General features: G+C 33.1%; 6 protein-coding genes and 1 pseudogene across 15 annotated transcripts in view; 2 read left to right on the top strand and 5 right to left on the bottom strand.

The window, feature by feature from the left end:
- Positions 1–4,201, top strand: part of LOC107638788 (uncharacterized) — a 5,284-nt gene extending 1,083 nt beyond the window's left edge. Inside the window, exons 4-10 of one of the 6 annotated variants that reach the window (XM_016342178.3) lie at positions 151–265; positions 397–920; positions 1,109–1,391; positions 1,478–1,754; positions 2,293–2,454; positions 3,000–3,458; positions 3,641–4,201. In XM_016342178.3, the coding sequence (XP_016197664.1) occupies positions 151–265; positions 397–920; positions 1,109–1,391; positions 1,478–1,754; positions 2,293–2,454; positions 3,000–3,458; positions 3,641–3,937 (2,117 nt within the window). In that variant the 3' untranslated portion in view covers positions 3,938–4,201. Of the gene's footprint in view, positions 1–150; positions 266–396; positions 921–1,108; positions 1,392–1,477; positions 1,755–2,289; positions 2,455–2,999; positions 3,459–3,640 lie in introns of all 6 variants that reach the window. The other 5 variants (XM_016342177.3, XM_088483119.1, XM_088483118.1 and 2 more) reach the window with 5 other exon arrangements.
- A 223-nt stretch (positions 4,202–4,424) lies between these two features.
- Positions 4,425–6,169, bottom strand: LOC107635981 (pentatricopeptide repeat-containing protein At5g48910 pseudogene; annotated as a pseudogene). The gene has a single exon (XR_015880597.1). The product of XR_015880597.1 is annotated as a pentatricopeptide repeat-containing protein At5g48910 pseudogene (transcript).
- A 27,067-nt stretch (positions 6,170–33,236) lies between these two features.
- Positions 33,237–38,014, top strand: LOC107638787 (uncharacterized). Of its 3 annotated transcripts, none has more exons than XM_021120679.2 (9): positions 33,237–33,322; positions 33,613–33,649; positions 34,198–35,086; positions 35,651–35,839; positions 35,983–36,074; positions 36,483–36,542; positions 36,645–36,714; positions 36,822–37,025; positions 37,149–38,014. In XM_021120679.2, exons 3-9 carry the CDS (start codon positions 34,382–34,384, stop codon positions 37,539–37,541), a joined length of 1,713 nt encoding a protein of 570 aa, XP_020976338.1. In that variant the 5' UTR covers positions 33,237–33,322; positions 33,613–33,649; positions 34,198–34,381; the 3' UTR covers positions 37,542–38,014. The 3 variants fall into 3 exon arrangements, with proteins under 3 accessions (XP_020976338.1, XP_020976343.1, XP_020976337.1); XM_021120678.2 differs by having other exon boundaries at positions 33,296–33,508; XM_021120684.2 differs by having other exon boundaries at positions 33,239–33,649; positions 37,222–37,455.
- A 396-nt stretch (positions 38,015–38,410) lies between these two features.
- Positions 38,411–40,807, bottom strand: LOC107638786 (coatomer subunit zeta-2). Its single transcript, XM_016342174.3, has 6 exons — positions 40,645–40,807; positions 39,847–40,006; positions 39,473–39,620; positions 39,274–39,351; positions 38,826–38,910; positions 38,411–38,732 (listed from the first exon to the last, which is right to left on the bottom strand). The coding sequence occupies exons 1-6, from the start codon at positions 40,660–40,662 to the stop codon at positions 38,673–38,675; spliced, it is 549 nt and encodes a 182-aa protein (XP_016197660.1). The 5' UTR covers positions 40,663–40,807; the 3' UTR covers positions 38,411–38,672.
- Positions 40,808–42,076: 1,269 nt separating this feature from the next.
- On the bottom strand, positions 42,077–44,883 carry LOC148566615 (protein FAR1-RELATED SEQUENCE 8-like). Its single transcript, XM_088483959.1, has 2 exons — positions 44,613–44,883; positions 42,077–44,172 (listed from the first exon to the last, which is right to left on the bottom strand). Exons 1-2 carry the CDS (start codon positions 44,700–44,702, stop codon positions 42,115–42,117), a joined length of 2,148 nt encoding a protein of 715 aa, XP_088340085.1. The 5' UTR covers positions 44,703–44,883; the 3' UTR covers positions 42,077–42,114.
- Positions 44,884–45,408: 525 nt separating this feature from the next.
- On the bottom strand, positions 45,409–48,575 carry LOC107635980 (protein FAR1-RELATED SEQUENCE 6). 2 transcript variants are annotated; one of them, XM_088483960.1, is made up of 2 exons: positions 48,307–48,575; positions 45,409–47,611 (listed from the first exon to the last, which is right to left on the bottom strand). In XM_088483960.1, exon 2 carries the CDS (start codon positions 47,609–47,611, stop codon positions 45,608–45,610), a length of 2,004 nt encoding a protein of 667 aa, XP_088340086.1. In that variant the 5' UTR covers positions 48,307–48,575; the 3' UTR covers positions 45,409–45,607. The 2 variants fall into 2 exon arrangements, with proteins under 2 accessions (XP_088340086.1, XP_016195012.2); XM_016339526.3 differs by having other exon boundaries at positions 48,341–48,575.
- A 597-nt stretch (positions 48,576–49,172) lies between these two features.
- ATSEC20 (Sec20 family protein) lies at positions 49,173–52,679 on the bottom strand. Its single transcript, XM_016342173.3, has 7 exons — positions 52,078–52,679; positions 51,919–51,988; positions 51,588–51,643; positions 51,369–51,444; positions 51,134–51,170; positions 49,701–49,815; positions 49,173–49,607 (listed from the first exon to the last, which is right to left on the bottom strand). Exons 1-7 carry the CDS (start codon positions 52,371–52,373, stop codon positions 49,382–49,384), a joined length of 876 nt encoding a protein of 291 aa, XP_016197659.1. The 5' UTR covers positions 52,374–52,679; the 3' UTR covers positions 49,173–49,381.
- Between the last annotated feature and the right edge of the window lie 18,912 nt (positions 52,680–71,591).

Below are 71,591 nucleotides of genomic sequence, written 5' to 3'. Positions count from 1 at the left end.
GCCAATGATGCCCTTTTTCTTTCTTACTAGTCTTTGGACCAATATGTTTTTTTGTTAAATCATTGCTCTGGAGTCTGGAGTTTGTATTATTTATCTTAAGCTGGTTTTCTTGTTATGGCTTACATTTTCTGTGCTATTTTTGGATATTAGATGCTGGTCTGCTGGGAAAACCTGTATACAAGAAGGGAAATGGAACTCCTGCTTATGGAGGCTCTGCACCCGGTTTGTTGGGGAATAATGGGAACAGGCAACTACCATCCTACAGGTAGCTTTTCCTTCATACTTCCTATAAACAGAAACAGCTAGTTGCCTAGTTATGCGGGTATTACTGCTTTAGCTGAGGTGGAGTTCCAGTTCCCACTTACAACATTTAACTTATGTTTAAAATTGTTGCAGTGATTCTGTGACTACTGAAAATAAAACATCTGCATTAGGAATGGGTGATGCAGTATCATCGTCATCACAACAGGGTGGATTGCAATCTCCATGGGTGCGGAATGCTGGTCAACTTTCAATGGCTGACATTGTTAAGATGGGTAGACCACAGACCAAGGTGCCTATGCATAACTCTTCTCTCCACAGTGGTCATCATCAAAATGCTGTGGCCCCTCCAGCACCATTGGATTATAATTCCCAATCATTTCAAGGCCATGCTTCCAAGATTTCAGAGACAAATACTGATCAAGGCTATGCTAGCGTACCACAGGATGATGAATGGCCTCGTATGGAGAACCAACAAGATATTAGTGTATCTACTGCTGTTGATCCACAAGTAAATTCAGAATATGATGGTGAAGCTAATTGGCACCAGAGGACTCACCTAGAAGAACATGTAGCTGATGATGGTTCTGTTGAGAATGCAGACAATACTGAATCTGCTTCTATTTCTGCTAAAAGTACGTCAGAAGATAACACAGGAGGTATATCTGTTTTTCGATGTAATTGTTGCTTGTACAAGGACACACCAAGACACTTATAATTGTTTGTTAGACTTGGTTCATGAAGCGAATCACTCCTAATACAAGAGTCTTAGTTGTTTTTTAAATGTATATTAGAGATGCGCTGATGTCCATACTCTAGCCATAATTATTAAATTTCTTTCTTTCAGCCGAAGATGGTATTTCATCAGTAACTGCAAACATGGGGCAGCTAAATTTACAGAGAGACAACAGTGCAACGGAACCAGATGAGGACAATCCTTCTTTAGTAATTCCAGATCACCTGCAGCTCCATACTCCAGAATGCTTGAATCTGAGCTTAGGAAGTTTTGGGCCTGCGAACAATGCTTCCCTTTCGGGACCTGCCTCATATGCATCTGGGCCCTTCAAAAGTAACTTGGACGATGCATCTGCACCGGCAGATGTTTCAGCCATTGGATCCTTAGAAACTAGGTATGTTTCTTATATGACGGTCTACGTTGTTTCGAACTGCAATATTCTAGCCATTCATAGTTTCTTGTGGATATTTTTCCTCCCAGAAATCCAGAGTATTACAGGGATGAGCATCTTGCTACTACCTCAGGTGAAAATTTAGTTCATGGAAATGGTGTGAATGTTGAAACATATGAACAAGCATCTGTTTCCCAAGAGGCTTTAAAACCTCAACCCCCTGAAGCTGCTCAGGAGAATCAATATTCATTTCCTTCATCCTCGCATGGATTTAATTATGAAACCGCACAACAACCAGAGGTCCCATTCCCTCAACCGCAGACAAGCTTGCCGATGCAAAACCTAGGTCCCTTCTCTAATGTAATGGTAATACTTGTTATATGTTGGTTATGTAGATTGAATTGATTTGATGTCTGGATATTATTTTAGAACTCCAATGAACTAGAGTAGGTTTTAAAATGGTTGACAAAAAATTTGTAGTGTTTAAACTTGGATGGCCAATACTGTGCCTTTGTCCACTCCTTGGAGAATATATCAACCCTGTAATCTTGCAAACCTTTCGTTGAGAGTAGAGCATTGGATCGAATTGTATAAATAATTTTCAATATCAATGGATCAGTTATACATTAAAATATGATCTTGACATCTTGTACCAACAGATAGCAGTAGAGGAAGGCCAAAAAAAAAAAAAAAAACTGTAAGATACACCAATTTAATACCTAGAATCTAAATAACTTATTCTGAAGAAAAACAGAAACGCCATTTGATCTATATAGCAACTCCCAGATAGTGTGGGAAGTCTTGTTATTGTAATTTTGTGTTCGTTGATGGGATTGTGAATCTGTGTAAAGTTATCCAGTGGTTCTGCTTTCCAGCTCTAAAGTTCTTTTTGATATTATAGCAGGCGTATACAAATTCTTTGCCCAGTTCTCTGTTGGCTTCAACAGTTCAAACTGCAAGGGAGGATAGTCCATACTCACCTTTCCCTTCAGCAACACAATCAATGCATGCAAAATATGGCAACATCACTTCTTCAATTGGCGGTCCTTCCTTATCAATGTCAGAGGTGAACCTTCTATTCTTCCTAATTTAAGTTTCTTCGTATACAAGCTGGGAGATGATTTGTATGAATGAAACATAGTAATATGGCTTATAGAGTATAAAGTTTTATATCAGCAACCTTTAAAATGCGTGGTGAAAGTGAAACTAAGCATTCTGGCTTATGATATATTTAAAAATAAAATCAAACCGATCCAATCCAAACCGCAACAAATTATATACTTTGGATGGATTGATTTTTCTTCAAAACCAATCCAAACTGCGCTGCGTACACCCGCTAATATTCAATTGCTGCAGAACTATTCCATTACATTTAACATTAACCACATATTCGAAGGTATGTTATACCATAAATTTCACATGTCCACAGCTATTACAACATCAGTTATTTGTACATTGGTTAAAGTTGACACATCTTATGGTCATGGCCTTGTGGGTGTATTCTGCATTGTTATAGATTTGTTTTTATGATTTCTGAGATCCTGAAGTTATTGTTCTGGGAAAGATGGAAACTGAAATCTGGTTTTCGATAATTTTCCCGTCAATGTGCAGGCTCTAAGATCAGGTGGCATTTCTGCACCTCAACCCAATCCACAGACGCTGCCTGGTGGCAATGTTGCTACCGGACCTGGGCTCCCTCAACATGTGGCTGTGCATCCGTATTCTCAACCTTCTCTTCCGATGGGACATTTTGCTAATATGATTAGCTATCCTATCTTGCCTCAGAGCTATACGTATATGCCATCGGCTTTTCAGCAGGGCTTTGCTGGAAATAGCACATACCCCCAGTCTCTGGCAGCATTGCTTCCTCAATATAAAAATGGTGTTTCTGTCAGTATGACTCAGTCTACTGCTATTCCACCTGGATATGGGTTTGGAAGTTCAACAAACGTTCCTGGAGGAAATTTTCCTTTGAACCCCCCTACTGCTCCTACTGGAACAACCATTGGATATGATGATGTTATAAATTCCCAGTTTAAGGACAACAGTCATATGATGTCACTACAACAGGTACAGTCGGCTCTCAAATAAAACATGTTAATAAAATGAAATTCTGTTAACTTGCATTTGAAGGCTGTTTACACATGACAATATAGATGATGTGACACGTGGTTCATTTTGTGTCACTTTTTTTCTGGTGAAGCTGAACTGGTTGTTTCTCTTTTATTTATTTATTTATTTTTATCTGCCAGAATGAGAACTCTGTAATGTGGCCTCATGGACCTGGATCACGATCAGTGTCTGCACTTCCTCCCAGCATGTATTTCAACTTGCCGGAACAGAATCAACAAGGTGGATTTCGGCAAAGACAGCAGCAGCCTTCACAGAATTTTGGATCCCTTGGATACCCTAATTTCTACCAGTCTCAGGCTGGCGTTTCTTTGGAACCTCAGCAGCAGCAGCATCAGCATCCTAGGGAAGCAAACTTGGGTGGTTCACAAAACCAACCAGCTAAGCAGTCCCAGCAGTTATGGCAAAACAGCTACTAATCCTAATCACTACCCAGTTTTTCAGGGTTCTGATGTGAGTTTGTAAGTGACGAATTAGAGGCATTTCCACGGTCTATACGGCCAAATGTGTTACTGTTTGGTCTGAAGGGACCATGATTGGCTGCTGCCCGCTGCCACGAGGGTGTATTTTACATAAATTATGTTTGTCATGTTTAACGTAGGTACTAAGTGTGCTAATTTGGTTTATTTGGTACATCTTTTCTATTTAGTATCATGGTTATAGTTAAAAAAATCTTTTGTTCCTATCTACAGCTCGCTGTTCCTTTGCACGCGTTATTTTGTTCATGCTGCGGAAATACTTTCAACATGCGAGCACAAAGCTTTAAACGTTATTTAGATCGGAATCGGATCAATCGACATTTTACAATGTTTAATTATTTTTAGCCAAGACAAGGCATGATGTGTAGTAAATGTAAATCCTTTTCTCCCCCTTCCGTTTGTTCCTTTACTTGGATCGGGAAAAAGATTTTGAAGGAATGTTGGTGTATTAGATTTGGGATCTATAGCAAAAAAATGTACAAATGAGGCAAAGTGAGAGCGACTTCACTCTCTTCCAGTCAAGCAAACAATTCGGGTGTGAACAATAATTTACACCCATCATTAGGTTTCTAGATTGGAAATTTTGAAAATAGAATCAAGCAATTTCCACATTTCTTGTGCTTGCGGATGAGAATGATCTCCTGCAAGAAATTCTTCAACTTCGTTATTAACCTCTATTGTGCTGCAACCGGGTTTCTTTTGCATCCCTGCTTCCGAAATCCTACTTCTAACTCTGTTTGCCTCTGCATCACACCCAGCTTCTCTGTATATATTGTATGTAAGAACATGAGTACCGCAGTCGGCTACACCGATATCAAGCAGCTTCTTCCATACTCGATTTCCAACATCAAGATTCTTATGAATTCTACATGCATTCAGAAGTGCACCCCAGACATTGGCATCACCAGTAGCAAGTCCACCCATCTTCTCCTCCACGAATTTCTCGGCTTCCTCCACCATACCAGCTCTGGACAAAAGGTCAATCATGCATGCATAATGCTCCAACTGTGGCGCGACGCCATAAATGCTACTCATTTCATCAAACAATTGAAGGCCTTCCTGAACCATCTTTGCATGAGTACAAGCAGTAAGGACAGCCACGAATGTGGTCTCGGTCGGCTTAGTTCCACAAGCAACCATTTGGCGAAACAACTCTAAAGACTTCCTTGCATCACCATTCAAGGCAACACCAGAAATCATAGCATTCCATGCTCCAGCATCTTTGGATGCAATCCGATCAAAAACTGATAAAGCAGCTTCCACACATCCACATTTAGAGTACATATCCACCAGAGCCGTAGCCAGAATTGAATTAGACTCAAGCTTGGATCCCACGGCATAGGCATGCACCCAAATTCCCTGCGTGAGCGCACCGAGATGCGCACACGCAGTAAGAACAGTAACGAGTATCGACTCGTTCGGCCTTATGCCTTCATTTTGCATGTCTCCAAACAAAGCCAGCACTTCCCTGAAGTCACTAACCCGCGAATAAGTCGCCATGATGGCGCTCCACGATATAACATTTCTCTCAGGCATTTCATCGAACAGCTTTCTTGCATTCTCACAGTTTCCAGTTTTGCCGTAGCCATCGATCATGGCCGTCCAAACCACCACATCTTTCGTCATTGCTCTATCGAACAACACCCTTGCCGTGTCCACGTGGCATAAAGCGGAGTAAAACTCGATAAGCCCACTGAGGACAAAGGGATCTTCACAGTACCCGAAGTGAACGACATGGCCATGCACCAAACGACCAACAACAGCATCATTGCGTGCGATGCAAGCCTTGATGAGAGGCGGGAAGGTGTAGTTGTTAACGGCAATGGCGTTTCGAAGCATGGAGACGTAGCAGGAGATTGCGGAGAGGGGTGAATGGGCTTGTTGAAGGTAGGCTCTGATCATGGTGTTGTACATGAAGGTATTGCGGTGAACGAGGTGGAGCGTGGAGAAGATGGAGTGGGCGTAGGAGAAGTGGTTGGAGGAGGCTGCGGCGGAGAGGAGAGGGGCGATGGCGAAGGGCGTGTGTTTCACGCGGCATCGGAGAATGTGGGCGTGAAGTTGCTTCAGTTGGGTGAGGGTGTTGCATTTTTTGGCGAGGGTTGTGAGGAAGCCGTTCTTCACGTTGGTATTCTCTATCATATCAGTATATCACGACACCTCTATCAAACACACAAATCCTTATCTACTCAAACAAAATTAAGAGTAGTGTTAGAATTTTGAAATTTTCAACCAAGTGCTTTTTAATTAAAAGCTAAAAATTTATATACCAAGCATACAAAATCGAAATAATACTTAATTTTGGTCATTAAATTTATAGGCGAGTTTGAATTTAATTCTAAAATTTTAATGATTTTCATTTAATTACATAACTCATGTTAATATCTAAACAATAATATTAAAGAAATGCTGACATGAAAAATTAGATATTCCGTTAGATTCTATAAAATGTCATCATTTTAATTTTGACACTCAAATAATTTAAATATCTTAAATGGTATTTACTAAAAAAAAAATTAAAAATAAGTGATAGGACATTGTTTTTGAATTATTTGATAACCAAAACCAAAATCAAAACTAAAATCACATCATTTTGGCATTAATTGTTCAGGTCAGTTTTTATGTTTATTAACGTTTGTATGTTAGAAATTATCTTAGAAACTAATGTGATGTAATTCACAACTATAAATTTTGAGAATTAAATAAAAATAATTAAAAATTTAAGATTATAAATTTAAAGACCGAATTAAATATTAATTTTATAAAAATAATATTTTGAGTAAAATAGTCTATAACAGTATAAATACAATTTTATCATTTTATTTAAAATAAAATATTGATAAATAAAATTAAAAAATATAATAAATTTTTTATTCATAAATATATATATATATATATATTAAAATTAATTATTATATATTTATATATAAATATATTATTTAAATTTTTTAATATATATTTTATATTGTAATATGTATTTATATTAATAATTAATTTTAATAGTTAATTTTTGTGTATATCTAAATTCGTTATTCTTTATTAGTCACGTCTCTTTTATTATAGACGTGTACAAAAAAATTTAAATCTTCTAAAATTAAAAAATAGGTGATCTCAATATGTAAAACAAAAGAATCTTACCATTAAATTAAAAAAATTATGATATAATGTTTGAAGAGCATATATTTTTTTTAGAACGGTTACACATTCAAATTTTATTGTCATTTAAGTTTAACTAAACAAGTTTAATACCAATAAAAATTATTCTCATTAAAAAAGCGTGTAACACGCGCCCAAAACACCAAAAAATCTTTAAATTAGATTTTTACTATTGCTCCAACTAACAACCAATTATATTATTTTCATTATAATTTCTTTGATCATTCTTGTTTCTCTGCTTGTTTTTTTAACATGGATTGTATGTTGCAATCATTTAAAAATTTCGGTTTATTTCTTTTTGAATTTAGGTTCATTCTGATTTTAAATCAATTTTTTTTGTATGAATTTTCAGAAGCAAAGAAATAGAGGAGATAAGTAAAAAAAAAGAAAAGAAACAGAAAAAAGAATGAAGAAAAAAAAATTACAGTCCTGGACAAAGAAAAGTTGCTTAGGCTGAAACACAACAAAATATTTGCGACTCGACAGACGTGCACTATGATTTATCACAGACGTAGGATTCAATTTTTTATATAATGTTCTTTTTCTTTCTATGCTAAAACTTTATGTAATTTCTTTGGTTTTACTGAATAATATTTATTTTTTTACTTAGGCGGTCAACTGTAAATTTGGGTAGTGAAAATGAACCTGTATTTCAAACACAGACAAGTTTAGAACGGTTTGTAAATGCACCGAGCAATACCATATAATTTATCTTAATATTTATTTACTACTTCTATTTTTAATTAGAATATCTTAGTTGATAATTTTAACTTCGTATCTTTTTTATTAGAAAAAATATCCCTAAAGACTTTTACAAGAAAAAAATGGCAGGAAAAAAAATAGAGTTTACACTTTACAACCTGCAACTATGTAAGTTGACATACTTACATTGCTCTATTAAATTTAGGTAATAATATATTTTTTTAATTATTGACACGAAATTTTATTTACTGAGAGTCATAGTTATCAGAATCGGACCGGACCGACTGGTTCGATCGAAAAATCGATGAACCGATGGTCTGTTTGGTTCGGTTAGGTGTTTGGACCAGACCTGCAATTGAACCGATCAACGGTGGTCAAATCCGTTGAAAACCGACCGGTTCGCACTCTAAACTGTACAAGACCCGCACGCTACCGGTCCATGCTAGGAGCGCCCGTCTGATATACTCCAAAAATGAGTGCAGGGTTCGAACATGGAGTAGCCAAAAGACACGCATCCCGTCTTGTCACTGCGCCAGCTTGCTTCTCAATATTATAGTTGACAAAAATTAAATTTATAATAAACTATGAATGAATTTTTATTTTTTTTACCCTTTTAAGCATGATTGACATGAATACCAAATAAGTAGCAACACATAGTATACAAATATATTGATATATTGATATTGATTGTGTTATCTTTTGTTTATTTATTTAAATTGAGAAAGTATTTTGTCTAGTAGCTAATTTATTATCTCTTTTTACACTACAAATTATATCTAGGAATTGATATTTGATTGTTATTAATATATTTTCGAAAATATGTATTTAATTTTTAATTTTATTTCTATAATTTTATATTTTTATTTAATTATGACCGGGTCAACCGAGTAAATCAATGACTCACCAGTTGAACCAGTAACCCAGTGACCCAATCGTATGACCAGGTCAATTACCGGTTCGGTTCTGATAACTATGCTATGAGTAGCCCAATAGCTGATCGTATAGAACAAATCCTAGTAGTTCAACAATAAAGTCAGTCTCAACCTCTAGATATGTGAGTTTTTCAATTTACTTTTCTATTCTAATCAATGTGCAGATTTCATTAATGCAGGTTTACAATTTACTTTACTGCATGTTAACTCCTTTTTTTGTTTACCTTCATTAGAGTTCTTAACTTCTTATTGCAATTGCTCTTCCAAGTTCTCTTGAGGAAGAATTAAAACAAGTAAAAATCTTTACCTCTATCCCTTCACAACTCAAACAGAAGAAGCTTCTGTTAATAAATAAGTTCTACTTAAAATACTTTTTTATTAGTTTTGATGCTATATAATAATAATTTTGGTTCATTTTGAAACACTTTACTGTGTAATCCAGTTGCCCTCCACAACTTCAACAGCAAGCATCCGCAAAAACTTTGGCAAGGGAATCAGAGAAAGAAGCTTCCGTTAATGAGTAAGTTATACTTAAAATGTTTTTTATTAATTTGATGCTATATCATAATAATTTCGGTTTATTTTAAAACACTTTACTGTGTAATCTAGTTTCCCTCCACAATCTCAACAGCAAGCCCCTGCAAAAACTTCGGCAAGGGAATAAGAGCAAGAAGCTCTTGTGAATGAGTAAGTTCTATTGAAAATCCTTTTTATTAGTTTTGATGTTATACCATAATGCTTTTTGATTATTTTTGTAAACTTTTCTCTGTCATCTTGCAGTCCTCCGCATCCTCAGCATTTGAAAGATGACTTTGGTGCACCTTCATTCTACATTGGCATAAGCCCACCGAGCTCTGCACCAATAATAACACAAATAGAAAGTTTCGTAGAGGTGGTGATGGATGCTGGGATGGCAGCAGCATTGCAATATGCAAAGGAAATAAATTCGGAGCCGAGTTTGAGCACCCTTGAAAAGTACAAGATTCTGGTAAAAGAAAAGAAAATAACAGAAGAGTTGAGGGAAAAATGTTATCAATGGATGACGCATGTCAAGACTAACAAAGATTGGCCAAGCAATGAGTTTGATACCAAATTTCTCTTGGACCACAAAGCTCATTTAGAGGGGAGTAGATGCCACTTCATGTCTCTAAGACCCACATAACATGTAAAAAATATGGTAAATTCTTCTACTATTACATTAACATTAATGATTTTCTTAAAAAGTCATATTCCCATATATCTAATAAATGTTGGTCCTATAGGTGGTCTTCGCATTGTGTATGCTTCTCAACAACAAAAAATATCACAAATTTGATGATGAAATATATTGCGTCCCAACAGATATTGTGGTAAGCTATCATTAAAGTTTATCATTAATTTTGGTTCATTTTGATTATGTATGATATGATACAAGAAACATATTTTGGTACATTTTGCAGAATTCGATGTTGTCAAAGCATAAGCACAAGTACATTGATCCAAACACTAAGAAGACCTTTCAGATCAATGAATTTATGGATTACCTACCTTTTCAGGACAAAAAAAAGTATCCTATCTATTTGTAAGTTATGATTTCTAAAACTTCTTAAATAATTCTGTCATTTAGTATCATTTAGACAGAAATATTCTATTATTTGCCCAAACTTTAGCTGTTTGCACCAATTTGCCATGGAGGTCATTGGTGGTTGTGGATTGCTGATGTTCAGAAGAAGGTCTTTCATGTGCTTGACTCTATCAAAAAAGAAAATGTGTCTGATGAAAGAAGAGTTTTGAATAAATATTTTGAAAGTTATTTACATAATACATATTTTTGTTTTTCTTATGAAATCTCTTATTTCTAATGCTTCTTCTCTAATTAAATCATATCAATCACTTTTTATGCCTGATTAAGCATTGTTTGTGTGCTTGTTTTCGTGCAATTATTACTGAATTGAAGTGCACTTTTTTTTATTTGCTGGTTTTGTTGTGCTTCTTATATTTAGATTTCTATCATTTTTAGAGCTTGATAGTATTCCAAATGAGGGTTTATGCTGGGCAAAACCTTTGGTGGACAACGAAGAAGGCATTGATGCACCATATATTTCAATCAATAGTAAACAAATAGTATATCAATATTCTTATTATTCTTTGCTATAGTAGTGTTATTTAATATACTTTACCATGCTTTTCTATGTCTGTCCTATTAATCATATTTTATTTTCTTATTTCTTTATTAATTGGGATTGCGGAATATACGTCATGAAATGGCTGAAAATAATCGATCCCGAAAAAGATTAAAAAGAAAAAATACAAATGTAGAAACTGGAAATATGTAAGTATTATTAAACATAATTGATCCTTTACTTCTAAATTAATACATATTAATAAATTTCTTTCAATTTTAGGAACAAGTTGATGCTTTCAGGTTAAATATGGTCTAACCATTCTCTTGGCCAAGATAAATAAATTGAGAGATAAAGTCATTGAGAAATCTGAAGGCATATGAATCTCAAAACCATCAGTTGTCCTCTTAAGTCCTTTTTATAGATTCTCATATGGGGATATAGAAAGTTAATAGATTCAATCTTCTAAATTGTAATGAATTTCTATTGATATTTTTTAACACTATTTTGTAAGAAATTGTAAAGATGCAAACACTTTTTTCACTCTTTGTGTGTGTGTGTATATATATATATATATATATATATATATATATAAATGTTATCAGATACCTTCCCCTTGGGCAGGCTCTGATACCACTTGTAAAGGTTGAGCTTGTAGGGGTTGTAAAGGTTGAGCTTGTAGGGGTTGATCTTGGAGTGGTAAAGAAGCATCTTGTAAAGGTTGAGGGTCAGGTTGTATCGCTCGGATATTTATTACTTGTATTTGTGATTGTATAGCATGTAGACGTATCATACTTTGGACATGAAAATAATGCATCCTTCTAACATGATGAATACGTTTATTTTTAATGTTTTCTCTAAGGGTTTTTATCGATTTTATGGTTTTGGTTTGTTGTAGTAACTTTATAGTTCTAATAATCCTTTTGTTTATCTTCTTTATTTCTACGTTTAATTCTGAAGATTCATTTATTAATTCTCTTATTTTTCTTCTTATTGCCATGACTCTTGTTTTCATTCTTCTTCTAACAAGCTTTAAAGAAGTTAGCCTTTTTTGAAACTCTTTCATGTTATAAGAATAGAAATAATAACTAAGAGAATAAAGAAATTATAAGAAAAGAAAGCATAAGATAGTAAGCTTACAGAGATGAACTTGTACTATTATTGCTTGCAATGTTGATACAAACTTGATAATGATTACAAATATTGGGAGAATATATGAAGTAAGAAGATTTTAGAGTAGAGAGAATCCTTGAGCTTTCAAGTATGTGATGTTCATGAATGAAGGAGGCCTTTGGTATTTATAGACCCCAAGTGATCACTGTTTGGGTACTATTTGCCGACAGTACTGTTTGCTTTTACTATTTGCCGACATTTACTGTTTTGCCGACATTTACTGTTTGCTTTTACTGTTTGCCGACATTTACTGTTTTACTTTTACTTTTTATTTTTACCTTTTTTTTTTTTTTTTTTTTTTTTTTTTTTTTTTTTTTTTTTTTTTTTTTTTTTTTTTTTACAGAGATCATTTTTCTTTTATGATTGGGCTTTTACATGGATTTTATATAGTTCTTACTACATTTCAAATGGATCTTGAGAATCTTGATAATAGTGGGCTGGGCTGGACTGTACCTCTTCGTCTTCTCCAAGAGGTACTGTTTGTATTGCTTGCAAAGAGCTTTGGATATCTTCTTCCGAGGTTGCCGCTGCTAGGGCTGCCATAATTTGTCGCTTCTGTGCTAAGAATTGAGTTTCTTTCTTATATGCTATTTGTTCATTGGTGGCGCTTGAGGCTGTTGTTGCTGGACGCTTTTGTGATGTTGATAACCATTGATCAATAGCTCTTTTACTCAGCAGATTTATATCATATTTATTCCACCATTTTATTTTTATTATTCTTACCAAATATTGTATGCTTGAACATTCTTCATATGCTGCTGAATCATATTCCCAGGTCATAATCCAGCTTATTCCCATGGCTGCTATAAATGAAATGAATTTATACTCTTGTAAGAATGATGACTTGCTTTTAAAATATTCATACGCCATGCTGGCTTCTTTTGGGAAGAAGGCTTCTATTGGTCCAAAATTCTGGAACCAGGATTGGAACCATTTGGGAAATTGTAATGAGATCCCTTTTCTGAACCATATGAACCAAGAATGGGGACTTGGTGATAGGAATAAAATATGGTTCCATGCTTCTTGGTAATCATAATAGGTATAGTTTTGAGGTTCGAATTTTAGAGAGAAGCTTTTAGACTGATATGGGGGTATTTCCCATTCTTGTAGAGATAATATTTTCATGATTTTTATTTTTGAATAAACAGGCTGTTTTGTATTGGAGTCTCTATAATGTGTTAATTCAATAGATCCAGTGTCTACTAATATGAATTCATAGAATTTTTGGGTTTTTTGTGGGTTAATAGGAATGTAATGAAAGGTATTTGGGAAAATAGTCTTGTATAGGGTTTTTCTATCTTTTTTGAACCATTCCTTTTCAATGGTTAATATTTTAATAGGATTGGGCTTTTCATAGTAAGGAAACTGTTCTTTCAAGGGTTGAGTATTATAGAGATCTGATGGTTGTAATAATGTGAATTTGTTATTAGTAGTAATTAAAGAGCTCTTAGAAGGTACTGATGATGATGATGATGCTTTTACAACCTGTGACATAGTCATAGGTCTTAATGATAATTGTTTTGCTGGTACAGGGGTAATAGGTAATTTTGCTTCTTTTATTTGGTCAAAAGGTTGACCATAATCTTCACTGGAGGCTGGTTTTTGTTCCATCTTTTCCCTGCAAAAATTCTCTAGTAAGAAAGTCAGGGAGTGAATTTAGTTCTCCTTTTATATGTTCAATAGTAAAATCGAAACATGATAGAATAGCTTGCCATCTTGCAAATATTTGTTTTGAAACCAGATTTTTGACATCATTTTTTAAAACATTTGGAGCTGCTTTACAATCAGTTCTGATTAAGAATGTTTTGTTAAATAAATCTTCTTGAAATTTTGAAACACATAATACTATGGCAAGTATTTCTTTTTTGACTGTTGGGTAATTCTTTTGAGCCTGATTCCAAATTCCCGAGTGATACTTTACTATTTGCTCTTTTGAACTATTAGGAGGTATTTGTTTAAGAATTCCTCCATATCCTAATTCTGATGCATCTGTTTCTACAATTAATTTAGCCGATGGATCTAGTATACTTATACAAGGTATTTCTTTTATTGCATTTTTTATTTTTATTATTATAGAAGTCATTTCCTTTGTCCATGGAGGTGGATTTTTCCTTAATCTTTTATAAAGAGGCTCGCATGTGACTCTTATTCCAGGTAGGAATTCTGCTACATAATTTAAACATCCCAAAAACCTTTGGAGTTGTTTTTTGTCAGTTATTTCATTTGGAAATTTGTTTGCAAATTCTATAGCTCTTTTAATAGGTACTATGGTTCCTTGATAAATTTCATATCCTAAAAATCTTACTCTAGTTGTAAAAATTTTCATTTTCTTTTCTGATAAAACTAATCCTTGTTCTTTTATAATATCCATAAATTTTTCTAGATGATGTATATGTTGCTTTATTCCTTTTGAATATACTAATACGTCATCAAGATATACTATGGTAAATTCTATATGCGGGTAAAATATATTATTCATTATTTCTTGGAATTCGCTTGGAGCATTTTTTAATCCTTGAGGCATTACATTCCATTCATAATGTCCAAAGGGTACTATAAAAGCTGTTTTATATCTATCTTCCTCTTTTACAGCGATTTGATAATATCCTGATTTTAAATCAAATTTTGAAAAGATATTTGCTTTATTTAATCTTTTAATTAAATCACTTTTGTTTGGTAAGGGATATCTAATCCATTTTAATACCTTGTTTAGAGGTTTATAATTGATAACTAATCTTGGAGCACCTCTTTCTATTTCAGATGCTTTCATCACATAAAAGCCGGTACAGCTCCAGGGTGATTTTGAAGGTCTTATTAGTCCCTTATCCAGATATTCTTGTATTTCTTTTTTACAATATTCTAGATACTCTTTGTTCATATGTATTGGTTTTGCTTTTGTTGGTATATCTTTTTCATTAAACCCATCTTCATATGGTAAAGATATTTCATGTAATTTTCTATGCTGAAAAGCTGTGGGGTTTAGACTACATAATTCTTTCTTAATTTTTTCTTCAATTGCTTTTATTTTATCTTGTATTTCTGGAGTTTGTAACTGTTCTTCTATTCTTTTATGTGTAACTTCTTGGTTTAAATAATTAATTTGTCTTGTCTTTCTTTCTATAATATTAATTTGGAGTGGTAGATTTAGAATTTCCTCTTGGCTTAAACAATTAACTTGTTTTGTTTCTGTTTCCATAACTCTAATTTGTGTAGATAGGTGTTGTAACATATTGAGCTCATGATGTTTTGGTCTCGTGAGAAATTCGAAATGAACAGGATGATTGGGAATTCGTGTACATGTTATTCCATCGATATCGACATTAAAGGGGTATAATAATAAAGTAAAAGGATTTCCTAATATAACTTGATGAGATATATTTCTTGCCAGAAAAAATGTAGTGGCAAAACATACTCTATTTTTACAAATTTTTGCTTTAGATAATTTATAGTCTATAGTCATCGTATCATTTTCAGCCATTAGGACTCTTTCTGTAGTTTTTTCGTAATATTTTGTAGGTATTAGTCCTTCTTGTATACAATTAACATCAGCTCCTGAATCTACCATAGCTATAAAATCAAATTTTTCTTCTCCTACTATTAAGGTTATCGTAGTAAACCATTTTTGTCTTACTAATAAAGTTAGTACATTTATGTAATTTTCTGTACCTAAGTTAATATAATTCTCGGGAATTGTTATGTTACTAATTTCCTCTGGTTTTTTATCATTATTTTGTAAAGTTTGTTCTTGGATTTTTATTATATTTTCTCCTTCTATTTTTAGTAATCTATAATCCATATTGATATTCTGTTGTTTTAATTCTGAAACTTCTCTTTTTAACTTTTTTATTTCCTCTTTGAGAGAATTAAGGGAAACTTTTTCCTGCGGATTTTTAAAACGATCATAAATTTCTTTTATTTCTGTTGGTCTTATTTCCTGCTTACTTTCTTCTTCTTTTTTAACTAATTCAGCTAATTGTTTTATGAAATCATCTCTTAATGGAGTATCTTCTAACCTGTCTATTATTTTGACTAGTGTAGAGGTTTGTTCCCTAGTTAAAACATTTACAGTTTTTTCACAATTTCTACAGTTACATAATCCTATTCCTAAACAATTATTTTGTTCTTCTTTCCCACTATCTCCTTCTGAGCTTTCTTCTTCTGTCATAAGGTCTAATTGTTGTATAAAATAGTCTTCAGTTTCAGAAGAATCTTCATAAATCGATTCTTCTTCTGATTCTGAATTGATTAATATTGCTGTTAAAGCATGTTTAATCTCTTTATTTTCTATTTTATTTATTTTTTGTTCTGTCGTACATTTATTAGCATAATGCCCTTGTTTTTTACATTTCCAACATGTCACTTGTTTTTTCTTATTAGAAGTTTTAGGTTTTCCTTTAGGAGTTTTATGGAATTTTTTATAATATTTCTGTTCATAATAAAGGGGTTTGTCTATATTATATTTAGGTTTTTTATAAAATTTTTTCTTTTTAATTTTATGCTGTCCACTAGGTGCTTTTTCAGGAGTTATTCCATATTGATAGCAAAAAGTGCCAAGCTCTCTTTTTCCCGTGATACTTTCTTGTTTTATTTTCTGTTGTATCTTGGTATCTGTGCATATTTCTATACCTGTTTGTACTATTATATTATGCAATTGTCCAAAAGTTAATGATTCATAAGGAATCTGGGTCCCGAACTGTATTTGTAGTTTTTGTAAAACTTTTTCAGAAAATAATTTTGGTAAGGCTGCTACGAATCTTTCTTTCCAAAAAGGTGCATGCGCATCATCTCTCATCATAACTTTTGACATAAAGACATCTTTATACCATCTATAATCAGACATAGTTGGACATCTTAAATTCATTAGTTGAGTTCCTATTCTATCTTTAAAAGTACTCGGATCTCCTACAAAGTTCTTAATAATGGTATATATTAAAGTGGATGTAGCATCTGGTGATTGATCTTCTTGTTTAACACTATTAATAATTAATTCTTTTTCTTGGATGCTGAGAAAATTATCCCACCAACCTTTTAATTGTCCTGTAAATCCTTGAGTTATCATAATTGCTGCTTCTTTATCGGAAGCTTTTCTCATTTTATAGGCAGTTGCAGCCATAGTCATGTTACACATTTGGTCTAAAATGGTTTGCTCACTTAATCCATCTATATTCCATTCTACTAAGTCTGATCCTGTGAAGCTATTTTGCACTAACTGTGTTCTTTCTTCTAGGCCTACATCTACTGGTGATGGTCTAGAGTAATAATTTCTTGTTTTAGGATAATCTTTTTTATGGGATATTTTATTTAATTCTAATTCTTCTTCTTTTTGCAAAGTATTAACTGTTAATTTTCCTAGACTAATACTTCTAAGTTTTTCTTTTAGTTCTTCAACTTCTGCTTCTACCTTAGATTTTAAACTAATATTATCTAAACTTTGTAACTTATATATAGGTTTTTCTATAGGTTTTTCTACCTTAGTGATTTTTTCCAGATTTTCCATTCTTCCTAATTGATTTTTCATTATATCTAACATGGTATTAGTAAAATTTAATTGTTGATGTAGTTTCTTAATATCTCTTTTTTCTATATTTCCTTCTGCATTGCTATCTTTATAAGGTGTGGCTTCAACTTCTAAGTCTTTTCCAATAGGTATTTTGATAGTTTCTTTAGGAGGGTATTCAGATTCTATTATTGATCCTGAGCTTGTTTTCCAAACAACAGTCGGTTTTGTTAAAGGACATAATTTCTTATCGGGTTTAGAGTAATAATTAACATACCAATCAAAGAAGTATAAACTAATTCTATTTTCTTTCATAAAATCATAGAACAGTTCTCTTAGTCTAATAACTTCATTTTCTGAATGATTAGTAAAATACCAATCTCTTAGTGGTTTATTATAATCAGCATTAAAATCTTGTTTTATCCATTCTTTATCAATTTCAAATGGTTCTTTCAATTTATCTTCTTCTAAGATTGTAATAATTTTATTACTACTTGTTCCTGGTTTACAATATTCTAACATATGAATTTCATAATTTTTTCCTTCCCAGAAGTTTCTCTTTTTATATACTTTATCTTTATCTATTATAGGTATATTCCAATTATGAAAACTTTCTTCTAGCTTAGCTATTTCTAATTCATTTTTAGTTCCAGAGGTGGATGCTTCATCATTATCTGTTTTTATTACTAAAGAATTATTTTTCCCTAGATTTAAACTACTCATCGTTCTCAACAAACTAGCCATTTTATGGTTAGAACTTTGTGAGCTACGGGACCACCCTCAGTAACCAACGGATTCACTGCCTTAGTTAGGACTTACAACCGAGACTACGATCTGGGCTGACCAACGTATTAACAGTTCTCACTGCTACTTCAAAGTTTTAACTATAAAATTTTAGTTTATAGAACAAATTTGTAGTAAAAATCTGAAAAAATAATACTTTATAAATGTTATCAGATACCTTCCCCTTGGGCAGGCTCTGATACCACTTGTAAAGGTTGAGCTTGTAGGGGTTGTAAAGGTTGAGCTTGTAGGGGTTGATCTTGGAGTGGTAAAGAAGCATCTTGTAAAGGTTGAGGGTCAGGTTGTATCGCTCGGATATTTATTACTTGTATTTGTGATTGTATAGCATGTAGACGTATCATACTTTGGACATGAAAATAATGCATCCTTCTAACATGATGAATACGTTTATTTTTAATGTTTTCTCTAAGGGTTTTTATCGATTTTATGGTTTTGGTTTGTTGTAGTAACTTTATAGTTCTAATAATCCTTTTGTTTATCTTCTTTATTTCTACGTTTAATTCTGAAGATTCATTTATTAATTCTCTTATTTTTCTTCTTATTGCCATGACTCTTGTTTTCATTCTTCTTCTAACAAGCTTTAAAGAAGTTAGCCTTTTTTGAAACTCTTTCATGTTATAAGAATAGAAATAATAACTAAGAGAATAAAGAAATTATAAGAAAAGAAAGCATAAGATAGTAAGCTTACAGAGATGAACTTGTACTATTATTGCTTGCAATGTTGATACAAACTTGATAATGATTACAAATATTGGGAGAATATATGAAGTAAGAAGATTTTAGAGTAGAGAGAATCCTTGAGCTTTCAAGTATGTGATGATCATGAATGAAGGAGGCCTTTGGTATTTATAGACCCCAAGTGATCACTGTTTGGGTACTATTTGCCGACAGTACTGTTTGCTTTTACTATTTGCCGACATTTACTGTTTTGCCGACATTTACTGTTTGCTTTTACTGTTTGCCGACATTTACTGTTTTACTTTTACTTTTTATTTTTACCTTTTTTTTTTTTTTTTTTTTTTTTTTTTTTTTTTTTTTTTTTTTTTTTTTTTACAGAGATCATTTTTCTTTTATGATTGGGCTTTTACATGGATTTTATATAGTTCTTACTACATTTCAAATGGATCTTGAGAATCTTGATAATAGTGGGCTGGGCTGGACTGTACCTCTTCGTCTTCTCCAAGAGGTACTGTTTGTATTGCTTGCAAAGAGCTTTGGATATCTTCTTCCGAGGTTGCCGCTGCTAGGGCTGCCATAATTTGTCGCTTCTGTGCTAAGAATTGAGTTTCTTTCTTATATGCTATTTGTTCATTGGTGGCGCTTGAGGCTGTTGTTGCTGGACGCTTTTGTGATGTTGATAACCATTGATCAATAGCTCTTTTACTCAGCAGATTTATATCATATTTATTCCACCATTTTATTTTTATTATTCTTACCAAATATTGTATGCTTGAACATTCTTCATATGCTGCTGAATCATATTCCCAGGTCATAATCCAGCTTATTCCCATGGCTGCTATAAATGAAATGAATTTATACTCTTGTAAGAATGATGACTTGCTTTTAAAATATTCATACGCCATGCTGGCTTCTTTTGGGAAGAAGGCTTCTATTGGTCCAAAATTCTGGAACCAGGATTGGAACCATTTGGGAAATTGTAATGAGATCCCTTTTCTGAACCATATGAACCAAGAATGGGGACTTGGTGATAGGAATAAAATATGGTTCCATGCTTCTTGGTAATCATAATAGGTATAGTTTTGAGGTTCGAATTTTAGAGAGAAGCTTTTAGACTGATATGGGGGTATTTCCCATTCTTGTAGAGATAATATTTTCATGATTTTTATTTTTGAATAAACAGGCTGTTTTGTATTGGAGTCTCTATAATGTGTTAATTCAATAGATCCAGTGTCTACTAATATGAATTCATAGAATTTTTGGGTTTTTTGTGGGTTAATAGGAATGTAATGAAAGGTATTTGGGAAAATAGTCTTGTATAGGGTTTTTCTATCTTTTTTGAACCATTCCTTTTCAATGGTTAATATTTTAATAGGATTGGGCTTTTCATAGTAAGGAAACTGTTCTTTCAAGGGTTGAGTATTATAGAGATCTGATGGTTGTAATAATGTGAATTTGTTATTAGTAGTAATTAAAGAGCTCTTAGAAGGTACTGATGATGATGATGATGCTTTTACAACCTGTGACATAGTCATAGGTCTTAATGATAATTGTTTTGCTGGTACAGGGGTAATAGGTAATTTTGCTTCTTTTATTTGGTCAAAAGGTTGACCATAATCTTCACTGGAGGCTGGTTTTTGTTCCATCTTTTCCCTGCAAAAATTCTCTAGTAAGAAAGTCAGGGAGTGAATTTAGTTCTCCTTTTATATGTTCAATAGTAAAATCGAAACATGATAGAATAGCTTGCCATCTTGCAAATATTTGTTTTGAAACCAGATTTTTGACATCATTTTTTAAAACATTTGGAGCTGCTTTACAATCAGTTCTGATTAAGAATGTTTTGTTAAATAAATCTTCTTGAAATTTTGAAACACATAATACTATGGCAAGTATTTCTTTTTTGACTGTTGGGTAATTCTTTTGAGCCTGATTCCAAATTCCCGAGTGATACTTTACTATTTGCTCTTTTGAACTATTAGGAGGTATTTGTTTAAGAATTCCTCCATATCCTAATTCTGATGCATCTGTTTCTACAATTAATTTAGCCGATGGATCTAGTATACTTATACAAGGTATTTCTTTTATTGCATTTTTTATTTTTATTATTATAGAAGTCATTTCCTTTGTCCATGGAGGTGGATTTTTCCTTAATCTTTTATAAAGAGGCTCGCATGTGACTCTTATTCCAGGTAGGAATTCTGCTACATAATTTAAACATCCCAAAAACCTTTGGAGTTGTTTTTTGTCAGTTATTTCATTTGGAAATTTGTTTGCAAATTCTATAGCTCTTTTAATAGGTACTATGGTTCCTTGATAAATTTCATATCCTAAAAATCTTACTCTAGTTGTAAAAATTTTCATTTTCTTTTCTGATAAAACTAATCCTTGTTCTTTTATAATATCCATAAATTTTTCTAGATGATGTATATGTTGCTTTATTCCTTTTGAATATACTAATACGTCATCAAGATATACTATGGTAAATTCTATATGCGGGTAAAATATATTATTCATTATTTCTTGGAATTCGCTTGGAGCATTTTTTAATCCTTGAGGCATTACATTCCATTCATAATGTCCAAAGGGTACTATAAAAGCTGTTTTATATCTATCTTCCTCTTTTACAGCGATTTGATAATATCCTGATTTTAAATCAAATTTTGAAAAGATATTTGCTTTATTTAATCTTTTAATTAAATCACTTTTGTTTGGTAAGGGATATCTAATCCATTTTAATACCTTGTTTAGAGGTTTATAATTGATAACTAATCTTGGAGCACCTCTTTCTATTTCAGATGCTTTCATCACATAAAAGCCGGTACAGCTCCAGGGTGATTTTGAAGGTCTTATTAGTCCCTTATCCAGATATTCTTGTATTTCTTTTTTACAATATTCTAGATACTCTTTGTTCATATGTATTGGTTTTGCTTTTGTTGGTATATCTTTTTCATTAAACCCATCTTCATATGGTAAAGATATTTCATGTAATTTTCTATGCTGAAAAGCTGTGGGGTTTAGACTACATAATTCTTTCTTAATTTTTTCTTCAATTGCTTTTATTTTATCTTGTATTTCTGGAGTTTGTAACTGTTCTTCTATTCTTTTATGTGTAACTTCTTGGTTTAAATAATTAATTTGTCTTGTCTTTCTTTCTATAATATTAATTTGGAGTGGTAGATTTAGAATTTCCTCTTGGCTTAAACAATTAACTTGTTTTGTTTCTGTTTCCATAACTCTAATTTGTGTAGATAGGTGTTGTAACATATTGAGCTCATGATGTTTTGGTCTCGTGAGAAATTCGAAATGAACAGGATGATTGGGAATTCGTGTACATGTTATTCCATCGATATCGACATTAAAGGGGTATAATAATAAAGTAAAAGGATTTCCTAATATAACTTGATGAGATATATTTCTTGCCAGAAAAAATGTAGTGGCAAAACATACTCTATTTTTACAAATTTTTGCTTTAGATAATTTATAGTCTATAGTCATCGTATCATTTTCAGCCATTAGGACTCTTTCTGTAGTTTTTTCGTAATATTTTGTAGGTATTAGTCCTTCTTGTATACAATTAACATCAGCTCCTGAATCTACCATAGCTATAAAATCAAATTTTTCTTCTCCTACTATTAAGGTTATCGTAGTAAACCATTTTTGTCTTACTAATAAAGTTAGTACATTTATGTAATTTTCTGTACCTAAGTTAATATAATTCTCGGGAATTGTTATGTTACTAATTTCCTCTGGTTTTTTATCATTATTTTGTAAAGTTTGTTCTTGGATTTTTATTATATTTTCTCCTTCTATTTTTAGTAATCTATAATCCATATTGATATTCTGTTGTTTTAATTCTGAAACTTCTCTTTTTAACTTTTTTATTTCCTCTTTGAGAGAATTAAGGGAAACTTTTTCCTGCGGATTTTTAAAACGATCATAAATTTCTTTTATTTCTGTTGGTCTTATTTCCTGCTTACTTTCTTCTTCTTTTTTAACTAATTCAGCTAATTGTTTTATGAAATCATCTCTTAATGGAGTATCTTCTAACCTGTCTATTATTTTGACTAGTGTAGAGGTTTGTTCCCTAGTTAAAACATTTACAGTTTTTTCACAATTTCTACAGTTACATAATCCTATTCCTAAACAATTATTTTGTTCTTCTTTCCCACTATCTCCTTCTGAGCTTTCTTCTTCTGTCATAAGGTCTAATTGTTGTATAAAATAGTCTTCAGTTTCAGAAGAATCTTCATAAATCGATTCTTCTTCTGATTCTGAATTGATTAATATTGCTGTTAAAGCATGTTTAATCTCTTTATTTTCTATTTTATTTATTTTTTGTTCTGTCGTACATTTATTAGCATAATGCCCTTGTTTTTTACATTTCCAACATGTCACTTGTTTTTTCTTATTAGAAGTTTTAGGTTTTCCTTTAGGAGTTTTATGGAATTTTTTATAATATTTCTGTTCATAATAAAGGGGTTTGTCTATATTATATTTAGGTTTTTTATAAAATTTTCTCTTTTTAATTTTATGCTGTCCACTAGGTGCTTTTTCAGGAGTTATTCCATATTGATAGCAAAAAGTGCCAAGCTCTCTTTTTCCCGTGATACTTTCTTGTTTTATTTTCTGTTGTATCTTGGTATCTGTGCATATTTCTATACCTGTTTGTACTATTATATTATGCAATTGTCCAAAAGTTAATGATTCATAAGGAATCTGGGTCCCGAACTGTATTTGTAGTTTTTGTAAAACTTTTTCAGAAAATAATTTTGGTAAGGCTGCTACGAATCTTTCTTTCCAAAAAGGTGCATGCGCATCATCTCTCATCATAACTTTTGACATAAAGACATCTTTATACCATCTATAATCAGACATAGTTGGACATCTTAAATTCATTAGTTGAGTTCCTATTCTATCTTTAAAAGTACTCGGATCTCCTACAAAGTTCTTAATAATGGTATATATTAAAGTGGATGTAGCATCTGGTGATTGATCTTCTTGTTTAACACTATTAATAATTAATTCTTTTTCTTGGATGCTGAGAAAATTATCCCACCAACCTTTTAATTGTCCTGTAAATCCTTGAGTTATCATAATTGCTGCTTCTTTATCGGAAGCTTTTCTCATTTTATAGGCAGTTGCAGCCATAGTCATGTTACACATTTGGTCTAAAATGGTTTGCTCACTTAATCCATCTATATTCCATTCTACTAAGTCTGATCCTGTGAAGCTATTTTGCACTAACTGTGTTCTTTCTTCTAGGCCTACATCTACTGGTGATGGTCTAGAGTAATAATTTCTTGTTTTAGGATAATCTTTTTTATGGGATATTTTATTTAATTCTAATTCTTCTTCTTTTTGCAAAGTATTAACTGTTAATTTTCCTAGACTAATACTTCTAAGTTTTTCTTTTAGTTCTTCAACTTCTGCTTCTACCTTAGATTTTAAACTAATATTATCTAAACTTTGTAACTTATATATAGGTTTTTCTATAGGTTTTTCTACCTTAGTGATTTTTTCCAGATTTTCCATTCTTCCTAATTGATTTTTCATTATATCTAACATGGTATTAGTAAAATTTAATTGTTGATGTAGTTTCTTAATATCTCTTTTTTCTATATTTCCTTCTGCATTGCTATCTTTATAAGGTGTGGCTTCAACTTCTAAGTCTTTTCCAATAGGTATTTTGATAGTTTCTTTAGGAGGGTATTCAGATTCTATTATTGATCCTGAGCTTGTTTTCCAAACAACAGTCGGTTTTGTTAAAGGACATAATTTCTTATCGGGTTTAGAGTAATAATTAACATACCAATCAAAGAAGTATAAACTAATTCTATTTTCTTTCATAAAATCATAGAACAGTTCTCTTAGTCTAATAACTTCATTTTCTGAATGATTAGTAAAATACCAATCTCTTAGTGGTTTATTATAATCAGCATTAAAATCTTGTTTTATCCATTCTTTATCAATTTCAAATGGTTCTTCCTTAATAATTACTGATAAAACTTGTGATTCTCTTGGATCAAATTCTGAAGGTGATTTGTATACAGCAGTGGCTATATGTGGCCTTCTGTTGTCAATTCCTACAATATCATCCATATTTCCTATTGATGAGTTGTCTATGGAATTTCTATGACTAATAGTTTCAACATTATCAGGAATTCTTAATGATTGGGATCTATTCATTCTAATTCTAATATCTGGTCCTTCTCTTATTATTTCTCTTATTCTAGTGTTTTGTATTTGTGGTTCTTCAATACCATCAGGTATTACCCATTCTTCAGGCATTCTACTTTTTAATTCTTCATGTCTTAACCTTCTAGGGGTTTGTATATTAGATCTTTTAAGATTTGCATGCATAATTATCGTTTCTTCTTTTGAGGATTGTCTTAATGCTTTAAAATCATAATTAACCTTAGTAATTTTATAATATATTCTATAGATTATTTCGAATGGATCATATTTCTCATTTATAATTGTCTCATCAGATCTTACTTGTAATTTTAAGGCTTGCCATGTATATTCATTTTTTAAATTCATAGCATAATTTGGGTAACAATTAAAAAAAACCGGACCGTCATGACAGTTACTTTCTAATATTCCTATATTATTGACATTAAGAGATACCAGATTTCAAAATTTCAGTGATTCATTAATAGGAATATATATATATATATATATATATATATATATATGGATAAAGTACTAAATTGATCCCTTACGTTTGGGCGTAATCCTGTTTTGGTCCTTAAGGTTTAAAGTGTTCTATTTAAATCCAAAAAAGTTTCATTTAGTTTCAATGTAGTCCCACTGTGAGGTCAAAGTTAAATAATTAACGGAATATCCTACATGACAGTAGTACAAGAACAACGTCGATAATATGGAGAACAAGTACAAGATTCAGAGGTACAAAATCAACCGTGGATGTATCAATACATTTATTTATCATTTTTTTTACAATTTAAATAAAATATTTTCTATAGAACTAAAGAGAATGATAAATAAATATTTTCAATCAATACATTTGTAGAACCCTATATTTGAAAATCTTTTTTTAAATTCTTTTTTATTTATTTGTTAGAAATATCTGGGCTATATTGAGATCACATTAATTTAAATGAATCTAGGTCCACACTGAATAGATTGAATGTATTTATCAAACCTTAACAACGACAAAAACACTAATGAACCAGAATTTAGACACAAATGCATCGAAATGTATTCTAATAAACACCCAAACTATTTACCACAACACAATTGCAGAAATTAATTTGAAAAATCAAAATGTGAATATTCAGTAAAACATAATACAAATCAGAAATTAACCCTCATTTTCATCAAAGGGAAAAATATTATATGAGTAAAACATAAATGAATCGAAATTTAGACACAAATGAACCGAAATGTATTCTAATAAGCACCTAAATTGTTTACCACATCACAATTGTAGAAGCCAATTTGAAAAAACCAAAGAGTGACTATTCAATAAAACATAAAACAAATCAGAAATTAACCCTCATTTTCATCAAAAGGAAAACATTATATGAGTAAAACATAAATGAATCGAAATTTATCTTATTAAACACTAGAACTCCTATCATAGTGCCTCATATCCTCTCCAGGATAATTCATATCTTGTGCATGATAAAGGCTGGAGCTTGACTGAATGATTGATTCTCCATCTAAAAAGTTCAATTACAAAGAAGTAAATCATATATTAGCAAATGTACTAATATGCACAAACACATTTTTGCTTAATCAAAAGCAAATCAATGTTACCTCACTTAGAGCTGCCTTTCTCTTTTTCTTTGACGCATTTGCGATCTTTTTTTCCATATTCGATCACAATCTATTCTTGGGACGTCCTCTTGTTTTAACACGTGGGGGACTTTGAAGCTCGTTAACATCATTCAACATAGCATCTTCATGAGATAACGAAAATTTACTTTTACTTTTTGCTTGATATTCTTGCATTTCAGCCATGATATTATCAAAAGTGCGGTGCAAAATTCCAATCAACTCCTCAGATTCTGACAGAAATTCACAAATATTATGCAAGCGAAACACCAAATCATCAAATCTCTTGCTTTTTGCCTCTAATAAAGGCTCGTCTTGACTGCTCTTGATATGTGTATCTCCTCTTTACGTTCTTACTCCAGCGTTGCAATATATATTTCGATGCCACTTTATCTACTTGCTCAAAGCTTAAGGCATTCAAAGAATGACGACATAATATACCCCTTGACTCAAATAATAAGAACTGGCCTTTTACTTCGCATAATATCGCATCGTATGTAACAACAAACTTTGTGAATGTTGAGTTAGAAACCTATTCTACAACTTCATATGCCATAAAATCTAGAGCAGATTATGTTGATCTTGTGATGCAATTCACATTTTCTCTAAATTGTGTTTGAACTTTCGTGAACTTCTCATGAGTATACACATGCTGAAATTGAGCCTCTATTGATGATTTTGTTGCACACAGTATGATAGTATAAAAATCTGCAACATCAAATTCTCTCTCTCTTTGCTCTCTACTTCGTAGGCAATTATCATATTACTTCACAAATTGAATCAAGGAGCTATTGCGTATACTAAACTTATTAGAAAAAATATGCATACTCTCGCTCCTTTGTGTGCTTCTCATCCTAACCCAAAAATAGTGATCAAGATAAATTGAAATTCATAAATGATGATCTTCAAATAGCTCTGAAAAATGGGACATAATTAAAAAATCAGACACAAAATGAATTGAAAGTTATACCTGTTTTCACAAAAAAAAAAAATAACATTAATTAATTCGAATGAAATCACAGTTACCTGAAAGCCACTTATTGCCTCTATACCATACTTCATGAGAAAATCATTCCAATTTCTGTTAAATGCATCTTTTGTAAACGAGTTCTAAACAATATGACTCATCTCTTGTTCAATTTCTTCGTGTCTTTTGTAGCCATTTAATTTATGTGGAATCTTCTTCATAATATGTCAAATACACCATCTATGAATTATTGTTGACATACAGGTCTCAATAGCCCTTTGCATCGATGCACATTGATCGGTAAGATTTTTTTGTGCATTTCCTCCCATGCAATGAAGCCAACATTTAAATAACTATTTGAATGACTGAATATTCTTATTTTTCATCAAAGTATATCCAAGAAGTGTCACTGACCATGGTGATTCACACCAATAAACGAACCAAAAACCAAATTGTACCTGCAATAAACACCAAAAGAAAATAAACCGAAACTAGTTGCGCGTATGAACCAAATACTATATTAAAAAGAACTGAAGGGTAAAAAACCTTAATAAGCCAAGTCAAGAATCATGTAACGTAAATACGCCAAAGCGAAAATCGTTTCAGCAATAAGCCAAATGATATTTTTATATAATTCGAACCATGCTGGTTCGAATTCCATTTCTACATAATTCGAACCAGCTTGGTTCGAATTATACACAAACACATGCATACACGTAATTCGAACCAGCTTGGTTCGAATTACACACAAACACACGCACACACATAATTCGAACCAGCTTGGTTCGAATTATGATGTTAAAAAATTAATAATTTATTTAAAAAAATTTATTAAAAAAATTAATAATTTAAAAATTAAAAAAAATATATTTTTATTTCATACGTTAAAAAAAGCTAACAAAATATTTAATTACGAGACTTCTTTAAAATATTAATGAGCTATCAATTCGAATTCCATACAATACTTTTCTGTCCATTTTTAATAGTTCATGAATATTTTTTAATAAATTTTTTTAATAAATTTTTTTAAATTATAGTACAAAAAATATTTTATCATATGCAAAACAATTTTAAAAAAATGGCTTAAAAAATGTTAGGAGTACTATAAAAATTTGTAATGTTATAATAACTTAGGTAAATACATGCATGTACTCAAATTTTAAATAAAATACTCTACATAGTCAATAATAATTTAGAAATGAAAGAAAATATTTTATTCCATACAAAATAATTAAAAAATATATTTTATTCTATACAAAATAATTTTAAAAAATGGCTTAAAAGATGTTATGAGTACTATAAAAGTTTGTAATATTCTAGTGATTTAGGTAAATAAATGATAAAAATATTTTTTCTTTAATTTCTAAATTATTAGTGACTATGTGGAGTATTTCTTTAATGTCCTAAGTCATTAGGACATTACAAATTTTTATAGTACTTCTAACATTTTTTAAGCCATTTTTTAAATTATTTTGCATAGAATAAAATATTTTTTTATGGTATAATTTAAATAAATTTATTAAAAAATATTCATGATAATTTTTTAATAAAATTATTTAAATTATATGGTGAGATATTATATGATTCGAATTACGCATAGGGAAGTTCGAATTACTCTGATTCAAATGATATGGTGAGCAATTCGAATTCTATACAATACTCTTCTGCCCATTCTTGATAGCTCATGAATATTTTTTAATAAATTTATTTAAATTATACCACAAAAAAATATTTTATTCTATGCAAAATAATTTAAAAAATGGCTTAAAAGATGTTAGAAGTACTATAAAAATTTGTAATGTCCTAATGACTTAGGACATTAAAGAAATACTCCACATAGTCACTAATAATTTAGAAATTAAAGAAAAAATATTTTTATCATGTATTTACCTAAATCACTAGAATATTACAAACTTTTATAGTACTCATAACATCTTTTAAGCCATTTTTTAAAATTATTTTGTATAGAATAAAATATATTTTTTAATTATTTTGTATGGAATAAAATATTTTCTTTTATTTCTAAATTATTATTGACTATGTAGAGTATTTTATTTAAAATTTGAGTACATGCATGTATTTACCTAAGTTATTATAACATTACAAATTTTTATAGTACTCCTAACATTTTTTAAGCCATTTTTTTTAATTGTTTTGCATAGGATAAAATATTTTTTGTACTATAATTTAAAAAAAATTATTAAAAAATATTCATGAACTATTAAAAATGGACAGAAAAGTATTGTATGGAATTCGAATTGATAGCGCATTAATATTTTAAAGAAGTCTCGTAATTAAATATTTTGTTAGCTTTTTTTAACGTATGAAATAAAAATATATATTTTTTTAATTTTTAAATTATTAATTTTTTTAATAAATTTTTTTAAATAAATTATTAATTTTTTAACATCATAATTCGAATTATACAATGAATTACTGTGTGTAATTCGAACCAAGCTGGTTCGAATTATGTGTGTGCGTGTGTTTGTGTGTAATTCGAACCAAGCTGGTTCGAATTACGTGTGTGCGTGTGTTTGTGTGTAATTCGAACCAAGCTGGTTCGAATTACGTGTATGCATGTGTTTGTGTATAATTCGAACCAAGCTGGTTCGAATTATGTAGAAATGGAATTCGAACCAGCATGGTTCGAATTATATAAAAATATCATTTGGCTTATTGCTGAAACGATTTTCGCTTTGGCGTATTTACGTTACATGATTCTTGACTTGGCTTATTAAGGTTTTTTACCCAGAACTGAAACTAGAATGACAAAAATTACCTGCTTGTGTTGTAAGTCGTATCAAATGAAACAACATCTCCAAAATACTCATAGCAGTCCTGCTTCTTGCATCAGCCCAAAATGTATTTTTGATAGAGTAATCAACTTCAAGATTAAGCTCATAAAAGAAATTTTGATTCTTCTCTTTCATTCTTAATAAGTACTTCCCAAATTCTTTGGCATCATCTTATTCAGAAACTTTCTGTACTTTCCTTGTAATGTAATTTTTCATATCTTTTTCAATAAAATTTAGTTTACAATGACCACTCACTGCTGCTACAAATGGCTAATATGTTTTACTCGGTCTAATTCTGGCTTTTTCTTTATTTTCAATGGTACGACGCACAAACATACTTAGCTCCCTGTGTTGTTTAAGCATCTCTGCTCGATCTGAACAGCATGAATGTGAATGATTCAAAACAACTTTAGAAATTATTCAAAGACTAACATCCTTCAATATATGTACATAAATCCTAGCTGGACAGTTTATTCCTGCTGAGGGGTTTGTCTTTAGAGTTTGAGATACTTTGGATTTTCATTTTCTTTCTCTATTATATGTAATTAATTTATTCTTAATTTCATCTCCCTTCTGAGTGGTGTTTCTTATTTTCGTAGAAAAACTAACAAGTTTGAAATAATTTTTTGTAGAACTTTCTAACTTCTTCAAGTGTCTTGAAAGTCATCCCAATTTTTAGGACAAATTGTTCAACAACAACACACCTAAAATGCAAATGAACCGAAATATTCTCATAACAACACTATTGTGTAATAACAAATTAACCGAAAATTGTGCATTCTATAAATTCAAAAATTCCTGAATTCTATCCAAATTCAAATTCATAAACAACATTGATTTTAGCAAAGAAGAATGAAATTATTCATTATCACTTTATTCAATTGCATTTGGTTCTATTCAATTCAAAATTGTTGAAGAATAAACTGAAATATTCTCATAACAATACCGTTGTGTACTAACAAATGAACTGAAAATTGTACTTTCTATAAATTCAGAAACTCCTGCATTCTATCCAAATTTAAATTCATAAATAATACTAATTCTAGCAAAAAAGATTGAAATTATTCATTACCACTTTATTCAACTGCATTAGATTCTATTTCATTTTATTCAATTCAAAATTGTTAAAGAATGAACTGAAACATTATCATAACAATACTATTGTGTGATAACAAATGAATAAAAAATTGTGCATTCTAAAATTCAAAAATTCCTGCATTCTATCCAAATTCATTATCACTTTATTTAATTGTATTAGATTCTATTCCATTCTATTCAATTCAAAATTATTGAAGAATGGAACTAGATAAAATTAAGAATGATCCAAACCTCGTCCACTTGATTCGATTAAGAAGAATAATCCAAATCGCCCCCAACTGATTTGAACTTGAATCATTAATTGTTTTGAAACACAAAATCTAAACGATTTTAATTACACTATTCGATTTAAAAAAAACAAATGCAGATTAAAAATCTGAAGAGAAAGAGAATAAAATCCGAAAAGAACACAAGAAAATCAAAGAAAAAAAACGAAAATCTGAAGAGAAAGAGACAATAATTAGAAAAAAACACAAAGTAAACATAGAAGAATGGAATGTTATGTGAAAGAGAAATGAAGAAGAGGAGGTTTATGTGAAAAATCTGTTATAGTGGCACGTGACTCTAAATCACTTAATTGGAGTTGATTAGTAAAATCACTTGAATATAGAACATTATTGTATTTTTTTTTGGATTAAGAGAGCACCTATTCTATTCACGACTATCTTCAAACTGTCAAAAAAGAAAAAAAAAAAGGTTTAATTCAGCTAAAAATTATTTATTAGATAAATACTTATATTATTATATAGACTTTTAATATATATTTTATAATTATATTATGTGTAAATTTGTTATCAAATTAATTGTTTGGATAATAATAATAAAAAGAATTTAATTTTAATTCATTGAATGTATAAAATATTTTATACAGTAATATAATTAATGTAAAATATAATTATTTTTGCTGATGTAATATTACGTAATTAAATATACATATAAAATTATTTTACTTGTTAACGCATTAAAATTAAAGAGAAAAAACTATAATTTTTTCGAAAGACAACGAGATTCAAGGAAAAAAAATATCATTTCCGACTCTTATCTTTATTTATGTGAGACTCATTGGTCTTTTTATAATACTTTTTTCTATACTAACAGAATAAGCTTATGTGACATGTTAAACTATTGATTAAAAATTAACTAGGATTGATTTTTTTTATTAGGAATCTCATTGTCTTTGAAAATAATTATCAAATCGTTTAGTTTTTTTTTATATTTTTATATTTTTATTATTTTTAATATATTGATTAAATTTATTATATAAAATTAAAAATAACTATTAATTTTTAAATTATTTTTACTTAAGCCACCAAAAAAAATTATTTTTACTTAAAAAATTAAATAAAAAATATATTAATGATTAACTTGTTAGATAAACATGTTCCGAAAAAATCATTAAAAAAAAATAATCAATTTTACAAAATTAAATATTAAAAAAAGATATATTTTTTTTTATTAGGGAACTCATGGTCTTTCGAACAAATTATTAAGGGATCCCGAAATTAAATTATAATAAAAATCCCTGTAAAGTGTAAATTGCTGAAAATACAGATTGGTGCAACTCCTATCATCCATGGATGATGGAATCATGGAACATCCTGGACCAAGTTGTTGGTTGTTTGTTAGGGTATGAATCTGCAAATGAAATAAAATTACTAATTCGTAGCTGCTTCGATGAATCTAGCTTTAAAGTTTATGCATTAACGTAATTCATATCCATAATCACATATCAAATTAATCAAATCCCCATAAAGAGTGGAACAGAATATGGTCATTGCGCATGGCACCCTCCAAATTACAATGTGCATATGGCGTACGTTAGCAACTTAAACATCATTCTCCCTTTACGTGCGCAAGGTGCGCGTTTCTTTGCTTTCATATCAATCAACTATATTCTTAAGCTCACTTTCCTTTCAGGATTCGGAGCCACTTCGCACTTTCATCTACCTCCTTGGTACGTTCCGTTTCCATTTCTTATTTTTTTATATTTTTTATATATAATTTTTTGTTTTCGTTTTTCTTTATTGTTTATTAGATTGTTAATTCCTTGTCTTCTAGTTGCCAATTTGTTGTTTTGTTTCTATTTTTTGAAGCATGATTTGAATTGGTGCGACTTTAGAAGAACGAACGAGAAACAGTTGTTGGATGAATAGGTTGATTGATTCATTGGTCAAGCAATAGCATTACTAGTTAAAATAAATGGTTATGGTTATGCCTTTCTGGTGGAATTAAGAGATGATTTGAATTCTGATCAATAAATACACTATGCAGTATCAACAGAGATAATGTAGTTTGATATGCCGGAATCTAACTTAAAAAGTATACACCTAACCTAATCTAATGTACTATTATCTAAGCTGGAGCCTTGAAGTTCTGTTTATTCTTGTGCTTTCGCCAATAAATTCTGTTTGATAGTTCTCTAAGATAGTTAATTGCTCAATCTTTCTTTGATTTTAGAATATCCGATTGTGCTATATTTAAAACTAACACCTTTCCCTTCAGTTTGAGGATTGCAGCATTGATTTGTAAATAATCAGTGGGGTTGCTGTTGGTTGTCGAACCCATGGTTGAAATCAAAAGCTTTTCAAACAGCATGTTTTGTGTAGAAGTTTGCTCATATAAGAGTGGTTTTCAAGTAAAGGTCTATTGTAAATTCGCTACATTAGCTTCATGAAGAGCTGAGAAAATGAGTTACATGAAAGACCAACCACGTTCCTCAGTAAAACATCAAAAATCAGAAAGCAATAGCACCTATAATACTGGAGAATCCAACCCTGGAAATAACCTTTGGACAGATGGGCTTATTTGTGCTTTCGAATTTGTTCAAGGACGAAAAAAACCAATTAAACATAGGTCCCCATTGAAGATCTCAGACAAACTAAATTTGGATGTTCATCAGTGCAAGAGGTCCAGCTCTTCAGAAGGTTTAACACATGCTGCTTCTGGCAGGCCAGATAAAGATAATCTCTCACATCATTCATCTGTAAATTCCTTGAGGGACAGTTCGCTTGGTGCCTCCGATGATGACAAAGAGAGCCAGGTTTCTCAGGGTGGCCAATTTAATGCTGCAGGAAAATACGAGGGTGGTCATTGGGTACCAATTGGATGGAAAAGAATTCTGCAACTTATTCAAACAGTTCAGGTTGATGCAGACTGGGGTTATCATCAAATTGAAATCGAGGATCAAGAAGATGAAGTAACTGTAGCAGATTTGGCAGCTCCTTATTGGGAGTACCCAGCTGGGCCTATATGGTGGTGCCATGTTTGTGCAGGTCATCCCAATGTTGAGGCTTGGCTCATTAATGCTAAATGGCTACACCCTGCTGTTAGTTTAGCTTTGAGAGATGAAAGTAAACTAATAAGTGAGAAGATGAAACACCTTTTCTATGAGGTACGATGCATTTTCAGCATTCATAGCTGCTAGCAGTAATGGTGTAATTACTGGTAACCTTCTCTTGAATTACATGCACTATTATACCAAGGGCATACGAGGTTGTGTATATACAAAATGTTCAAAATGTGCCATTGACTGAACAAATAGGATGTGATTTTAGTATCCTTTTGTGAAAATCTACATGTTGTTGAGATATATCTATATATTACTACTGTATACAAAAATAAAGCATGACTAGAAAAGTTCTACAACTGAAAACAAGTATTTGGTATATGAAAGTTGCATGACATGATCTTCAAAAAGGTTACTTTTCTTCCCAAAAAGTAAGTCGTTTCCTTTTGCATATAGTTCAATATGATTTGAAATGAAATCTTATATCTTGAATTTCTTTACTTTACATTATGTTAGAGATTAACCGAGGTAGAGAGTAAATCAGGAACCCTTTCATCGTATATAATATAACATTTACAGCAAATTGACAAAATGCATGTTTCTCTCTAAAATTAAGTCCTGGACTAGCGTTTAACTCAATGTTTGATTAGAATTTACTCTTCTCTATAGGTCCCAGTCAGAGTTGCAGGAGGGCTTTTATTTGAGCTATTGGGCCAATCGGCAGGTGATCCTTTTAATGAAGAAGATGACATTCCAGTTGTCGTTAGATCTTGGCAAGCACAAAAGTTCCTATTAACTGCAATGCATATAAAAGGATCAGTGTCCCGGATAAACGTTCTCGGTATCACAGAAGTTCAGGTTATTCTTGCTAGAATTTTCCTTCACTGTGCTTCTCTCCCATGTTAATAACATTTCTTATTTAATCAAAGGGATAAATTACTGGTTCATTGTATGCATTATTTTGGAAATATGTAATTCACTCAGTGCTGCACTTTGGTTAGGAGCTTCTTTCTGCTGGAGGATATAACATGCCAAGAACAGCGCATGACATTATAGCACATCTTGCATGCCGTCTTTCTCGGTGGGATGATAGGTAACAGAACTTTCTTTGAATTATTATTTTATTTTATTTTTATATTTGTTGCAGAACATAATTGATTTGCACATATGAAGCAATACTGTGTTGGTGTCATGCATTCTATCTTTCTAGCCTTTACTATGAGATCTTCAACATAAGTTTTCCTCATTTACTTTAAATATTAAACCTATGCCATCATAACTTAGTAAAAGAACAGATAAAGTAGTCCATGTTTAGCATCTAATCAGTAAAGCCATCCTTGTTCACCTTTCTCTTTTGTATATAGTTTCTTTGTCTCAATGTTTAACTTGTGAACTTCTGCTTATGTGGGCATAATCTAATGCAGTTATTTTTCTATTACTGCATTTTATATAATCTTCAACTCATGTAATTCTGTTTAACTTTTCTTGTTTAGTTTTTCAGGTTATTCCGTAAATCTATATTTGGGGCAGCAGATGAGATTGAACTGAAGTTTATGAACAAGTACTAATACTAAAAGTTTGTTTCAGTTCCACAACTTGTCTTTACACTAAGTTGTTTATTTTATTTTTTATTTTTTATTTTTTTATTTTTTCCTTTGGCTAGGAGAAACTATGAAGATTTAAATCTTTTTAGCGTAATTTTAAATCAAGAAATCAGAAGGTTATCAAGACAGGTATGCCGATTCTCACTTAGCCTAGTTACGTCATTAGAGGACTCAAATGATTTTATGATTTGACAGTTATAGTCTGAAGAACCCTCTGACTACTGTGTTCCATGCAGGTTATCAGAGTGAAGTGGTCACTCCATGCAAGAGATGAGATTGTCTTTGAGCTTCTCCAACATTTGAAAGGAAACACAGCGAAAAGCTTATTAGAAGAAATTAAAAAGAGTACAAGGGAAATGATTGAGGAGCAAGAAGCAGTCCGTGGACGCTTGTTTACCATTCAAGATGTTATGCAGAGCAATGTGCGAGCTTGGCTGCAGGTACCAACACCTCTGAGCTTTCATTTAGGATGCTTCTAACTCTCAAGCACTGCCTAGTAACATTTTTGCACAATTTTCCACATCTTTGATATGATGATTTTTTTAATCCTCATATCTATCCAGGATAGAAGCCTTCGGGTGACCCATAATTTAGCTGTATTTGGTGGTGTCGGTGTTGTCCTTACCATCGTTACAGGGTTATTTGGGATCAATGTTGATGGAATGCCTGGGGGAGAAAACACGCCATATGCATTTGGTGTCTTCGCGGCCGTCCTTATCCTTTTAACAGCGGTGCTGATTGCGGCTGGCTTGGCGTACCTTGGCCTGAAGAAACCTATTAATGAGGGCCAGGTTGAGGTTAGGATGCTTGAGCTTCAAACATTAGTGAAGATGTTTCAACACGAAGCAGAGACTCATGCGCAAGTCCGGGGAAACAGAAATGTGTCCCGGAATAACTTGCCTCCTACTTCCAGCGAAGGTTTACATATTGATCCGGACTCTCTTCTCATACGATAGAAGATAATATGATTGCTCAAGCATGTTTTGACATTACAACAATTTAGACTTTGGAGGCGACAAGTTTTTCCAAGTCTGAAGTTGAAAAGGCATGAGTTGAAAAAGCAGTTCTTGAGCTCTAATCAGAAACTATGGCAGGATGAGAAATATGTGATTAGTTGATGACTATTTAAGGAAATACTGTCACTGTCACTGCCACATTATTCTCAAAAGGTTGAGATTCTTCCAAGAGTATAATACTATTCATAAAAACCAGATAAATAAAATTTCCATATAGATCAATTTTTTATCTTTCTGGAGAACAATGATTATCTTTTTTGTTGTTGTTTTCTTTCATTGAAGATGTAGTTAAGCGGATATGTAGAAAGTTTCTGTTATCAAACAGTGAAGGGAAGTGAAAAATACGATACTAGTGAAAATTTATACTTTCCAATTAGTCAAATAAAAATGACCCATAGCAAATTAGCATTTTTGCACTTGTTATTAGCACGTTAAAAAATATAGTTTTACTATGTCATTATTGTCATCGTAAGATCTAACTTAAACGCCAAACTTTTTTATCTAGCAACTTTTTATGTTTGGGAAAAAAAAGGGATAAAAATGTTTATAGATTGTTACTTCTTTGTCGATAATGCTACTCATCAATTATATTTTATTTTCAAATTATCCTTATTATGAAAATTTTATTCAATCACTATGGGAATAAAAAATAATTAGAATGAAGAGTAAATTAGAAAAACTACATACATAAAGTATATCTATAAAACTTTTTACTACCAAATATAACCAACTCTAATGAGTTAGAACTAGTATAAACTACAAAATTCATTTAAACGAGATATTCACAAAAATATGCCAACAAGAAGAACTTGTTCCAGCAAGTAGAGCTGGTTATATGAAATGTCCTTTCATAGATGTAATGGGTAGGTAAATAAACAAATGTCACATGAATATAAGTGTTTAAAAAGAAGAAGAAAAAAAAAATAGAACTATATTCTCATGCAAAAGTAACTTTTCACAGCTGAAGCGTCATCATCATCCAGGTTCAGAATACAATAACAAGTGAGATTCTTATAAACGTTTCTAAGAGACCAACAGACATGTTTCCTCCATTGCGAAAAACCATATGGATCATTTAAGTAGGGATCTTGTAAAATGCTCCCTTGCTGTGGCAAATGCTTGAGTTAGTGTCTGCAACAGAATGAATATCAGTTAAATAAAGATTGAATTTCATTTCAATGATCAATATTCTATTCTGGTAGTAAAATGAAATGTGAATGGTACCTGTTCAGACAGAGGAGCAGCAGAATCTATACTATTACTTGCAACTTTCCCAGCAATAACATTTGGATCAGTCTCAAGAATGATGCTGCACAAGTCATTAACACAACAATTGAGTGAATCATATTTAGCACTTAAATCTAGTGGTATATAAAATTAATATAAGCTCAATACATGAGTACATGACAAACTATTAGTGTATAGAATTGAAAAGTATCATGACAAACTATGCAAGTTCCAAATTGTGGTATTTATGTTCCTTCCTAGCAGGATAACACTTGAAATATGGTTTTCGAATTTATGACTAAAGGAATCACCATTGCAATTATTAACTGCATATGAGAATTTTACTCTCTGGTATCATATGGCACTTTTAGTCTGTAGTTTGGAAGGGAAATCTTAACAACAAACAATCGAAAAGATATAACTATCATGGAAAACGCAAGCCTACCCGCCATCCACAATTTCATCAATGCACAATAGGATGAGATCCAAGTTTTCAAGTGCTTCCCTCTTGTCCACATTGCCTCTGAAGGAGAAAAGGAGGAAACCCAGTAAAATCAAGGACTGGTATGCAAATAATGATAATCTCTAGTGCCGTTAGGCGTGTATGTACATGATAGATTACTATTTAAGTATAAGAAAGCAACCTGAGCAGAGTGCCAACGGAATCAAAAAAAGCTGTAAGGACTGTGGCTAAGATAAGCTCATTTTCGTCATCTCCTCCAGTAACAAAGAAGTGAAGGTCTTGAACAAATTTGTAAACAACAATGTAATTCTCGAACATTGCTATCTCAGCTGTCAAATGGGAAAACCAATAATGAAAACAAAAGTGAGTTCAATACATCTAGAAAATGATGTCACATACAGAGTAGCAATTAGAAATCCGTTTCGAATCACAGGAAGATTTTAACAAAACATGAAAGGTTATTGATCCTAGAATATGGTATATGACAAAATCATTTGTGATACCCCAGAACATTAAAGAAATGCCGCGATTCTTGTGAAGGAATCAATCACTCACCCTCAGTGCGAGCATTGGTCTTCTGAGTCTTGGTGAATACAACTCTCTCGAAAGCTTCCTTTGCAGCATTTGTTGGCCAGTCATCTGAGAAATATTTGACCGCTACACGCTTCCCATCGGAATCCAGAAGAAGGATGTTCTTCACAGAAGGGCAGGCCTCCTAACAAAGAGCACACATTACAGAACCAGAATTCAGAACTTCCCTTACAGAAGAAAATAACCATCTCAAATTTTACAGCATTCATAGTTGTTTTTGTTTTCTTTATAATCAGAACCTAGAACTTTGCTTTCAAGGAGCCGAAAACACCTGATCCAAACTATAAATTAAATCTATGTTTTTTTTTTCTTTTGGAGACCAAATTGACAAGGTTCTTGAGTCTAAGATAAATCGTATAATCTTTCATGCTTTGATAACATCATGGAGCAGAAGCACGATGAACATCACTTACAATGCAAGCAATAAAACTTCCCAAAAAATGAAAAAAAAAAAATATGCAGCTAATAGAACGAAATCAAAATTAAAACACCCCCATCCCCGTTCTCCCCATACACACACACAGCAAGAACACCAACATAAAAAACGATTTCTCGCGGATTGTAAGATGAAAAATGAATCTAATTGTAGGTGAAATTAGATGTGTGTAATTGTGATCAGAATGTGAAGCGAGACAGAGAACAATGGAAGCAAATGGAATTCATGCAAAATGCAAGCGATGAGATCTGAATTGCTACCAAGGGGAAAAAAACTGAAATTAAACTGAATTGAAATCGAATTGAGTTGAGAGGGAGAGAGATTACAGAGTAAGGAGCAGACATGGTTGAATGGTAGGTGAAGAGAGAGAGAGAGAGAGAGAAGAAAAGACGGAGCTTTGTATTCTTCGTTGAGGTGTGTTAGTGTCAACTGTAGTTTCCTCTCGTTCTTCTCAGCTTCCTTCGTTTCTTTCAAGTTTCAACTTTTTCTAACACTCCAATAGTAATATATTGTAATAATACTAATTAATTGTGCCAAAATAAATAAAATTAAAAAATGAAAATTTTGCAAGGAAATAATTTTTTGACAAAAAAATTATATATAAACTAAAAAATTAATTATAAAATTAGTGCTTATATATGTATATTCACACGCGTAATTTCAATCTTCAACATTTTTACATTCTCAACAAACAAAAATTTATCTACCAGATTTCTCATTTTGAATTTCTATTGATTAATAATATTAAATATTTTATTTTTTTAATTTTTCACGATATCTCTTAAATCTCGACTTGACAGGTCAAAGATGAGCTCTATTTAAAAATTTATCGCTGGCCAATAGGTTGCCCACAAGGCGGAATTCGAATAGTACTAAATATTTTATTCTTTCTTTTAAACAAATTACTCCATTTATTTTTTGAAACATTTCACTGAATATATTATTAATTCCTCAAAAAATATTAGCATATTCCTATATATAACAAAGGTTTCCTTTGATAGATAATAATATCAGAAACGTTTATAACCTCCGAAGATCATAAAATGGTTTTAAATAATGTTATATTCTTTTAACAAAGTTGAAAGTTCATTTTGATTTTTTTTTTTTCATTATTTAATTTGTAGGAATTACAAAATTTCAAGGACAACAGTAACTTTACGGGGGTAGTAGTGTGAGAAATGTTTTCTCATATCTCAACTTAACCTTATAATTTCAAGGAATTGTCCAAATCTTAAATCTATACGTATCCACTAATTGTTGCTGTAGTTGCAGGAAGAAATTGCATACTGCAAGTTTTTTTTATGTGGGTGGACAAGGTTTTTTACACCGTTGACCACAGTGGTGTTGAAAGACATGAAATCATTGGGGTTGCTAGTTTGCTACTCAATATTAACTTATTAAGTGATGTAAAAGAGAAGCTTAAACTTTTGTAGATAAAAAGGCAACAAGTGCAACAGAAAATAAATGGGTTGGAATAAACTTGAAAAATCTAAATGCACTTTTAGAAGGAGGTTGATATTGGTTCAGAAGTATCACTTTATCAAAAACAAAAATGCGATATGCACACAAAAAAATCAGACAAATTAACAGATCCATGAGCAGCAGCTGTTGTTATCTTTTGCCGAAATTGACATGCAACTGTCTGGCTAGACTAGGCTACCGGAAACACATTCCACAAAGTCGCATAATTTTCGCAAACTTTGCCTGAACACAACTAAAGAACCATCTGTGTGTGTAATTGAAGAAATGGATAACAAATTATGCACAACATTTGATATGTATTATTCTTGATTAAATTACTCAATTTTATCTGATACAAGGCGAATCTTATTCAAAGACTCTTTAAAAGCCTGCCAAGAAACCATATAATGAGCTTGGGATATCATCCCTTCTTCAACAACTTGCATCGCCCGTTTGTACAAATGATCAAAACACTGAACTGGGTTGGTGATATCAACATTATAAGAGGTAAGGTGAGGTACATACAATCGTTTAAAATCCTTCCTCCATCTCGGCAAAACATATTGACAAGGAATTTCCTCCACGCCATTATAATCGAGGATAGACAAGGCATGTCTGCACAAATAGCCTTTGAAGTTAAAGCAACAACAACTGCAGCGCACTTCTGCTCCGGTTTTATCATATGTGACTTCCACATGCCCTGCATCTTGGACAAGTTCCTCGCCTTGGCGTACCTTAACCATGTATGTCACTGAAGATCCATTTGTTTGACTTTCTGTGATGCCAAAACAAGAGGACATCATCACAATCTCCTCCTGGACCTTCCTGAACATTGCATTTGTGTACAATTTGGACAGTTGCAACTCATAGTAGTACCTTGTTCTCAGTGAAGGACTAGAATCTCGCGACTTGAAATCATCAATAGCTTCAGTTTTTCTCTTTTGCTCCATAACTAGTTCATAAATCTCAAAAAATTCTTTCAAGGAAGTTTGCTGATGCACATGACCCTTAAAAAAAGGTACCACGGACTCACCTTTTTCTTGATCAGAAATTCCAGCAAAAAACGTGTCCTTGGTGTAAGCAGGAGCCCAGTGCTCACGTTCACCATACAAGGATTGAAGCTTTTCATGATTTCTTAATCCAAAATGCTGGGTAAGTTCATCCCAAGCCCTTTCAAACTCATCGATTGTCTTAGTTTCATATATCACTCTAGACAATGCCATCTGAATTGCCTCGTATTCCTGAAACTGTACCAAACATCCGAGAATACTCTGCATGACTTGTGATAGACAAATTCTGTGGTGAGCTCTCGGGAAAACCTCCGCTATTGCACTTTGCATGGCCTTGTTGCACTGGTTTGTAACAACAGTTTGAGGAGGACGGCCGGACATACATGTAAGCCACGCCCTAAAAAACCAATTATATGTTTCAAATGTCTCATCTGCAAGCAGACCACATCCAAGCAAAATAGACTGCCCATGGTGATTAACACCGACAAATGAAACAAGTGGAATCTCATAATTGTTTGACAAACATGTCGAGTCAAATGCAACCACATCACCAAAATAACTATATGCAGCTCTAGATCTAGAATCAATCCAAAAAATGTTCCGCAGTTGTCCATCATCATTCAAGTCCATAACATAGAAGAAATTGGGATTTATGAGTTGACATTTGCAGAAGTAGTTTGAAACAAGTTCTGTATCACCTTTCCTAAGTTTCAAATGCCTAGAAAAATTAAGGTTGGTGCTAGTTCCTCCTTCATTAGAATTTGGACTTCCATAACCCGATGCATCCCCAACAGGCATTCGATATAGCTTGATTGTTCGTACTTCAACATCTAGAGTTGGCTCGAGTTTTCTTTTCGACCCACCGTCTGTCCTCTTATGTGATTTCGAGTTTTGTGCTCTCTCAGGATCAAATGAATGGTTGTGCTCAAGCTTGACTTCATCCACCCTCCATCTGTTAGATTCCACTGATCGCAACCTAATCATCGCCAGACAACCTGTTCTTGTTTCTTTCCTGTGGCTATTTGCTTCCTTAAGTGTTTTAAAGCCCTCACAGTTGCAGCACAACACAGCACCGCGCTTCTCTTTGCTGTTACGTCTGGTCCATGACGACTTAACCCGAATAGCAAATCCAATCTCCTTAGCATAGCTATTATAATAGTTGTAAGCATCATCATAAGTATCAAACTCCATACCCACAACCGGCGGAGGGTAGCCTTTCCCTTGAGATTCTCCAGCATAACCATCAACCACTGTTGTTTCATCCCTCCCATTCTCATGTTCACTTCCATCAATCTCAAATAACTGATCGCAGCCATTCACAAGAATGTTTTGCTCATCCGCAACCTCAAGCAGCTGATCACTGTTTGGAGATCCATCATCTATCTGGAAAAAGCAGACATAATTATATAAACTGTCAAATTCAAAACAAGATATACCAAACTTTAGTATCCATTCAAATTGAGAACATCATAGAGAGCCAAGCTGGATATCCAGAAACCCTAAAATCTCCATGAACACACAAGAATTTTTCATACACAAAAGCATGATCTATTTAATGATCCATAATCCACTAATAAATGTGATTCCAAAGCTACCAGCAGAAATCTGAAGGCATGGGAACGAAAACGAGGATCGATTCATCATTCTCTTTTACTTTTCAACAGTGAAAACAAGACAGTTAATTGAGCTAAGTAGGAAGTAGCTAACAAGAAATTCCCCCCAAAACGAGCACAAACCCTTCCTTTACTTCTAAGACTAATAATAATAATAAACGAGAAAAAGAAAAGGGCAAAGTGAAATGGAAGATAGAGTTAGTTAGTTACCGTGGTGAGGGAGAAGGATTTATCGTTGGTAGAAGGAGAACACACCCTAACCGTATTCTCGTTAAGGTCGTTGTTGTTGTTGATGGACATGCTGCTTCTAACAACTTGTCATGCCCTCTCTTTTCTCTCGTCTCTTGTTATGCTAAAAAGTAAAAACTGCTTGCTTCGTCTTTCGCCTAATTACAATTTTGCCCCTCTCTTCGACTTTGCTCCTGGAGGCTGAATCACAATGCAAATAAGCAATGCAGTAAAATAAAGGTTCTAACAACACACCGGTACTAATCTACCCAAATGTTATTTATATATTTATAAGTATCTTACGTTAACTTAAGATTTGGGAAAGGGTCACACGCAAAAAAATATGTAATATACACAATTTAATCTAATAATTATATCAACGGCTGTTTTTACGGTTTGAACTCATAATTTTAAAGTCATACGAAAACAACTTAATCATTTGATATATTTAATTAAATTATTTAATAGAATATGTAATAATATCTTAGATGATAGCTTGATATAAAGACATTATTGTGTGAGTAACCAAACTGGCAAACTTACAAAAAAGAAAAACACATGGAAATCTAATATTTAAAATATTTTCTGTATATTTGGTGCATTTTATTGAAGGACCAAAATGATCGATGGTTTATACTTGGCAACTTTGAATGCTTGTGACATGCAACAGGGGGGAAACTAAGGTCTAATGATTTTAGGAGTTTGATTCACTTTACAAAACCATACAATATGTCACCATGTAAAGAAAAAAAAAATGCTGAAATCTACCCAAAAACAATAAAATAAAATAAAAATTAGATTGATCAGGATATTGCAGAAAATTACATGAGAAAGTTACATCGGGTTTGACCCAAAAATCATCTTAATCTTAGCTATACACAACTCTCTAGATCCAAGTTAAACAATTCTAAGCAGGTAGAAATATACAAGTTAACATACATAACTCTAATTGAAAAAGGTGGGTTGGAACTAGGAAGTTATATCTGCCTATATTCTACATCATGAACCTTATTTAGTGATTCTTCAATAGCATGCAAAGCTACATTGTAATGGTCCACAGAAACTGTCCCTTCCTCAACAACTTGCAAGGCACTTCTAAATAACTGATTAGACCATTGAGAATGGTCAATATCATCAGGAACACCAGTGTTATGATCAGGAATATGAAGGCGCTTGTAATCTTTCTTCCACCTTGAAAGAATGTATCTGGAAGGTATCTCCTCCACCCCATTGAAATTTAGCACACACAATGCGTGCCGGCATAAATATCCATAAAAATTAAAGCAACTACAGATGCAGCGAACTTCGCCTGCTGTCCTACTGTACAGAACTTCAAAGTCCCTAATCTCACGCCGATTTCCTTCACACAAGACACGCTCCTTGACCAAGAAAATTATGACCGGACCATCCACGTGTAACTGTGTTGTTCCGAAACAAGAGTACATTTCTTCCACCTCAAATTGGAACTTCAAGAACATTTGCCTAGTGTACATTCTAGAGAGCTGCAATTCAAAAGAACATCTAGTTTTCAGCAAGGGGGTTGAGCTTCTTGATTCTATGTCTGCAAGAGCCTCTTCCTTGTGCTTCTTGTGGAGAGCTAGTTCATACTTATCAAGAAACTCCTTTAAAGGAGTCTGTTTGTGCACAAATCTATCAAAAAATGGAGTAAAGCTTTCACCAGGTCGTGTTGCAGACATTCCGGCAAAAAATGTATCCTTCACATATACCGGTGCCCAACAATTCCGATCTTCGTATAGAGAACGAAGCCATTCGTGATCACCAACTCCAAAACGTTGAACCATGAATGCCCATGCTGATTCAAATTCATTCATTTTCAATGTCTCATAAATTGCTTTAATCAGTTCTTTCCTAATCATATCATAGTTGCGCAACCCTCCCAATTTTTCTGGTACTTTTTTCATGATTAATGGCAAACCAAAACGGTGGAGAGATTGGGGAAAAACTTCTGCAATGGCACTTTGCAAAACCTTGCACTTATCAGTGATAATAGTTTGGGGAGAACAACCAGACAGAGATGTAATCCATGCTCTGAACAACCATACATAAGATTCTATTGTTTCACCTGCAAGTAGACCACAACCAAGTAACACTGATTGCCCGTGATGATTTATTCCAACAAAAGCCACGAGAGGGATTTCATATTTGCTTGACAAATAAGTGTTGTCAAAGTAAATAACATCACCAAAATAACCACATGCAGCCCTGGACCTAGAATCCGCCCAAAATGCATTCCTCAAATGCCCTTCATCATTGAAATCCATCAAGTAAAAGAAGTTAGGATTAGTCAATTGCATACGACACAGGTAATTATAAATGGCTTGTGTGTCACCCCTTTTAAGGTTCAACCTATTAGAAAATTCCGACAAAGTTCTGTCTTCTCTAGCATTTGAGATTGCACTAGAATTACCTCCTGCATCTATCACAAGTGCACGGTATAACTTAACCGTGTGCACTTCAGCATTTGAACTCGGCAATGACTTCTTTTTGGTTCCAGTTCCCATCTTCTTAACTGATTTGTGTATCTTAGAACCTAACATGTGGTTGTGTTCAAGTGTGACCTCGAGTATCCTCCACCTCTGAGAGTCCATCAACCTCATCCTTATCATTGCAGGACAACCAGTTCTTGTTTCTTTCCTCATGTGGTTAACATCCTTTATTCTTTTGAAACCCTGACTGCTACAGCAAAGCACCGCACCATATTTTTCTCTGCTGTTTCGCTTGAACCATGAATTCTTCACCCTTACACGAAATCCGACTTCCTTGGCATAGCAGATATAATAATTGTAAGCATCATCATAAGACTCAAACTCCATTCCGACAGCAGGTGTGACGAACTCCTTTCTTCCTTCAGAAAAGCCATTTTGACAATCCAACTCAACTAGTGAACCGTCTTCTTCTTTCTGAGCCTCAATGCATTCACCCTCTGGCAATTGTTCACAGCAAAAGGAGGTCTCTTCCATCTAACACATTGTCAAACAAAATCAATAAGCTAACAAACTTAATCAACAATACAGGATTACTAGATTCTCTGACATCAAAAGCGCATTCAATCGTACACTGCAATGCTTAAAGCTGTTAAGCAACATTTCATCCCATGCAAGGAAGCCCAATATCCATTTAATTTCTCATAGTGACAAAGTTTGTTAGTAAAGTGAAAAAACACAAATTGACTAAGATTGTAGCCCAAGCATCTTTAAGAGATATTTCATTTCTTCCGGTTCAGGCCAATGAGCATGCAACTTAACCAGCACTGGCTCGAATCTCTTAGCTCGGGATGTGATGAAGATGTTGGAGGTTTGATCTTTATCTAGGCTACCTAATACCTTATCCAAGTTCTTGCACCTTGAAATATACGAAAAGGTCAAAAAGCCAAAGTAAACCTAAACCCTAAACCATGAGCAGAATACATGTATTTTCTCAGGTTTACTTAAAACTGATACTAATTGCTAGTAATGATATAAGCTGAAGCATCTAAGCTAGCAAGAAATCAAAAGGGTCCAAGATAGCACATATTGAACATTAGATATCAAACATAATATAATCACATTCAACGTCGAATTAAGGGTGAGCAAAGTAAGTGGGATGAAAAATCAAATTGGGAAATGGGCATATATGTTCAATATTGAAGCAACCAAAGCACGGGAAAACGAAAAACCTAAGAAAAAGGAAGAATTGGGGAAAGAGAGTACGGAGTTGAGAACTGCAGCACATGTGGTGGTGTTGCTATTGTGGTCACCGACTTCTGCCATCATCTGTGTGTTCTCTGTCTCTGTCTATGGCCACAGCACACCACAGACTTTCCTTCTTGCCTCATCCACTTCACATAGCCTCGTCCCCCCTCTTCTCTCTGCTTTGCGGTCCCAAACTCCCACACAGTTAAAAATAAGAAAGAAAGAAGGAGATATGTTAAAAGTTGAATAGATTAATTTTCAATCCCCTTACATCTACGCAGTTTATAATAAATAATTTTTTTACCAATATTTTTTAACAATAAAATACCGGTATTTTTTTACATTATTTTATTTTATTAATTAAAAAATAATTTAAATATATAATTAATTAGTAATAACCATATTTTTATACAGATGTCAATTGTGTTTGATGTATGAATAATATTTTTTATTAATTTTAACACATTATTTCTACTTTATTACCTACAATTACTAATACTATGCTTTCTTTCCATTTTTTTATTATTTAATTAATTGGTATTTAATCAACTACTAGAAACTTTATTATGAAATTGAGCTTATTTTGCAATAAAATATTGCAAAATGTGAAGCTTTTTTTATTGCAATAAGGTGTTACAAAATGCTATGTTCACAACTCCTTTTATATTTACATAGTCTGGAAACAATGAAAATTTTTATTTATTTAAATAAAAAATCACTACTAGGCCGTGTTTGATGATGTTAGATTCACTAGTTATCATAAGACGACCATATACTATACCTTAGTTTAATCTCCTATGTGGTAAAGTCTCGATTGAGATTTAAAATTTTAAATATAAGCTCTCAAACATTTTAAAAACTGGTTAACTGTTTTCTTATTTCTCCAACAATCTATACATACTTTCACACTTTTGACAAGTTTCTCATGCTGAAAGGCCTCTAGACTCTAACATGAACAAAAGGAATTATATTAAGATAAACGTTAAAGCTTCCTAGTTAACATCAGAAATGCATATTCTAACAAGCCTGGACAACATGCTATTGCTCCTTAGAAATGCATCAAAGTTCATCGTGTATTCTTTGATCTATAGGAGCCTCCATATTACGAACATGATTAATATTTATTTTATCAACAATATCTTGTGGTCTAAGTTCCGCCTTCCCGGCCATACCAGCCTTTATGGCTTCAGTAACCTTTCTCTGCAACGTCAGCAGTCCAATCCGCTTGGAAACAACATAAAGAACGGCAAGGGAGAATAATAAAAAGCCAACCGCCATTATAATCCTGTGAAAAGCACAAGGTAATCCATCAGGATCAAAGAAGACTAAACGAAGCCAATGGAGTATACAATCCATTTTCCCTTTTTTATTTCCATACCTGTCCAAAACATCTTGACGTTGCATTGTGGAGAGCAAATTCCGTGTTCTCATCAACAGGGAGCGGTGCCCTTTATATTCACTTTCAGCCTTTCTCAATACTCCAGTTGATTCATCTATATATCGAAACAATTTTGCAAAACAAATTTCCAGAACAGAGTTATTCACACTGCTCATGATCATATTTCTCAAAACAGTATGGTCACTTCAATTCATCAAGTTATAACAAATATCATTCAATTGAAATTCTAACAAGCATTTGAGTTAGAACAGCATCTTTAAAGGATACCTCAAAGGAGATGAAAGACAGAAAAACCAACAGATATTATAATGCATATAGTCATACTCCTATTAGAGAGAAGAGAGCTGCGATGTAATATGTGACTTATGTATATGAGAAGCTCAAGCTAATTCAGAACTGTAAAACAAAGTTATTGATATTTGGTAGAGTCAAAATTAAAGGGACTTGGTTAAATAGTGCTCAAAACTGATGCAAGAAATTGACACAAATTTGAAAATTTTGTAACCAGATATGTTAGCCTAGCACCTTGTTTTCTAACATGACTTTAAAGGCCAGAGGTGAATATGCAAATCTGTGAAGTTACTGACCTTATTGGAACCATATTAAGATATCCTCAAGCATCATATGATTCGTATGTTTGAATTGGGTGGGTGGCATAGAAAGTAAGAGGAATATGAAAGAAAGTAAAGGTTATTAACACAGTTAAGTAACACGCAAATTTCCTCCCCAGCTTCCATTTCGAGTTACTCAAAATTTGGGTTTATACACTCAACCTCTACTGTTTTCTCTTAAACATCTATACAAGATATAGACAACCATCGTATTCCTTCATTCTAACTCCTTACCTACTAACCCTGAATACCTTTCCCTTTACTTTCTTCTTCACTCTCACATAAAGCCTATCAGTTAAATAAATGTTTAATATCACCAGGAAAGTAAATCTGGCAACAGTTCTCTTCCAACATATCAAAATTTATAATGACAATATGAACTTAAACTTCAGAAAACTCCAACTGCACCCCCGCATTTTGAAATACAGTCACAGAAAATTTAAATCAATTCTGACACAATTACTTGTTAAACTTTCTAGGAAATTTATATAACCTTAACTAGTTCAACACAATTTAATGTACATAGGTAGGATAGGCAACCTAGATGTTTCCAGGATTTCTTCATGTTTAACGAAACCTTCATATGTACTTATGCTAGATCTTACTTGGTTTGTGTTAAATTATTTAGCCAATTTAAAATCATTTTATGCATTTTTCTCCCCTTTGTTTTCATATGCTTCCCAGTTCTCATATTCACCACTTGATGGGAAAAAGAAAGAGCATAAACATAAAGTTGAACTATAAAAACCATGGGCGAAAAATATCAACAGTCAGCTCAAGAGGGAGGTAAATGTTACCCACCAAGAGTCATTAGTGTGCTTGTGCTTCTTTCAACTTCCTACATGAAGACAAGAACATAAATGGTATTTTAATTGTTTATCAATCAATCATACAAGTACCACATTCATGAATAGTTGAATACGCAAAGAACAATGACAGAATAAGATAATGACCAAGAAACATTATAGTACAACTAGGGAGCTAAAAAAAAAAAGTAAATCTACGTCTACAAAATTATGTTGCCTTAGCTACTAACCTGAGCCATCAATTGACGAGTTCGACGAAGGCTCTCAGTGATGCTCTCTGCAGCAGATGTCATTCCAGCTTTTGTCCTGGAAGAAAATCAGGTATTTAGAACTATAATACATAATCCCAGCAACTTGCAAACTGAACTTCCAACGAGATGGCATCGAATGATAAATAAAAACAAGAAAAGCATAATTGACCGCAGCTAATGATAGCAACATAGACATACTGTAAGTTGCGTCTTCGAGCCGTGGACTCCTCTCCCCCACCTAGAAGCAGTGCTCTCTACATCATATGAAACCAGAAGCCCTCACATTACATTCCAAATAATCAAATAGCAAAACACACACACACATGCAATTTCCAAAATGCAGAACATCACACTATATAATTAAATAATTAAACACGCACTATATAATTGAATAATTAAATAAATAATATCTTCAATTCATCACAAAGTCAACATTCTCCAAACATCGCTTCATTTGAGTAGCAAAAACAGTGTAACAATAGAAAAAATTGAAAACAAAAGAAAGAAAGAAAAAAGGTAAACATATTACCTCCTCCTGAGCAGCTTTCCGCATATTAGCCTTTGCTTGCATATTTGCATTCCTCAGATTCAATCGCAAACTGGAAAACAAAAAATTGCAAGCAACTTATTGGAATTCAACGCATAAATCAAACAAAAACAAATCCACACAGAGAGTGCGCGAGTGTACGTTTGAATGAGGGTTTTCCATGATTCAAGCGAATTGCGAGCAGATTGGACCTCTGAATCAGTTGGCAACTGCGGAGCGAGGAGATCGAGCTTGAAGATCAAAGAAGAAAGTAGAGCCAAACCATCCTGAGCAATGGCGTTCAATCTGGGAAGCGAGTTCTGCTCTTGGTCGTTGGGCCTGCCAGATCGGCCGTACTGTGCGATCTCGGTGATGTGCTCTTGCGTCTTCCTGCAAGTCTCGTCCCATTCCTTCTTCACCTTCTCCACCTCTTCCGTAACCTTATCCATGGCCTGCATTTTTAGTTGCTGAAAATCTCGCAAACTATCATGCAATTGAATTCCTTCTGAAATTGGGTTCCGATTCCTTCAAAATCCAAGAAATTTTGGATTTAAAAAGTGATATTACCAAATTGCCGAAGAGATCCTTCCTTCGCCTCCACCGGCGGTTTCGCTGCGACGCCGCCAAATGAATCCTATCCTAGTCGGAGCTCGGAGGCCTGTGGACCAGTGTTCTTGGGTGGTTTTATTAGTTGTGTGGTTCTGTATGCGTTTCTCTCTCTGGGCTTTATTGTACATAGTATCAAATGTAATACCCAAAAAATTATTCTAAAATTATATGTCTTTAATATTTAATCTTTAAGTTTCATTTACCAAAAGTCAAATTGGATTGGTGAGATGCTTTCATTCGTTCCAATGATGCACGGACACTGACACGGACACGGGACGCGACACGACACGACACGGGACACGTCGACACGCAAATTTGAAAATCTTACATGACACGGGGACACACATACATATAAAATATAAAGTATTTTTTAGATAAATCGTAATGGCATTTTAATATTTTATTGATATTAAAATATAAATTAATTTTTTAAATTATTTTTAATGTCTTATTTTAATTATATCAAGTATTTAAAATATTTTTTGTTTTAATAAATAATAATATATACTATATCTAAATTTATTTTAAGAATATATATTAAGAATAAGACGGACACGCTGACACGTGATGGTATTTAGGTGTGTCAAAGTGTGTCCAGAGAAGAATTTTTTATTGTTTATTGAGACACGGTTTGGACACAGCAGACACGCGTGTCAGACGAGTGTCGGTAAGTGTCGTGTCCGAAATGTGTCCGACACGCAGACACGGTAACTCAGCAAAGTGTCCTGCTTCGTAGATTCGTTCATTAATAAATGTTGAGAGTATATATAATAATTTATAATTTATTGGCTAACAAATTAATCAAATTAAAAAATACTATAGATAATTAAAAAAGTTTATCAAAAACTAAAATATTTAATCTTTACCAAATTTTAATCATTAAGTTAATTTTAAAATTTTTATTTTGTAAATAAATTTTTATTTAATATTTTTATACTTTTATTAGATAATAATCGAAATTAATTTGTCTAAATATTTTAACAGAATATTATGTGAAATTGATTTATCTAATAAAATATTATATCGGTGATTATTTTGATAATTAAATTTTGTTAGCAAATAAAATATCTATCTAAGTTTTTTTCAAAAGTTCTTTTTGGAGTATTATTTTATAATATATGATGATGTGATGATAATAATAATATTTTTTTACTCAAAAATAAGTATTAATTGATATGAATAGTAATATATAGATAATTTTTTGGGCCAACAAAAAATTTAAAAATGATACAAATTTGAATTATAAACATCATTCAAGAGTCTAATTACGATAGAAAAAGAATAAAGAAAATAAAATGAGTAGTTGGGGGAAAAAAATTTTTTTTCCTAAAACCAAGGGCACAATCTTTTCCCACAAATAAGGCACTAACACCCATTAGAACAATTCCTTTCGCTTATCTTTATAACAATGTATAAATAACGTTTTAGTAAATTATTATTACAGAAAACTCTGCATACAAGTCATTAGTACTTATATGCTTTACAAGTTTATTAAGGAATAAACCTAAAAAATACGCTGCTACACATACGTCCAATACACGCGTTATATAAAGATCCCGCGTATATATAACTACCAAATTTAAAAGATTTGTTTCCTTCTTCGTTCTCCTTATTTTTAGATTTGCTCGTTCTTCTTCTCGCGCGTCTTCCCTCCTTCTTCCCGATCGTTCTTTTCCCCTCCTTTCTCACTGGTATGTTCTTCGTCATTTACGTTAGTTCCTCTCTCTGTAACTCCAGCTTCGTTTTCTATTTGATTTGTTGTTTTCTGAAATCAAAGTTTGAACTCGTTTTGAAGATTATGGATGATTCAACCTCAGATTGTCAGCTGAATCAAGGCGAAGTGGATTATGAATTTGAATCTAACGAAGTTCCTGAGGTTTGATTTACATAAAATTACTCTGAATTTTGTTGCAGTCATTTGAATAGCATTGTGTAGCTGAATAATTCGTGAACATTGACTGTGAAACTAACACGTTAACATGAGATTTGTGGATTGAATGTAATGTATTAGTTTTGATTAATTATCTGGAATTTATAGCAGACGCTTGGGTGTAGATCAGAACTTTTTTTGGTGTATTTTTGCGAGAAGTGTGGGTGTATTTACAGTTTATGGCTTTTTCTGTTATGCTAGCTGAGTTGTCATTCGGGTGTATTATATCAGACATGATTGGGTGTGTTTTTAGTTTTTGACATGGTGTATTCTGCAGCCTGTGTATTTACAGTTTCTGGTTTTTTTTGTTATTTTAGTTGAGTTGTTGCGGTTCGGGTGTATTATATCAGCAATGATTGGGTGTATTTTTAGTTTTTGACATGGTGTATTCTGCAACCTCTCTCTGTTGTTGATGACCAGTTTATTCCGAAGGTTGGAATGACCTTTACCACTCTTGAAGATGCTGGAAAATTTTACAGGAACTACGCTAAGGCTGCAGGTTTTTCTACAAGAGTTCGGAGCACAAATAGGAAGGAAAACGAGATTAAGAATCAATTGATTACATGTAGCAGAGAGGGAAAATGGAAATCTAAAATATCTCCGACCGAGAAGACGAATCCGACAGCCGGTTTAAACTGTCCTGCAAGAATTTATATACACACATTGAAGGATGTCGGTGCTTGGATCATTTCAAAGGTTGTGCTGGATCATTCACACCCTTGCTGTCCAAGTAAAGCAGAGATGCTCAAACAGCACAGGGAACTAAGCATGTCCATTCGTCGTACAATAGAGAATAACGAGGAGGCCGGTATCAGACCAAGCAAAACCTACCAATCATTTGTTGCGGTTGCCGGGGGTCACCGCGAGTTAAATTTTATCGAAAATGATGTGAGGAATTACATTACGAGAGAAGTGCGGAATATTTCCGAACAAGAAGATGCAAAGGAATTCGGAAAATATTTGTTAAGAATGAAAGAGAAGAATCAGAATTTCTTTTTTGAGCTTGAACTCGAGGAGGATCAATCGATTAAGCTGGCTTTTTGGGCCGATGCAAGAAGTAGAGCTGCCTTTGAGTATTTCGGAGATGTTATTTCATTCGACACCACCTACAATACAAACAGGTAACACCGTAACAAACTGTCCCTGTTTATGATGCTAAATTAATGTATTTTTATGAATCCGCAGCAGAGGTGTATATTGGCTGTTTTTGGGTGTATACAAAGCATTCGTTGGGTGTATCTAATGATTTTCCATTCTGCACTATGGTAATTTGTTTCAGGTATAATTTGGTTTGTGGTTCTTTTGTCGGGGTGAATCACCACGGTCAGTCAACACTTCTCGGATGCTCTTTGATGAAAAACGAAGAAATTGAATCATTCAAATGGTTATTTGAATGTTGGCTTCGTTGCATGGGAGGAAATGCTCCGAAAGGGTTTCTCACCGATCAATGCGCATCAATGAAAAGGGCTTTAGAGGCCTGTATGCCAACAACAATTCACCGTTGGTGTATTTGGCACATCATGAAGAAGATTCCAAGCAAATTAAACGGGTACAAGGGACATGCAGAAATTGAACAAGAAATGAGCCAAGTTGTTTGGAACTCTCATAGCAAAGACTCATTTGATAGGAATTGGAATGATTTTCTGCTGAATTTTAGTCTTGTGGACAACAAGTGGCTTTCAGGTAATGTTTGTTTAAAATATGCAGCAGAGGTGTAAATTGCATATTTTTTGGGGTGTATTCATAGTGTATGTTTGGGTGTATTCTGCAGATCTCTATGAAGACTGTCATATATGGGTTCCAATTTATCTGGATCACCACTTCTGGACAGGGATGAGAAGCACACAAAGGAGCGAGAGCATGCATTCATTTTTTAACAAGTTTATTACCCGGAACAGCTCGCTTATTCAATTCGTCAAACAATACGATAATTGCCTGGGAAGCAGGGAGCAAGTAGAGAGAGAATCAGATGCTGCAGATTTTCATACGGTCATACCGTGTACAACCAAATCCTCTATTGAAGCTCAGTTTCAAGATGTGTACACTCATCAAAAGTTTAGGGAAGTGCAAGCACAATTCAGAGGAAAGGCGAATTGCATCACTAGATTAACGAATTCCGCTCTAGGCTATTCAGTATACGAAGTTGGAGAACAAGTTTTCAGCTTAATATTCAACAAGTTTGTGGTTACTTACGACTCAGTAGCAGCCGAGGTAAAATGCCAATGTTTATTATTCGAGTCGAGATGGATACTGTGCCGTCACGCACTAAGCGTGTTAAGCTTTGAACGAGTAAGCCAAGTGTCACCGAGATATATACTGGAACGATGGAGCAAGAAGGTAAAGAGGCGACACACACACATCAAGAGCAGCCACGACGAGCCACTGTTGGAGCCAAGAAGCAAGAGGTTTGACCAATTGGTTTTTCGTTCGCAAAATATTTGCGAATTTGCATCCGAATCCGAGGAGCTGACTGTAATTCTGCACCGTGCGTACGATAACGTCATGGTTGAGATGGAATCATTGAAAGCCAAAAGGAAGGGCACATCTTCTTTATCTCACGAAGACGCCAACTTGGAATCCGTTAACGAGCTTCAAAGCCCCAAAGGATTCGAACAAGAGGACGTCCAAAAAATAGGCTAGGTTCAAAGTTAGACAAACTGATTGCAAATGCCACAAAGAAGAAGAAAACGAAAGTTTTAAACGAGGTAAAAGTGATGTTCTTTAAATACGTGGTGATTGAGTTTAATTTTCTCATTAATAGTTTAGCTAATATGTGAGTTTCTTATATTCAGTTGAACCTCTTTGATGCTGCATCAGTGGTGCATTCAAATTCCAGCCAATATCAAGCACGTGTTATGAATTATCAGTTCAGGGTACCAGCAGCAGCGGATAACTCTTTGGGTGTATAGTTATAGAATATGGGTGTAAAAGCACTGTTCGTTTGGGTGTATTTTTTAATTTTCTTGTATTTCACATTTTACATTTAGATATATATATATATACTTCAGAACCTTATTTTTATGTTATAAAATACTGTTTGTTTTCTTTTTACAACGTTTTATGGGTTTTATGTTATAAAATACAGTTTGCATATGGATGGTATTAAGTGTTTAGGGTTCAGGATTCAGGGTTTTAGGGATAAAGTATCAGGGGTGATAGATTTTTGGGTGTATATTCAACTTTCTTTGGGTGTAAAAAATGGCAGGTTATGGGTGTATATTTTAGTTTGATGTTTTCCTTCATATTATAGTACCTGTAATTCATACATTTTAAATACAGCAGATAAAGTTTAATTATTGAAAGAATTTTCACAATAAACTGCATTATAATTGTCAAATATTTACAACATGTCTTCTATTTGTTACAAATTATATAACATTTACATTAAGTAGTGTCAACATCCTGAGAATCTATCTGACAATATGGACTCAATAACAATGAGGATGGCTTGGACAGTTTGATTGCATTACTTCCCCTAATGGCTTCATCTTTGTCTAGATTCATGTCATGAAATAGAATCCGGGAAGCATATTCTACTCTAAAGTGGTCCACCTCGTCCTACAGTAAAAAAGAATATTATGTTTAATCAACCATGTTAATTGAGTAATGTAATACAGAGTTATTTAGTTTTAAACATATTTACCTGGGTCCAATTGTCCTACTCATACTTTCCCCTCTTAATGTTTGTTGGCTCAAATATCTCAAGCCACTTCAATACGTAGATAGCACAGTCATAGCTGAAAACAGAAAAATAAATTATAAATTACATATAGGAAAGTTTAATTTTCAGAGTGAAAGATTGATACCTTGTCTTTTGGCCTGAGATCTTAAGGTATGGTGCTACAATTTTCCTGTCCATGTCCTTTGATTTCAGAGGTGCCCCCCATCATATACTTTAATTCGTGAAATTACGTATCCCTTAAAACACAAAACAGATCAGTAATACATGAATAATTTCAATAAAAGCATACACCCAAAGGAGTTAATAGTTATCCCTTATATTAAACAGAGATACACCCAACTATATATATATATATACAGAACACACAACCAACTTACAACAAATTTATTCAGCGCAGTTCTCGCATCGAAAGGAGATTTCTTGTGTAATGGGTCGACTATATAAAATTTCCTCTTTCTTGTATCAGCGATCCATAACCACCAATGAAATGAATGGCAAACAGGTGCAAATATCTGAAATATGTTCAGATTGAACACTGTTTTAGTTTATTTGGCATGTAAGTAAAAAATGGTAATAAGTAGTTTTAGAAATGAAAACTCACATAACGATGTGATTTCAATTTTTGAAGGTCCAATAAGGGTATGAACATTGGGTAGTCTTCCACCCTGAATGGCCTATTGTTTTTAGGCTGTAAGAATACGCCATCTGGATGATTTGAAAGGGCCATGTTCTGCAAAAATTGAGAACAACCAAATGAATCCAGAAAATACACCCAAACGAATAAACAACTGACACCCAATTGAACACAGATAATACACCCAATTGAATAAATAGAATACACCCAATATAAGAAAAAGAATACACCCGAAGGTATGAAGAAAATACACCCAAAATTCGTTGAAACAACCCTTACCACAATATCAAGGGGGAGACAGTATACTTCTTCTTGAAACCTTTGAATATTTTGTTGGTTTACGATGAAGCACATGGCAGTGACAATCTAGAAAAAGATGCCGAAATCAATTTTACATCAATCAGCATTGTAGTTAATTTTGGTGATAAAAAACTTAATGTTGTTGTAATATTACCTCAGCTTCTATATGCGATTTAGGCGCGATTTGGGCTTGGAGTCTGCAGACGTCGTCAAACTCATTAGTTCTCCCATTTGAGTAGGTCTTTACTCGTATAGCCCAGTGGTAGCATTTCTGTTTCATGTCAGTAGTATTTAAATTCGGCCTGACAGGAGTTTCAAACTTCTCGAAACTCTCTGCCCCACTCTCCTTTGGAATTGACGAACTTTTTTCTTTTTTTGTCACCCCACCACTTGCAATTTTATGTACCAGATCCTCTAACTGTTCCAGCAGTTTTGGGGTTTCTAGAGTTTTTGCCCTGTGTTCATCTTGCGTTGACGCTCCCTCCTGCGTTGTTGTTTCTTCTTGGCTGGAATCAGTGAAGCCAAGGCTGAATGATGGCATCGGATCTATTTTAGGAACGTACGATGCTGTCCGTGCCATCATCTTCAACGCAGCAGCGTCTTCTGGGGTTGGATTACTGCGTGATCATGTATAACATATTATAACAATAAGAATATATGGATGATAACCAAAATATTGATTTTACTCTGATGAACTTACGTTTTAGATGGAGCTGGGGGAAGTGTGGGTGTGCTTTCTTCAAGTTGTTGGGGGGTTCAGGAGTGCTGCACGGCACATAAAATTAATCATGACATAAAAAAAACTATTCAGGGGCAATATACACCCAAACTGTAACCCATTATACACCCATACATTGATTTTACTCTAATGAACTTACATTTTAGATGGATCTGGGGGAAGTGTGGCTGTGCTTTCTTCAAGTTGTTGGGGGGTTCAGGAGTGCTGCACGGCACATAAAATTAATCATGACGAAAAAAAACTATTCAGGGGCAATATACACCCAAACTGTAAGCCAATATACACCCAAACTGTAACCCAATATACACCCATACTCTAATAAAATATACACCCAATACTATTTCTTACGTTTTTGTAGGTCCTTCAATTTGTAGCAGAGGAGTTGGTTCATATTCTGTCTCAGGTGTTTCTTCAAATTCTGGCACAGTGGTTGTTTGGAACACTGGTAGACAAACTTGAATCGGAACTCTAAACAAGAAGAAAAATGAAAGGTTAACAATGGCTTTGAAAATAAAAAGGTTATAAGGTTGAAATATTCTTGAAAAACTCACATTGCAAGACCTTCGGACGGTGTCTCTTCCCTCACAACCATCATATTCGAATCAGCCGGCTCACTGGCTGACTCTTCAACCAGACTCAACCTTAAATATACCCAAAGAAAGTCAAAAATACACCCGAACAGTTCAAAAGAAAGACAGGCTTTATTTTTTGAGAACTTACATACTTGCAGTTTTTGCTTTTTTTCCTGCCTTTTTTTTCTCGAATAAAACAATAAAGGGCTTTTTTTCTAAAAAAAAATATATATACAGAATTAGAAGTAGAAGTTAATAAAAGAACAAAAGTAACGGTTATTTGAAAGAGAAATTACATGCTCTCTGCCGGTCTGTTTACGCTACTTTGTTCTGTGTGTCCTTGAGAGGAAGGATCATCACTTCCCAAGTTTACGTCCGGTATTCTAAACAGAGTTCATGTTATTCAGACAAAATATCATACAGTTAAATCATGATAACAAGATTTTATCAAATAAAGATTCTTATGTTTAGAGGAGACATAGTGACCTTCCGTCGATCGCAGGTCAGCTTGCTTCTCCCTACGAAACAAGAAACAATTATTAGCAAAGAAAACACCCAAAAATCTGAAATATACACCCCAACAAGACATACCCCTGTGCAGCAGAATTTTCAATGTTTTCCTTTAACAATTCATCTAGATCTTCACTTCCTATTTCATATCTGTCACTACATTCATAAAAGAAGATGTTAACAAAAATAATCTTGATGATAGACGGTAATATAGCTTACAAAGTACTGTACCCATGATAGGATTGATCTTCTTCGGGAGATGAATGCTCAACAACAACCTTTTTCTTTTTGGATTGTGTCATGGGTAGAAAAAATAATTATGAATCAGAAATAAAAAAATTAATTTTATCACAAAATATTATCCAAAGAAGTGCTTACTTTTTTGGTGTTCTTTGTGTCTTTTTTTTTTTTTTTTGCTTCTTCACCGGTGATGATTCCTCGCTTCTATAATTTAATAAGAGACACTATGTTAATACATGAAATCTTGATAATAAAGCCAAAAGAAAGGAGTAATAATTTCAGAACATTACTCATCAGTTGATTCGGATTCAGAATCAGAATCCTCTTGACTCTTCTTTCTTTTTTTGGAGTCCATTCTGGAAGGCAAACAATCATTATTTAAAACATACTAAAGATATAAAATACACCCAAATAAATGCACAAGATACACCCAAATAAATGCACAATATACATCCAACATAATAAACAAAATACACCCAACCTAATAAACAACATACACCCAACTTGATAAACAAAATACACCTAAATGTGTCAACAAAATATACCCAATTATGGTACTTACTTTTTTCCTTTTTTGCTGGGTTCTTTTCTTGGTGAGTCCTCTGAGTCTTCTTAAGTCTCAGACTCAGAGGTAGAACTGTCACTATCGGTTGTTTCTGTCTCTGAAGACGATGTTGAACTTGCCTTCCCTTTTTTAGTTTTTTTTTATTTCTTGTTTTTTTTCTTTTCTCTCTATTTTTTTCATTTTTTCTCTTGTTTCCGCCATTTTTACAATCCCCTAAAACATTAGAAATTTTAGTTAGGAGCATTCAGGTAAATAAAATACACCCAACATATTATGATCACTTACCATATTTTCCTCTATTTCCGCCCTCATTCTTTCGACCAACTGCTCCTTACTCCAGTTGGCAATCCATGGTTTTGAAGGTCTTTCTGCCCTTTTCTTGTCTTTATTTTTAGAAAGATGAAAGTAAATTATCATTAAGGCAAAGAGGTAGCCATCAATTGCCTTTTTCTTTTTGTCTTTGTAATCAGTTATGCCCTTGATTATAAAACTCAAAACATGCCCTCCCCAGTTTCGCTCTGTTATGGTGTCCATCTCAAAAATTGGGGTCAGGTGCACAGGTGAGATTTTGTTTATTGTCGTTGGTAAAAGGAATGCCATTTGTATATAGAGGATGAAAATTCTCTTGAACATTAGGCGATCCTGTTCGTTACCAACGCCAATATCCATCATCTCATCTGTAAGACTTTTGAGGGTCTTACCCTGGAATCTTCTAAAAATTTCTTTATCATCCTCAGAAAGTTTCTTATAATTGACTTTCTAAGGAAATAGATCTCCTACAAAAAGAAAAACAACATAGTATGAAAATCAGTTCAAATACACCCAAGCATCAATTTAAATACACCCAAGCATCATTTAATATACACCTATATTTTTTAGCGAGTTACCTGATGCGTTGATGCCAAGCGCATCACCTATTGTTTTTAGTGTTATTTTAAAAGAATCGTATCCGATTTCCAGTCTGTTCTCCCCTAATTTGAAGTTGTTAGCCAACTCCCTTAATAGTTGGTGATGCACCCTTAGTGGCGGGATGTGCATCAAGCCACCGAATCCCAAATCCCTCACAATCATTTTTTCTCCTCACTCATATTTTTGAATTTCTTATTTAACAGATGTGTTGCACACTTAAGGTCTTTGGTTTGCTGTAAACAAAAATAAAATTATAGTCAGATATATTTGTATTATATAAAACTGATTTCATCTAAGACAAATATTTGTTCTTACATTTTTTCTGGCTTGGTTTCTCGCTGCCATTTTTTCTGAAATGAAAAATACACCCATAGACATCAGTAAGATACACCCATAGATATGAGTCAGATACACCCATATATATCATTCAGATATCACTCAAACATGCAATAATTTACAAGGTCAAGCAAATATAAGAACAGTTGCAACTGCTGACTATTATAATATAATGGTTCAGAAATATACACCCAACAATTTATGCCATATACACCTAACAAATTACTCCATATACACCCACTAAACTACCGAATATACCCCCAAAAATCAGTTACCAGTAGAACTAGAACAACAAGAACAGTGATAGCTAGAACAACAAAAACAGTGTAACATAGAACCAAGAATAACCTAGAACAAGTAGAACATTATAAACTGTAAAATGAGACGTAGAACAAGAAGAACAGTAAAACGTACAATAACGTAGAAGAACAGTAAAACCTAGTTCTTCTATTTCGAAATGTGAAAAATATACAGGATGACTAAAATAGTAACGTAACATACCTTCAGTATTATAACTTCGTTTTTTCTGGAGATTCTCGATCGAGAGTTCTATGTTGTGTTGATGGAATTTTCGAATCTTAGCGACGATTGATATCTCTGCCGTTTGCAGTGTTGCTCGAAAATAGAACGGTTGTGTTTTCTTCGAATTGCTTGGGGAAGTGGAAGAGTGCACCATTAAGGAGTGGTTTTCGCGAAGCGCGAGTGTTGAGTGGAGCGCGTGAATGTTACGCTCCATTCAATGTAATTCAGTGCGCGTGTGGAATGTTTGTGGGCTGGGGGCTTGTATCACTTGTAAGGCCTTATTGCTTGTATGTGTAGCAGGCCCGTTATTATTATGTCTTTGTTATATAATATTTTTTGGAATAAACTCAATCACACTCTTTGAAGTTACAAGTAACAAAGCTCTAGAAGGTTTACTGTGCGAGTTAGAAAGCATAGATATAACACTACAAACTAAAATACAACTGATATATATAACTGTAGTTCACACAGCATAACTAATAAGATACATTCTTAAATTCCTGAATGCCAACTAAGCCAACTAATAAATTCCAAACAATCCTAACAACCTAGTTGACTCTGTTTCCTAACACCCCCTCACACTAAGGTATGGATTATTACATATCCTCAGTTTGACTTTGTATTTATTAGAGGATAGGAGATAAAGCTTTACTTGAGATATCTGCAATTTGATTAATAGAGAGGATGTGAACAACATAGAGAGCCTTCTGATTGACAAGATCTCGAAAAAAATGAAGGTCCAATTCGAGATGCTTGTAAGGTGTGTGAAGAACGGAATTAGCTGCCAATAAACACATACTCTGATTATCACAGTAGATTGTCGGAGCTACACATTCCGAGATTTGTAATTCGCCAAGTAATTGTTGAAGTGCCATGGTTTCTGTTTGTGTAATTGCCATAGCTCTATATTCTGCCTCAGTCGAGCTCCTACTTATTTTAGTTTGTTTATTACTTTTCCATAAAACAAGATTATTGCCTAAGTAAATACAAAACCTAGAAATGAACTTGCAATCATCAAGATCACCACTCCAATCTGCATCTGCAAAGACAAAAATTAGTACACTTAGTAAATAAAAGACCTTAAGTAGTTGTACCTTTCATATATTGAAGAATTCTCTTTACACACTTTCAATAGTGTAAGGTTAGTTAATGCATAAACTGAAATACACCATTTACAGCAAATGATAAGTCAGGACGAGTTAGACTGAGGTGTTAGAAGGCTCCCACAATAGACCTATATTGCTTCGGGTCATGGAAAAATTTAGAATTTACTGTAGAGAGCTTAGCACTAGACATCATGGGAGTTGAGATTGGATGAGAACTTTTCATGCTTGCACGCTTTAACAAATCATTAGCATATGTTGATTGAGAAACTAGAAATTCTCCTTGTGTTAAGTATGTGGCTTCAAGGCCAAGGAAGTACTGAAGTTACCAAGGTCCTCTAAAGAAAAAATAGTATTTAATTGTTGAATTAAGTTATTAATTTTTGTGGCATCATTACCAGTGACAGTAATGTCATCTACATAAACTAAGAGATATATAACAGATTTATGGGTTGTTCTTACAAAATGAGAAATATTAGATTTGGTATTATGAAAGCCAAAGTTGAATAATGTTTGTTGCTGTTAATGTCTTAAACCATACTCTAGGAGGTTGTTTAAGACCATAGATAGCTTTGTTCAACTTACAAAACCAGATTTGTGTTGTTGTGAATATATCCTTGTGGTTGGACCATGTAGATATCTTCTTCAAGCTTACCATTTAAGAAAGCATTATCGAAATCAAACTGCCTTAGAGGCCAATTTAAAGATACTGCTGTGGTAAGAATGACACGAACTATTGTTGGTTGAACCATGGAACTATAAATTTGTTCATAGCCCACACCTTCAACCTGATGGAAACCTCTTCCAACCAATCGAGCTTTGTAGTGCAAAATCTCTCCTTGAGAATTTTTCTTAATGGCAAAACCCCATCTACTTCCAATATTCTTGCATTTTGTGGTGGTTCAACTAACTTTCATGTATTACACATTAATAATGCCTTGTATTCGTTGTCCATGGCCTCTTTCCAGTGAGAGCATGTCAATGGTTGATCAACATTCTTAGGTATATTGTGAGTTTGTGACCAAGGTCTAGAGTTTGTGATACAAGAGCTTTAGGCCTTGAATTTCTAGATTTGGCTCGTGTGATCATTGGAAGTTGATTCTAAGTTGATAATGGGGGTAAACAAATCTCAATCCTAGTAGTAGGAATTGTTGGGGAAGGTGGAGAATTTCTTGGAGAAGTTTGAGGCATATGTCTCGAGTTAGTAAAAGATAAGGGACAAGAAGTAGTAGAGATGGTTGATGTGTCCTGTGTAGGTAGAGAAACTAGACAAGTGTTTGATGCAGGATTTGAAATTAGTGATTGTGGAGGTGGTAGTGAAATAGTTAAAATTTGAAAAATTGAAGATTCACAAGGTGAAACAGTAGCAGAAGAATGAATATCAGTAGCAGAAAATAGGGAAGGATAGGAAAAGATTTGTTCATAAAAAATAACATGTCTTGCCAAATAATTCTACCACTCTTAGCCATGCATTTGTATTCCTTGTTATTAGAGTCATAGCCAAAAAATAAACATTACTCAGGTTTATAATCGAACTTAACCTTGTTGTATGGCCTCAAAAATGGATAGCAAGCACATCCAAAGACCTTAAAGAATTGATAATCATGTGTCTGATTAAAAAGGATCTCAAAGAGACTTTTGTGTTGAAAAACTTGGGTTGATAACCTATTTATAATATAAACAGCGCTTAGGAAGGCATCTCCCAAAACATCATTGGCAAGGAAGCTGTTGCTAAAAGAGAAAGACCCATCTCAGTAATGTTACGATGCTTTCTCTCAACACTTCCTTATTGATAATGGGTGTATGAACATGATTGTCTATGGAATATGCCCTCTGATTCAAGGAATGCAGTAAAGGCTTTGGATAAATATTCCATTCCCTTATTAGTTTAAATAGACTCTAATTTGAAACTTGTTTGCTTCTCCATAAACAATTTGTAACTCTAAAATGCATGAAGAGTTTGAGATTTATTAGTCAAAAGAAAGATACATGAGTATTTGGAGTAAGCATCTACAAAACATAAGTAATATCTATAACCACTTCTTGAATTTATTGGAGCAGAGCTCCAAATATCCATGAACACAAGTTCTAATGGATGAGAGTATACAATTTCATTTTTACCAAAGTGCAATCGATGTAATTTAGCTAAGGAACAAATTTTACAGAGTTGCTTGAGGTCAGAATCATGCTTAGAGGAAGAATAAGAAATAGCATTTTAATTAAGAGTAGTAATAACAGTTTTAATTGCACAACGGCCAAGCCTTTTATGCCACAAACTTAATTTGGCATTTTTATTGATAAGCAGTAGGTATATAAGAAGAAGTACAGGCTAGTGTTTTTTTACTAAAACCAGAATCAGGTTTAGACAAAGAATTAGAAAAAGTATGATTCAAGCCATTGTACAAAGAAATAGAATTAGCAGTAGCAGTTCTGGAAACTCTAAAATTGTCAAAGGCATAGATACCATGTCTAGCCTCACTTTGAAGGAGAAGCTCCCTGGATTGCTGATCACGAATAGCAACAAAGTCAGACCAAAATTCAAAAAATACATGATTATCGGCCACAAATTTTGAAACACTTAAAATGTTTTGAGTAATTTGAGGAACATGAAGTACTTTGTTCAATTTAAAGGTAATTTATGCATTATTATCATAAAGAATTGATGATTCTGAGTTAACAATTGGGATATCAGTACCACTTTCTACAAAAAGTTGATCAGATTCAGAATTGGTTGAGGCTGAAGTTAAAAGATTTGCTGCATCATGAGTAATGTGGTGACTAGCACCCGAATCAGGGAACCATCATGCTTCACTGGTGGAAGAGGGAGTAGAAAGGTATGCTTTTGGTTGCTAAAAGCTTGCTGGTGGAGGAGGATGTTAAAAATTTCCAAAATGTATCTATGTTTGTGATGTAGAGTTCATCAAATTAGGTTGAAAGGAAGGATCAAAATGATAGTAACATTACCATATAACATGGCCAGGTTTACTACACAGTTGGCAAATGATTTTGTTGTTTCCATAGCCAAAACGGCACCACCTCTTGTGTTTCTACCACCACGTCCACGTCTAAAGCCTCCTCCAAGCTCAAAGCATCCAGGAGATTGTGCAAGATGTGCAACTGGCATACTTGTATCAGGTCTTTTAAATCTATTCAACATATCATCAAAAGATATGAGAAAAGACTCAGCTTCAATGACTTTAATAGAGCCCATCTTGGACATTATAGATCCTATGTAGACAGTATATTCTTCATAAAGACCATCTATGATGGCTTGTATATGATCATCCTCTCTAACTTCATATCCCAATGCAAAAAGAGAATCAACATATGTTCGAATTGTGGAAAGATATTCTTTAACAATACCAATTTTCTTGCAAGATTTTATTTGAGACTTCAAGCTTTGAATTTTTTATATTGATACTGCCTGAAAGTATCTTCAATAATATTCCACACTTCATGAAATGTGTGATAATGGAGTACCTTATTTTTGAAGGTGGTAGCCATAGATGTCATAATCCACATAGAGAGAGTAAGATCCTGTAAACGCCATGTCTTGAAGGATTCTGATTCTTTTCCAACTTTCCTATCTTCATCAATTGTATAAATGAGTGAAAATTTTGTTGCATCTAAATGATCTTCCATCCCTAGGTTCTGAATTGTGAGCAATGCTTGATAATTCCATTGGAATAATTCTCTTCATTCAACTTATTTGCAGTGGGTGAGAATGACCTCTTGTTTGATAGATCAGATAGAAAATTTTCCATGGTGATGGATGAGCAAAAGAACGACTCTTGATACCATAACAGAACCCTAGAAGATTTACTGTCCGAGTTAGAAAGCAGAGAAGATTTAAGAGAGAATTTGAGAAATGAATGGCAAAATAGAATTGTATATTATTACTATCAACTTTTAGATAGCACTACAAACTAAGGTACAACTATATATATATATATAGCCAGCAAGATGCATTCTTAAATTCTTGAATGCCAACAAACTTAACTAATAGATTCTAAACAATCCTAACAGCTTAACTGACTCTGTCCCTTAACAAGAAGATAGATATTGCAGTTTATTTTAATTCTTTATGAACAATTTATGATTTTAGTTTGCAACTTATAAAGGAGTTATAAGTTATAACTTCTATCTAGAATAGAAATTTTGAAAAGTATAGAATAAAATTACAGTGAGTTCTCACCTTTTGTTGCTTTGCTCTCAATCTAAGTCATCATTAGTGCTAATGAATACCACAGCTACTATTAATCATTGAGTTAATATTCAAAATGACCCTTGAAATTAGATTTTTTACATAATTTGGCCTCTTAAAAATTTTTGGTTAACTCAAGTTGTACTCTGAAACTTTGAGGCGTAACTCAAGTTAACTCTTCTGCCCATTTTCGTCACCAAAAAGATGATGTGGCACATTTAACAATTAACAGTACCTTCTATCGATCTCACTCTCCTCTTCTCTTTCTCTTCAACCCAACACTAACACCACTGTCTTCCTTATACGAGTTTTGTGGGACAAATTGAAAACTGTCATATGCTAATTGGTTCAATTACAAGAGCAACAACTAAGATAATAAAAGAAGGTTTTGCAAACATGGCTAAATCATTTGTTCAGAAAATGCATCAAGAATTGGGTAAGACAAATGATTAACAATTATGGAAAAACAAACGTCTTACTATTTACAAGATATATTGAAGACACTCGTTAGTCAAGATGAATCAAACAGACATCACTTTCTTAGTATTTATTTATGTTTATTTTATTTTAGTTTGTTTTGTTTGTTTTAAGCCCAGTTATGATTTGACCCATTTTTATTTTAGTGAACTTATGAGTTAGGATTTTAAACTTAAGAGGTATAAAAATCCTCTAAAACCTGGTAGCTACTTTTTTCTTAATTTTTATGAATAAAAATTTCTTTGAGTTTCTTTGAGAAACTTGGGTGTGAACAGGTGAAGTAGAGTGATTTCCTTAACTGTTGCATTAGAAGATCAAATTGAAGTAGAGGAGTCTCTTTCTTTAATTTTTTAGCTTATTTTGGGTTCTGTTCTGTATCATTTGGTATCAGATTTTAGGAATTAGATTAATCCTTATTAATCTATATTTGTTCTTCTTTATCCTAATTTAAAAACAAAAACAAAAAACAAAAAAATATGCGTCACTTCCTACGTCGTCCATTGTTCATCTTCATGTCTTCCTTCGTCTCTTTTGTTCCTTTTTGTTGTTGTTTCTTTTATTGTTTATTGTTTCAACTCCGCTAGGTATACAACAGAGATTGTGAACAACGTAAACAATGGGCTGTACTTCCGGCCTACAAAAGATGAAAAAAACAGTCCATCACAAATTACCCTCCAAAAAATCCTACTTTCACCTTTTACACTTTAACTATCCACCTTCTAACCTTTTTATCACCACATACCCCCTCCCCAAACTATCATTTTCTATCGACCCTGCCTTACCAGCTAGCCTCAATGCCACGGAGCTTCTTCTCCATCAAGCCGTCAATTTAGAATAAAAATAACTATCCACATATCTAGTAAAATGAACATTCAGCAAATTTTATTGGATCTATTTAAATCCAATCCAAATTAAATGACCATCTACTTTAGAAAGAAAATAATCATCCACATACCTAGTAAAATGAACATCCACATCTGAAGAAGAGGAAGAAGAGGAGGAGGAGGAGAACCACAATGACGGAGGGAAGATGGCGACGAGACAGCGCGAGACAATCGCAATGGCGCATGCGGAACGCGCTATGACATCACTCGCACGGCAGCAGCCAGTAGCGGCACTGCAACAACTCCCGGTGTGACACCATAGCAACGCCGTCAGGGAAGAGTGGTGCAAAAACAGTAAGACAACAACTGCGACGGCGGTGCTCCTATACACGTGAATGGGACAGATGGAGGCAACACGGAAAGATGACGGAAACAAACGGGTGTGGGGTGAGACGGAGATACAATGGTGTTCTGCTGCGTCTGAATGGGGTGAGGGGGAACGGCGGCGTCTAAACGGCTGTCTCTAGCGACGACGCCAAGTTGTGGTGGTAGACCAGAAATGCAAGGTGTATGATAAGCGACGGACATGGGACAATGGAATAACCATATGAGTGGCAATGAAGTTACGTGAATCCTGATTTTTAAAATTTCAAAAATTAATATTAATTAATTAATTAAGAATCTGAATAAATTTACTTTTTTTTTTAATTTGTTGTTCGCGTTGTTTATTATATACATTGTTCTACTATACTTCCTCTTATTGTTTCCTTACTATTCATGGTTTCTTTTTATTTTCCCATAGCATTAGGTTGTTTCCTTACTGTCCGTGGTTTTTTTGTTTTCCCATAGCATTAGGTTTCTTTTTTTTCCGTAGCATTTGGTTTATTTAAAAAAAAAATTATACTATTAAAAAAACTCTTACCATTACTTTCTAATTTAACTTTTTTGTATAAGTTAAATTGGAACACCTAGTGTTAAAGGACCAAAAAAAAAAAAAAACAATAAGACAAAAAAAGTATTCAGTGCACAAAAAAAAAAAAAAAAAGAATTGTATATCGTAAAAAAAACTAAAAAAATAAAAAACCTCAAAAAGAAAACATCTTTAGATCATTTATTATTATTATTATTATTATTATTATTATTATTATTATTATTATATCTCTTTATATTTGTGTCTTTTGTCTTTTATTTCAGTCATTTTTTTCTCTTATCATTGCATGGGATTTCTCTACTTTTCTTATTTTGTTTGATTTCTAAAGTACAACAGTCAAAGAGATTCAAGAGTGGTAAAAGACAAGAGTGATGAGTTCAATAGAGGGTAAATACTAATTTTGAGAGTACACACGAGTGTCATCTTTGAGTAAAACATGTGAGAGAGTAATTGTGATTTGTGAGGTCCTTTTCTATAACATTTTTGTTACAGGTTCATTATTATGGCAGCTCATTCAGAAGATACTTTAGTTGACATAAAGTTGATGCAAAGGGTCATTCAACACTTAACTAATCACTCGAATGAATTG

Source organism: Arachis ipaensis, chromosome B4 (genome assembly GCF_059453495.1).
Source record: "Arachis ipaensis isolate K30076 ecotype BB chromosome B4, ASM5945349v1, whole genome shotgun sequence".
Taxonomy (NCBI): Eukaryota; Viridiplantae; Streptophyta; class Magnoliopsida; order Fabales; family Fabaceae; genus Arachis; species Arachis ipaensis.
This window is presented reverse-complemented; position numbering and strand designations above follow the sequence as displayed.

Excerpts from the sequence above, each read along its gene's own strand:
- LOC107635980 (XM_016339526.3), bottom strand. The coding sequence starts at position 48,403 with ATGATGGCAGAAGTCGGTGACCACAATAGCAACACCACCACATGTGCT. Across the intron at positions 47,612-48,340 it reads GTGCTGCAGTTCTCAACTCC|ATGGAAGAGACCTCCTTTTG; the intron begins GTACTCTCTTTC and ends ACAATGTGTTAG.
- LOC107638786 (XM_016342174.3), bottom strand. Across the intron at positions 38,911-39,273 it reads GATGAAATTGTGGATGGCGG|CATCATTCTTGAGACTGATC; the intron begins GTAGGCTTGCGT and ends TGACTTGTGCAG. Across the intron at positions 38,733-38,825 it reads CTGCTCCTCTGTCTGAACAG|ACACTAACTCAAGCATTTGC; the intron begins GTACCATTCACA and ends ATTCTGTTGCAG.
- LOC107638787 (XM_021120679.2), top strand. The coding sequence starts at position 34,382 with ATGAGTTACATGAAAGACCAACCACGTTCCTCAGTAAAACATCAAAAA. Across the intron at positions 35,840-35,982 it reads TCGGTATCACAGAAGTTCAG|GAGCTTCTTTCTGCTGGAGG; the intron begins GTTATTCTTGCT and ends CACTTTGGTTAG. Across the intron at positions 37,026-37,148 it reads ATGTGCGAGCTTGGCTGCAG|GATAGAAGCCTTCGGGTGAC; the intron begins GTACCAACACCT and ends ATATCTATCCAG.
- ATSEC20 (XM_016342173.3), bottom strand. The coding sequence starts at position 52,373 with ATGCAGGCCATGGATAAGGTTACGGAAGAGGTGGAGAAGGTGAAGAAG. Across the intron at positions 51,644-51,918 it reads GGAAAGCTGCTCAGGAGGAG|AGAGCACTGCTTCTAGGTGG; the intron begins GTAATATGTTTA and ends CATATGATGTAG. Across the intron at positions 51,171-51,368 it reads CTCGTCAATTGATGGCTCAG|GAAGTTGAAAGAAGCACAAG; the intron begins GTTAGTAGCTAA and ends GTCTTCATGTAG.
- LOC148566615 (XM_088483959.1), bottom strand. The coding sequence starts at position 44,702 with ATGTCCATCAACAACAACAACGACCTTAACGAGAATACGGTTAGGGTG. Across the intron at positions 44,173-44,612 it reads AATCCTTCTCCCTCACCACG|ATAGATGATGGATCTCCAAA; the intron begins GTAACTAACTAA and ends TGCTTTTTCCAG.